The 68,873-nt window shown below is 37.4% G+C and overlaps 5 protein-coding genes across 6 annotated transcripts; 3 read left to right on the top strand and 2 right to left on the bottom strand.

Annotated features, from left to right (window-relative positions):
• Window positions 1-6,281: 6,281 nt before the first annotated feature.
• Window positions 6,282-7,384, bottom strand: LOC104606614 (uncharacterized). Its single transcript, XM_010271911.3, has one exon. It carries the CDS (start codon window positions 7,364-7,366, stop codon window positions 6,626-6,628), a length of 741 nt encoding a protein of 246 aa, XP_010270213.1. The 5' UTR covers window positions 7,367-7,384; the 3' UTR covers window positions 6,282-6,625.
• A 7,979-nt stretch (window positions 7,385-15,363) lies between these two features.
• On the top strand, window positions 15,364-21,323 carry G6PD1 (glucose-6-phosphate dehydrogenase 1). Its single transcript, XM_010271910.3, has 10 exons — window positions 15,364-15,728; window positions 16,238-16,428; window positions 16,562-16,656; window positions 16,750-16,864; window positions 18,291-18,496; window positions 18,574-18,723; window positions 18,810-18,930; window positions 20,063-20,292; window positions 20,419-20,619; window positions 20,903-21,323. Exons 1-10 carry the CDS (start codon window positions 15,512-15,514, stop codon window positions 21,153-21,155), a joined length of 1,779 nt encoding a protein of 592 aa, XP_010270212.1. The 5' UTR covers window positions 15,364-15,511; the 3' UTR covers window positions 21,156-21,323.
• An 891-nt stretch (window positions 21,324-22,214) lies between these two features.
• On the top strand, window positions 22,215-24,565 carry LOC104606612 (zinc transporter 11-like). Of its 2 annotated transcripts, none has more exons than XM_010271909.3 (3): window positions 22,215-23,124; window positions 23,472-23,557; window positions 23,674-24,565. In XM_010271909.3, exons 1-3 carry the CDS (start codon window positions 22,350-22,352, stop codon window positions 24,235-24,237), a joined length of 1,425 nt encoding a protein of 474 aa, XP_010270211.1. In that variant the 5' UTR covers window positions 22,215-22,349; the 3' UTR covers window positions 24,238-24,565. The 2 variants fall into 2 exon arrangements, with proteins under 2 accessions (XP_010270211.1, XP_010270210.1); XM_010271908.3 differs by having other exon boundaries at window positions 23,469-23,557.
• A 4,399-nt stretch (window positions 24,566-28,964) lies between these two features.
• QRT1 (Pectin lyase-like superfamily protein) lies at window positions 28,965-32,038 on the top strand. The gene is made up of 6 exons (XM_088898917.1): window positions 28,965-28,988; window positions 29,439-29,773; window positions 30,536-30,725; window positions 30,854-31,057; window positions 31,164-31,399; window positions 31,566-32,038. The coding sequence occupies exons 1-6, from the start codon at window positions 28,965-28,967 to the stop codon at window positions 31,711-31,713; spliced, it is 1,137 nt and encodes a 378-aa protein (XP_088755043.1). The 3' UTR covers window positions 31,714-32,038.
• Window positions 32,039-32,460: 422 nt separating this feature from the next.
• Window positions 32,461-48,827, bottom strand: LOC104606611 (Agenet and bromo-adjacent homology (BAH) domain-containing protein). The gene is made up of 6 exons (XM_010271907.3): window positions 47,705-48,827; window positions 36,469-36,563; window positions 36,254-36,376; window positions 35,334-36,158; window positions 33,762-33,978; window positions 32,461-33,390 (listed from the first exon to the last, which is right to left on the bottom strand). The coding sequence occupies exons 1-6, from the start codon at window positions 47,997-47,999 to the stop codon at window positions 32,888-32,890; spliced, it is 2,058 nt and encodes a 685-aa protein (XP_010270209.1). The 5' UTR covers window positions 48,000-48,827; the 3' UTR covers window positions 32,461-32,887.
• Between the last annotated feature and the right edge of the window lie 20,046 nt (window positions 48,828-68,873).

The following is a 68,873-nucleotide window of genomic DNA, read 5'->3' as shown; positions in this document are numbered from 1 at the left end:
TTGTCCCCACTCAGTTTCACTGAGTTTGTTGTTGGGTTACAGGCAGATTCATTCCCAGGATATAACAGAGCCTTGGGTGAGAATCTGCAACCAGCAAAGTTGAAGAGTCTCCAAAGAAACCTTCTATGAGACTGTAGTAGACCAGGCTGAGAGAGAGAGAGAAAGTGAATTTCGAAAATATGTGTTTTAGAAGTCTGATTCATGCTCTTTAAATAGCTTATGAAGAGGTATAAAGAAAAGGTAGGTGCTAGTTCAAAGAAAGCACCTTGAACAATCACAATTTCAAACATTGTGACTGTTTAAAAGGTAGTTAATAGTTAATGACTGTTAACTTTGAATTGTGCCTCTTGATCACACCCAATCGAATCGTGACCGATGATCTCATCAACAGTGATCAACGGTCAGCATCGCACCAAAACCAAAGCCGCCCTTCGCGAGCAAAGTGTACCTCTAAAGCGCCTCATTGCGCCACACACATGCGCGCACACGCGTGTGCACGCGTTGTGCGGTACCAAACCTCCATACTCTCTACTATTTCTAAAGATTGTAAATCAGCTCCTATTAAAATACTAAAAACAAAGTTTATAATTTTCCAATGTGGGACAAGTTCAAAACTAGGTTTTGTAAGAGAAAAGCTAATTTTCCAAACAAGTGTGCAGGTGCAACTTCTCATGTAATTAACCAATCAAACCCATTGGATTTAATCTCTTATGAGATTAAAATCCAACAATCGTCACTTAACCCTCCAAGAGTGGAGGCGAACGACTAAACCCCATAAACCCCCAGCCCAGGCTGAGCTTCAGCTTCGACCTGTCTCCTCCTCTTGGTCCTCCATTGTCACCGAGAGAGAGAGTGAGAGAGAGAGAGAAAAAGAAAAAGAAAGAGAGAGAGCCCAATCATCAAAGGAAAATCGAAATGAAACCCTAGATCTTCAAAATCGAAGAATCTAATGTTTGGTTCAAGATTTCTCCAAGGTTTACAGACAATAAACCTTCAATTGACTAGAGACGGCGAAAAAATAAGATTTCTCCCCCTGCGACAGCGAGAAGAGGCTTTCTTCTCCAACAACGGTGAAAATATATCTTCTTCTCCAGCAATGGCGATCTTCTTCTCCAGCGACAACGACAAGATCTTTTCTGGCGACAATGACAATCACTTTCCTCTACATTCGGTGTGGCATTGGTGCGATCTCCGACAGAGGACACTGGGATGGATTCCACGAAGGGTTTCGGCTAGGTTTCAAGAAGTGTTTAGGGTTTCAGGCTGAGTTTTACACGAGGTCGACGGGTGTCTATTTTCAACATTTTGAAAATGTGAATTCGAGTTATGGAGGGTATTTTCATAAAATGACATTTTCGGTTAGTCAAGTTAACGGGGAAGGGGGTATTTGTCTCACGATCATAGTATAAGTGGGGGTCTTTGTCATAAAACAAAGTACAGGGGGTCTTTATCACAGACCCCATAGTACAGAGGGGTCTTTGTAATTTACCCTAAAGAGAAACAAGCACAGAAAATAAATAGATTTACGTGGTTCGACTTATAGCCTACATCCACCGGTGAAGGAGGAACAGAAATCCACTATGAAGTTGGTAATGGAGAAGAAATAAAGAGTTGTGCCCTCACAAAAAAACCCTAAGCCCCAAATACACTCAATGTCTCACCGTCTCTTACTAGACTAAGACTCTATCTACAAGAGAGAAAACCCTCAAAATACATAACTCTTCATATTCGGTTCAGACCTATAAGATGAATATGGATCGGGTCCATACCATTCCACCACAAACCACTCTGAAATTTTGCCTTTGGATTTTTCTCAAATTAATTCGGAGCACATTCATGAAGCGGGTCACCACAAAGAATTCAAGGCACAAACATAACAAAAATACGTTCCAACCCTTTAATAATATGGTCTTACACCACACATTTCATACATGACAAGTTCCACTTTTTACTTTTATGGTGGATCCCAATTTTATAGTGAGATGTGCGGTGTTAGATCAAGTTGATAGAGGGTTAGAATCGGTCTGGGAACTGTCTAGGCAATCGGTTCCATTTTACCCCAAACCCGGTCCCTGGCCAAAAACCATTGAATCGGTCAACAACCCGTTGACCCGGGTAGTCGAACTGCCGACCCGTTCAACAGTTTTTAGCCGTTTTTTTATTTTTTAATTTATTTTGTCAGAATGAGTCGTTTGTTCAGACCGAACGGTCGAACCATCGAATTGGAAATTAGTGGCTAGAATGGTTCTGGTTCCGGGTCATTTTTTAAAACATTAATAGAAATGACTAGAAGAGGGCTAGAATTTGAGACATGCATTTAACGATTCATGAGATAAAACCATAAAGGGGAAGGCAGAATAAAATAAAATGAAGTCCGATCTCGAAGATTCAATCCATTGAAGGCAGGAACGAAGAATGCAAGATTTGCTACATCCCTTTTGAAAAACTCAACATCCATTGCAACTCATCTCTTTTTGAATGATTGTTGGTTATTTTTCATTTGCTCTTTTAGTTTCGATACTGTAACAAGTAAGCTTACATAGTTTTGAACAACCTCTAGTTGTTCGGTCTTTCATTTTTGTCATAGGGTGACTCACACGTTGTCTCAGTGTGATTTCTGGAATAGTGGGTCCTTTTTATGGCTTTTTCGGTTGTTTTTCTGCTTTATGCTTTATCATGAAGATTTATATTTTTTATTTTTTATAACAACTTGCAAGTTGAGAGAGCTTGAAACAGGTAAAAATAACATGTTTCTTGAATAAACCTATATCAAAGGAGTATAAAACATTTGTCAATGATAGATTGTTTCTACAAATGCAAAATATTGAAGAAGATTGATCAGGACTCAACACCCCAATGTTTTAATTTGTTCAAATTTAGTTGATGGTGATACATTTGACCAACTCTGATGGTTTTAGTGGTACTAGTAATTAAGCACGTGAAAAATTTTTCTTCATGTTAATTACTTGAATTTTATACATATCATAGTTAAGCAAGAAATTAAAAAATTACAAAAGTAACAATATGATTAAAAATAAACTTAAATGTTTGTAGTAAATGCGCACGTGGATTGCATGTGGAAATTTTAAATTATAATAACAAATTATTATTATTATTATTATTATTATTATTATTATTATTATTATTATCATTAAACTTTGTATTCCATTTCTGCCATAAATAAAAATAATTTTTATTTTTAACAATTATTTTTATTTAATATGATGAATATATAACATTAGAAGTATTCTCAAATGTTTTTGACAAAATTCTATATTTTTTCATTTTTTGTGTTTCATATTTTTCTAAATATTTTTTATTCAATTATGACTTCATGAGTCTTTTGAAAAGTTGGATCATTGACCAGCCATGTAGATAAGAAAATACCTTTGGTTTTGAATCAATTTTAAATTATATATTTCATCTACATTATATAAATAATTGTACTTATCACACTTAATTTTTGTTTGACATAATTAATATATAATTTTTTATATATTCTTTTGATTATTTATACTTTTTTAATTATTTAGTATTTAATCATCATATCATTGATTAATCCGTTTGACCCAAACCACTAGCCCACCACTTAAAAAGGAAAATATTTTGATTTCTAGGCTGACATTAAATTTTGTATTGCATTTTCATCATTGATAAAAGTATTTCTTATGTATAAAACTTATTTTTATTCAATATAATGAATTTATAATATTAGGGATGAATCCAATATTTTATTTTTATAAACATATAGCATTAGGTATGTGTCCAAAATTTTCTCTATTTTTATTTTTGTGATTCTTTGTATTTTCTATTTTTAAAATTTTATATTGACTATGACATCATTAGATATTTTATTTCCAATTAAAAAATATATCTTAAATATAGGATTTAATGAAAGATTAGATATAAGATTTAATGAAAAAGAATAAAAAAATAGTTTTATTTCCAATTGGTTTTAATTTTATATTCCATTTTCATCATTAATAAAAACATTTCTTATTTATCATACTTATTATTGTTTAATATGTCAAACATACGATGTTAAAAATGTCCCCATTTTTAATTTCTATATTTTTTGCATTTTATCTATTTTGATTTTGAATTTTATTATTTAACTGTGGCAACATGAATCGACTAATTTGGCCCAAAATGGTTTAATTTCTTACCACCACCTAGATGAAAACACTATTTTTTCTAGGTAGATTTTGAAAGTATAAGTTTTTATGTTATTGGAATTATTAATTTATTATGTATGGATTTAATTAATAGAATTTAATGATGAGAAGAAACAAAAATGTTTTAAATTATATGATTTAATGAAGGTCAATGCAAGTTAATACCTTAAATGTTGAAATTAATGAGAGTGAATTGAATGCATTTAATATCTTAAAATTACTTTTTAACTCATTTAATATCAATAACCAATTACCCTATTTGCCCTCATTTTTTATCAATAAGTTCAAGTATGAAGGGGTAAATTTTGTCCTAAAAAAATTCCAGAAATATTCTAGAGGTTATTCGTGCTTTTCAAAGTAGTAGAGATATGTATAGAATCAACATATATGTGTAAAAATATCTAGATAAATATGATTAAACTGTTCTTTTAATTAACATGTGTTACCCAATTGTAACCTCTCCAGAGAGTTATTTTTTTACTTAATCTTTTACCTTTCTTTTTTCAACTTTTTTGCTTACTTTCTTTTGGCATATTTTTCTTATCTGTTGTGTCGTCACACTGCTAACAATGGTGCAAATTAGATATTTAGACTTAGTCAATTGATCTTGCTTTAATTAAGGGTCTTCAACGAAAGACTAGTTCTTCTTGGAAATGAGAAGCTCATAACCTGCTATCAAGAAAACAAGATAAGTAGCTCAAAATAAACAATTCAGTCACTTAGGAAAAGCCTACATACTTTTCAAATATTTTTTTTCTTATCCTAATCATTATTTTATCAAAAATTAACTTACTATCTTATCAAGTTCCAGCCCCATATAATTTCAATATCGCGGCTCAAACAACTATAGGTCAACCCAGTTACAATTAATAATTTACAAGAAAATGACCAACCCAAGGACTACAGTTACTCTTCTTATGTTTTACCCAAAAGAAGCTCAGATCCCTCAGGTCAAAGCCCACAACCAATGATAATGTAACCCATATGGGTCGAGGGTACCCAGAGGTCAGGGTGGGTTGGGTTGAGGGTACCCATTAGGGTTAGGGTGAGTTGGGTCAAAGTTAGTTTTATCTATACTTACCAAATCTCAAAAGAAATAAAAAAAATAACCACCATTCCACATTTCATTTTGAAATTAAAAATAAAATAGAATAGATTTTATTAACTGTTCACATACAATTTTAAACAAAAATACTTTTAAAAAACAAATTTATGGTCAAGATTGTCAGTCCTACGTGACAGCTGAAAAGGAAAGAAAAAAGAAACTTCTGCGGTGAATAACATTTGCTTGAGATATGATCACAATAGTCAATAGGTGGAGTGACGTGGTTTTAATATCCACCACCAAAGGGAGGAGCCAAGAATGAACTCGCTGAGAAGGGGTCGCCTCCTAAGGCATAACCCTTATGTGTTGTTCACTCAATCTATTGACTCAAGTCAATCTCAATGTTTATAAAAATTAATATACAAGAATTGAAGGATGGGATGGAGTTATATTTGAAATGGTCTGATCAAGAATTTTATAATCAATTCACTTTTGCTACATCAAAGGTTGTGAATTGTGATTCAGGGCTAAAACCGTGTCCATGTCCTATCAAAAGTGAAGTCAACTCAAACCACACTTATCCAACCGGAATGACCCTGGAATCTGGATCACCCCAACTGATCCAATCCGCTTTTTGAAATACCCTTTATCATCCAGAGTTCCAGACTGCCCATTGCCAAATCAAGGGCTTTACTTCATGCTTATGATATTTGTCTTGTCTGTGGAAAACATTAAGCAAAGATCTCTTTTATACTCCACTTATCCTGTTGTCCCATTCGGGTCAAGGCCCCCCAAAGACAATTAAACAAAAAAACAAATGAGAGGACCCAAGTCAAGTAATAAGTATGAACTTGCTTCGAAGCTTCCAAAAGATATATTAACAGACCTGTTTCTGATTTTAATTTGATTCTGGGGATGAGGTTTGTAACAATGGCATATTCTGGTTTCTGGATACTTGCTACATACCCATTTCTTTTTGTTATTAATATCATGCTTAATTACATTTCTCTTCTAATCATGGATGCTCTAAACTAAATTAGTCCCAAACTCAGAGTAATTAATGGGAACAAACTGGAATGTCTACAAAGCTTTTATCATAAATCTGAAAGCACTCTGTTTTTTTTTTTTTTTTTTTATGGCAAAGCACTCATTTTTGTACACCTTTCAGTTTGAACATATGCTAATTACCTAGTAAAGATCAGAAAATACTCAGAAGACCATATGGATAAAATTATTGTTACAGAAAACTCTCATATGGAGAGCGATTCGATTTGGACTTCAGAGTAGGAAAAAAAAAAGGAATGAAACGAAAACAGTTAGAAAGACATGACTTGTTAGACATAATTAAGAGACACCGATGCCCTTCAAGACTGAAGCTCAATTTTTCCCTTGATGATGGTGGCCGTTAAACTCTGATTACTTGTCGTTGAGCTTCCAGCCGAATTTCTTCTTTCATCTTCTTAATAAAATCGTCAAATTTTTTATTCAATTCCTCTGTACTCAACAAACCGTTTTCTCCTTCTCCATCATCTTCATCAATTTCTTCTAAATTCAAGAACCCATTGGATTCTTCCTCCTCTTGTTCTAACAAAAGTCGATTTCTGACTTGTTCTTGTTTCCCAACGACGTTCTTCTCTAAACACCCATCAATATTTTCCACCTCATCATCATCAATTTCGTCCTTCTCTATAACTGATGCCTCCAACTCCATCTCCGGTGCTTGAGGAATAGGGCGTAGATGATGGCCATTACTCTTGAACTGATCATAATGAAGATCGGTCATGAAAGGGGATGATGAACGGATGAGACCGGAGTTTGTGGCCAGGAAAACAAGGATACCGTTGCAGAGGAGGAACATGTATATCCGGTCAACCGTGTAGTTGAAGAGCTGGAAAGGCAATAAGTCGGAGGAGATAGAGTTGTTTAAGATAGATGTAAAGGATAAGAGAAAGGAAAAGATGGAGAGTGAGAAGAGGAATTGGAGAAACTTCTTTAAGAAAAAGGATGTGTTGATGAATTTGGTTGCGGCTCTAGATTGGTCTGCCATCTCCATACTAGCTAGACCAACAGAAGCTAAAGAGTTTAGGCCTTCAGAAGAAGATGGGCAGTGATTTGTGGAAGTGGAGCTGGTTTGCTGGGGAAGCATCGTGAGTTCCTTACTATATATAAAAGCATTTGGACTGCAAGTCTGGAACTGTGAAAATTTTTAAATTAGATGGGGACCCTAGCTATCGGATGATTGTAAGTGTAAATTATATGTAACTTTCCTTTTTCTGGATTAGGCAGTGGAGACTTCTTCCAAGTCAACAGAGAAGAAAGACCCAAGTTAAGTCTTGCAAATATATAGATAATTAAAAATACATGCGGATTCAGCATGGTGGGTGTTCACCTATTGCCCCACTTTCTACGTTTGATCATACCGCGTACCAGGCGGCCAAATGGTTCAACTGACCAGGTCAGTAATCACTATAAATCTATAATTTACTTAGTCAAGTTAACAGAGTTTCAGTGAGGCTTTGGGGGTGAAATGCAGAGAGAAAGTAAGTTTATTTCTTGATTTATATACTGTTAGTGGAGGCAAAACTGGCAAGTAATACAAAACAACCATCGATCTTGCATTGCATCCGCGTTGAATGATGGATTCTGTGTGGGGGATTGAGAGAGAGTATGGAATCCTTGGCATTATTGTAAACCCAGACTATGGAATCCTTGGCATTATATTTTTGTTTTCTTGGCATTTTTAGGGCTTTTAAGATGTTAGTCGAAATAATGGAGTTATGGAGGGGTTGTTCTTCATTGAATTGTCTGCAAATATAGGTTTATTTGCAAGCGAGCGAAACTCAGAACTGTGGGCAAGTCTCCCTCAAGTCTTTCAGGTAGACAGAGAGTCAATGTTGATGGCAAATTGACAGGTGTATATATGATGTTGATACTGAATCTGAAAGTGAAAATATTTTGAAAAGAAGTGGGTTTAAGATCCCACCAACCGGGAATTTATATATTTATAAAGGGATTAAGATGGACAGGTCATAGGTTCAATCGGGAATTCCCAAATTACAAAACAAAGCTTATCATTTGATCTGCACACGCTTAATTGTAACCATCAGCATTACAAAATGCTTAACTAAAATTTTCTACCAACTCTACAGGGGATAGGCACGACACCAGAGTTAAGGCAACTGGATCACATTCCCTTTCTATTCATTGCATTGCAAAGAAAGAAGTCGTGTTAGAGATAGACCTGGCAAAAAGTTGATTCAACCCGCGAATCCAACTTAACCCTTTATTACCTGAATGTGAGAATGACCCGACCCGACCTGACCCATTAAAAACTGGTTGGGTTGGATTGGGTCATAGGTCAACCTGCTGACCTGATTGATAGATCTAATTGAGACTATTTATGCATTGTTAGAAATTTTCACTCTTTAATTTTTTCTATTTAATCTTTACTCTTTATTGTTTACTCTTTGAATTGTTAAATGTTAAAGTTTTTTTTATATTTGGAATTTTTAAGGTTAATTCTTTTAATTTTGGCATTTTTCATGCATTTTTTCTTTATTTTTTTTAATTTCAGTTACTTTTTTTTATGACCCGACTTGACTCATGGGTCAATCTTAACCCAAACATTTAGAGTTAGGGTCTAGCATTTGATAATCCGACCCGAAATCAATCCGAAGTATCTTGACCCACCCAACCCAATTGCCAGGTCTATTAAAAACCTATGAGGGACTTCATCACTTCACCTTCACAATAAAGCATAGATAAATACAGGCCCGTCTGATTCTAGACCATTTGATCAAATAGACTCTGATACCATTTCAAGGAACCATTCAACCCCAAAATTTAAGCTATTAGGTGAGGTCACTCCATGGGTTTGTATTCCCCAACAAGCTAGTGATAATAAGCACAAGGCCACGAACCAATCTTTGCATATACTGATCCCCAAGACCCATTTAACTTTCAGAGTTTTGTTTAAGGTCTAACTCTGATTAGAGATGGCAACAGGGCAGGTTAGGGGAGGGGGTTTACTTATCTCCCAAAAACTTGCAACGGGTTGGATTTTCAAAATCCAAACCTTCCCTAGATATGAAAATACAAAACCCTTCCCGACCCTATCCTTCTTGCATTTGAGGGTGGGTGGGCCGGGTTGGTGGGTTGGATTTGGAATCCGTATTTAATTTTCTATTACTTCCTATTATATATAAGCAATAACATGAACAATTAGCAGAATTTTTAATTATTTGATTAAAACATGTAGAAAACATATAAATTATCAATTATCCTTTATATAAAATTCAAAATATTATTAAATTCAACACTTAATACATAAGTTATCATGTCTTCTAACAATATATAGGTGAGGGAAGATTGAATTTAGGCATTTAGCCTAATACACCCTACCTGTACCCTGCACCGGTTATAAAATCCCAAAACTTATACCCGCCCCAAAATCTTTTTTTCAAGAAAAAGAACACATCCCATTGAAGCGGGTACCAACCAAGAAATTGCCATGCCTACCATGCACCCCAATGGCAAACATTTTGCCGTCTATTTAACATATATCGTGGAAAAATAAACAGTTTGGACATATCCACTTCTGGACCATTCAGTTGAATGAATGGCCCTAAAAACAGACAAAGTAAATTCGAAATGTAAACCCATTAAATATCTAGCCATCAGAATGGAATGGTCAATCCAAAGTCTAGCGACCTCTTTGATCTTTGCCAATTAACCTTTTCAATCTTCATCATCAATTTTATATGTTTCTGTCAAGAGGGACCTCCTTTCCAACTTCTTAATCAATTTTGCTACTCGCTACTGAAACTCGACTACTCAATGGCGCTAACATGCATGAGAGACTGTCATTAGCAAGTAGTACCAGTTCATCTCATCAGGTCCACTCAGGAATTGCATATATATATATAAATAACATCAAAAGATCTTTGATCAATCAAAACCCATCCATAAATTTTTATAAATATACGATACCGATTGATTAATCACAAATTTTTTCTAATCAAATATGATATATTAAATTTAAAATTAAGGATGATGAGTTCATACGAGGCCATATGAAAGCCCCAATGGAAAATGCCCTTTTCTCATAAGGGTGCCCTTGAAATTGAGCCCATATTCTCACAGGACCATGCCCAACTTCCACTCCTCCATCTTCTCGCAGTCAGTTATCTTCTAAGAAGGGTAAGTAGAGCGACATTTGGAACCCCGATGTCCCTGTCCCTGTGTATGTTTCTCTCTGACCCAAGAGTCCCCTTGTATTCTTTGGGCTCCTGCAACTTCCATGGGAATCCTCTTCATTTGTATTTGCACTGTACATTTTTCAAACTGAACCTAAATCTTATGTCTATTTACCTGAAATGTTTTGGATTTATCGATATAAATTGGTATAAAATTGTTATTTGAGACTATTTATGATTAAAATAAACATATCATAAAAATGCATATATGAAAGGCTGTTTGTAAAAACATCAAATTGGTGCTTCTTGATTTATGGGGGTGAACGTCTAATCATTTTAGATGAAGTAACTCTCATATATGATACAACACACACACACACACACATATATATATATATATATATATATATATATATATATATATATATATATATATATATATATATATATATATATTCACCAATTTGTATCGGTCAAGTTAAAACGTTTCAGATAAAAACAGTAATGGTATCTGATGAGAGCAGATTTGGCCCTCTAGTGAAATTGCGACACGTGGCACCTCGTGACAACTAGGCAAACATCCAGGCAACAACTTACCAAGTTGGTGTCCCCCCCAGGCACCCGTCTGGCTAGCCTGGCGCGACCTGCACGCGGCCTGGCGCGGCCTGTGCGCGACCTGGCCGGATCAGCCTACCACAGACGCCGACCTGGCAACCTGGCCCGGACACAAGCGCCGACCTGGCAACCTGGCCCGGACACAGGCACCGACCTGGCAACCTGGCCCGGACACAGGCGCCGACCTGACAACCTGGCCCGGACACAGGCGCCGACCTGGCAACCTGGCTCGGACATCGACCCGCCGACGGACACAGGCGCCGACCTGGCAACCTGGCCCGGACACTGACCCGCCGACTGACAGAGGCACCGACCTGGCAACCTGGCCCGGACACCGACCCGTCGACTGACACATACGCCGACCTGGCAACCTGGCCCGGACACTGACCCGCCGACTGACACAGGCGCCGACCTGACAACTTGGCCCAGGCGCCGACCTGGCCGCCTGACACAAGCGCCAGCCTGACAACCTTGAGGAGTTCATCACCGTACCCCGGTTCTGACGGGATATGACATCTTACCGTTTGAAGGCTTTTCACCCACCTAACCCGCGAGGGCACCACTATATAAGGACTCCGACCCCCAAAGCCCAAAAGGGGAGAAAAAAGGATGGTAACCCCCGCTCTCTAGCTCTCTCATTTCTCTCCAAGCCCTCTGTAATCAGAATGCTAACTTAGGCATCGGAGAGTCCCCGCCGGGAAAATACCCCTGGGTCCTCTGATTCAGTTCTCGCAGGTCCCTCAGCTCCCGCCGCCTACAAAGGAGAGAAAATCACCTCACACGGAAAGTAGTCGGGTTGCGTTGCACCAGGGAGCTCCACCATCCTCTGAGTTGCAAGCCGCCTAGGAGCAAGTCAAGTGACGAGTCCACCAGGCAATTCGCCACCAGGCAGTTCGCCACCAGGCAGTTTGCCATCAGGCAGTTCGCCATCAGGCAGTTCGCCACCAGGAAGTTCGCCACCAGGGAGTTCACCACCTGGCAGTTCGCCACCAAGCAGTTCGTCACCAGGCAGCTCGCCATCCGGCAGCTCGCCACCAGGGAGTTCGCCACCAGGCAGTTTGCCACCAGGCAGTTCGCCACCAGGCAGTTCGCCAGCAGGGAGCACCACCAGGCAGTTCGCCACCCGGCAGTTCGTCACCAAGTAGCTCTCCACCAGGGAGCTCGCCACCAGGCAGTTCGCCACCAAGCAGTTCGTCACCAAGCAGTTCTCCCCTAGGGAGTTCGCCACCAAGTAGCTCATCACCAAGGCACGTCACCACCGAATCAAACAACGAGGTACTTAGCCAAAAAATTTATACATCACAAAAAATGGTACGTGACCAAAAACGGTTACATCAGTATCAAACACAATCTTAATTCTCCACTTACCTTCTCTTCATGTTTGTATTCACCCGTATATCTTAGCGGTGAGTATTCCTTAGCTTTAAGCTTTCTTGTTCTTGTTCTGATTCATTCATTTGGGTCACTCTCTTTGAGATAGATAGAGAGAGAGAGATGGGTTGCTCATTCCGCCACTGCCGGTACCTATGCCTTTGGCCACCTAAGTGATAGCAAAACGTCATGGATTCAAATTGTAAACCATAAATATATATATATATATATATATATATATATATATATATATAAGATTTTGCACTTTACAAATTTGTATTTATACTCTTTCCAAACTATGTGTAGATCTAGTTGAGCAATAGCTGAGCAGACGATAGTTGTTCAGTGACAGTGAGCCCATGCCCCAGCCTTCCTTTTCAGGTTGGGCTTTCGATTCATTTGAGGAAATCTAAACTCCCAGTGCCATGGGACTTACGTGGACTGTAGGAGGATTGGACATATGGCCCAATCCAGTCATACAAATCTTGGTTGTCGGTGGGAGTAGAGTAGGTCACTTATCTGATACACCGCTCCACATTGACCATAATGACTCCCCTTATCTTATAGAGCAGGAATAGTATAGATGGGATTCCCTACCTGTGTTTGTGCATGCGTGCGTAGAGCAGCAAGCTCCCTACCTGCATAGGCTTTGGCCAACCTGAACCAACTATGCAGCCCATCTTTTGTTAAAGAGCTAACTAGCGGAGGGGGCCTTGTGTTGCAGGGGCTTGTTCATAAATTATTAGGTTCGAATTCGATTCGAATTAGAGACTTGAGCTCGAGCTCGACTCGAGTCAAAAGCCCGAAAGTTTAAGCTCGACTACCTTTGATTGCAGGTCTCTCAAGCAGTCGAGATCTCTCTCAATTGTCGTGGTGCCAAATCGAGGTCTCGCTCAGCTGCTGAAGTGTCGAGCTGAGGTTTCCCTAGAAAGCAAGGTGTTGAGCTAAGGTCTCCCTTAGTTGACAAGGTGTTAAGGTTTCCCTCAATTGTCGAGTTGCTGAGTCGAGATCTCCCTCAGTGACCGAGGTGCCAAGCCGAGGTCTCCCTCGGTGGTCGAGGTGTCATCTAGCTTGAGTTCGATTCAAATTAGAGACTTAAGCTTGGGCTCAGGAATTCAAGCTCGGCTCGGCTCGGCTCGGCTCGGCTTGAACTCGACTACCTTTGATTGCAGGTCCCCTAGCAGTTGAGATGCCGAGCTGAGGTCTCCCTCAGTTGGAAAGAGAAAGTGGCATTCTTGTAATTTATAAGGAGAGAGAGAGAGAGATGGCATTCTTGTAATTTGCAAGAAAGAGAGAGAGAGAGAGAAAGAGATAGAGAGAGAGTGGCATTCTTGCAATTTGAAAGAAAAAAAAAGCAAGAGAGAGAGAGAGAGATGGCATTCTTGTAAATTGCAAGGAAGAGAGAGAGATAGAGAGAAAGAGTGGCATTCTTGTAATTTGAAAGAAAAAAAAAGCAAAAGAGAGAGAGTTGGTAGAGAGTGGCAATCTTATAATTTCTATGAAAAAAAGGCAAAGAATACTATTAGACCCCATCCTCAGGCCTTCTTAGATACACATTTCAGCTTAATATATTTATATAGATATAGATATAAGATTTTATAAAAAAAAAATCATATTCAATCATCATGAAATCAGAAGAGTTAAAGAGTGATAACTATGCCATCAAGGAGGACGGGGCCTTGCGTTACAGGGGCTCGCTCATAAACTATCAGACTTGAGCTCGGTTCAAATTAAAGACTTGAGTTCGACTCAAGTTAAAAACTCGAAAGTTTGAGCTCGACTACCTTTGATTGTAGGTCTCTCAAGTAGTTGAGGTCTCCCTCAATTGCCGAGGTGTCAAATCGAGGTCTTCCTTAGTTGCTGAAGTGTCGAGCTGAGGTTTCCCTAGCAGGCGAGGTGTTGAGCTACGGTCTCCCTTAGTTGACAAGGTGCACAGCTGAGGTCTCCCTTAGTTTGTCGAGGTGCCAAGCCGAGATCTCCCTCAATGACTGAGGTGCTGAGCCGATGTCTCCCTCAGTGGTCGAGGTGTCGTCTAGCTCGAGCTCGATTCGAATTAGAGATTTGAGCTTGAGCTCAGGAGTTCGAGCTCAGCTCGGCTCGGCTCGAACTCGACTACCTTTGATTGCAGGTCTCCTAGCAGTCGAGATGTCGAGCTGAGGTCTCTCTCAGTTGGAGAGAGAGTGGCATTCTTGTAATTTATGACGATAGATGGCATTCTTATAATTTGTAAAAAAGAGAGAGAGATAATTGATAGGAGAGAGTGGCATTTTTGTAATTTGAAAGAAAAAAGTAAGAGAGAGAGAATTAATAGGAAAGAGTGGCATTTTTATAATTTGAAAGAAGAAAAAAAAAAGAAGGTTGGTAGAGAATGGTATTCTTATAATTTCTACAAAAAAAAAGGCAAAAAATACATTCCATTTCCTTCATCTCAGCCTTGGGGCACTTGGGCGCAGATGTGAATTCGAAACTAGCAAAGCCAACTACCTAACCTACTGCACGATGAGAACGTTAAACTCGGATCTGCTCCCCCCACTCTCACACCTGCCCACACAACTAACACTACAGTCTACAGTCTACACTCTACAGACTACAGCCCGTGGTCGTGGAGTGGGAAAATGGGGAGATGTTCTCAATGAACGGCTGTAGTGGCGTGTGAGTAGGTGTGGGGAGCGCTAATGTGCAGAGCAGATCCGGATTATCCCCGTCCCGTTGTCAAAGACAAATGATTACTTTAGAAGAAGATAGAAGCAAGGGAAAAAAAAAAAAAGTCTCAAATGAGGAGGCGTCTGAACACGTTGGATTGGAATTCATTTACAGCGCATCTGGTCAACAATAATAGTCCTATCCAAAGACAGATAAAAGGGGCTCCCTCGTGTCGTGCGAGATATTCCTGATCGCTTCCCGTGCAAAAAAATCTAGACCTCATGTGTGCTTGTAGCTTTTCTTGAAGGAGCTGTTCTGTTTTGTGAATGTATATATTAATCATGCAAATCTTCATGGGATCATAATCATATCATTTCTTCTTCTGCCATTCCATTCTTCCGTATTCGTAGATATTTCATAGTAATCGCTGTTTCTTATGTCTTAAGCTGCTCTGTCAGTCCTATTGCATGGCTTGCTGTTACAGTCCTTGTTCTTCTTCCTCTACCACTTTCTCAGCAGCTTTATTCAAGCATGAAGCACATCTCTCCAGAAAGTTAACTAAACCAACGACAACGAGGAAGACCATCTTACTTACTCACAACCTTCCAAGTCCTCGTCCCAACAAGCAATTTGAGCTTAAATCTACAAATGGGTATTCACGAAATGCCGTTCCTTTGCAAGACGGTGAGGTTTCAATTCCTCATTCCGATTCTTTGATCAGTTTCTTCTTCTTGTATTACTTGTTTGTTTTCTTTTCTTCGGCAATTTCCCTGACATTTCTCTTCCCATATAGATTTTCATTTTTCTTAGGTCTGCGGCCGAGCCCAAATTGTTGGAATTAAGGCTGAATTTAGTTGAGTACTTGAGTTGGGTCTGTGACCGCTTTTTTTTTTTTCTTTTCTTTTATTCCTGTGGATGGGGAGTATAGCATACTTATTCTTCTGGTTGGGCTTTTTCTTGTTAGGTTGCTGTATTATTATTCTTTCCTATATGAATTTGTTCGTTTCCTTTTTCCCTTTTTAAATATTTCCTTTCTCTTGATTGGTTTTCTGTACTGAAGTAAGTAACTGCACGTGCTTCACTGGGATGGAACAGGAATATTTCATTCTAGAAGATTACCATGTGTTATTTTCATAATTTTCTTGATTGTTTTTCTTTTTGTTTCTTAACTATGAAATGGCCTTCTATGGTAGGTTTAGCTGAGAATTCGCCAATGAAAGAACCCGTTGGATCGGCAGTAGAAGATGGGACGATTTCTTCCTCGTACTCTGAAAAAAGCGAGTCCACCCTGAGTATGACAGTTGTTGGAGCTTCAGGGGACCTTGCCAAGAAAAAGATCTTTCCTGCACTTTTTGCTCTTTTCTACGAAGATTGTCTACCTGAGGTTCAATTTTTTTCTGCTCTGTAAAACTAGTTTTCGTAGGACATATATCTTGCTTGATTTGAATAAATTGAGTTTCTAGGATGAAGCTTGGTCAGTGTGCTTCTTGATTTGATTTTTGCCCCCTCTCTCATAGCATTTCATAGTTTTTGGATATGCTCGGAGCAAGATGACTGATGAGGAGCTGAGGAACATGATAAGTAAAACTCTGACATGCAGAATTGACAAGAGGTTTTGCATTGACCCTAAGCATTCTCATTGTCCTAAGCTTCGATCGATTAGATATTCCTTCTTGCATTTATTTATTTGTGGTGGACGTTACAGGGAAAATTGTGGTGACAAGATGGAGGAGTTCTTGCAGAGATGCTTCTACCATTCCGGCCAGTATGGTTCTGAGGAGAATTTCTCAGAATTGGACAAAAGACTGAAAGAGAAAGAGGTATAGTTTTCTCCCATTGTTTTCGAACTTTTGGATCTTTTTTTTTTTTTTTGAATTTTTGGATCTTAATGAATGAAGAAAAGGTGTCAAGGAACCGTTCAACATAAAAGCTTAAGCTGTTAGGTGAGGTCCCTGAATAGTTTTTTATTCTCTGACAAAAAGATAATTGTGAACAGTTGAACATTTAAGACTTCAGTTCTTCAGGTGTTATCATAATCCAAAATTCAATTAAGTAATGCTCATCAAGAAGATTCCAATTGGGAAGCTCAAACCCAAATGTCCTATAGAGGTTCATTATGACATAAACACGGATTTTCTTAAGCTTTGCAGAATTACCCAAATATATTCCATATGACATGTAAGTACTGATAACAAATGTTAAAAGGCTAAAGAAGCTCATCAATTACCTAGAGCCTTTTTCATGTTTGTAACAGGTAGATTTTTAGTTCTACCTTTCCTATACACGAAGATGTAAGATCAGCACATGAGGACAATTAGTAGTACTATTATTGTATAAAAGTTGTGCATTATCCTGTGTAGCCCCCATGACTTGTGAGCTTTACCCATTGGATGATCCACTACAAAAAGTCAGATAATAGTGTCAATAGTGTAGAAATAACAAGGCCAAAAGAAGGAAAAACCTGAAAGAGAGTAGAAGGTGGTACAAGAAGTGGAAATATGAATGATGAATCAAGCCCTATATTTTCCCCCTTCTTACTGAAAGATTGCATCAACCGGTAAAATTTTCCTATGGGAAAAAATTACCAACATGCAGAAATTTCAGCTTTGAGATGTGTGAGTGCATATACTCTCAGAAACATTACTTCTATTCTGAAGTGTATAAAATTCTATTAAGATACTTAATATAATAATTTCATATTTTCACCTATTTCTTATCTCAAGATCTTTCCATTATTATGCTTATCAAGTATTTGCAATATCAAAAAAATTGAGTTTGTTGTCAATAATAACAGTTAAGGATTTTTTTTTTCAAGCTTGCATGACTTCTTCATCTTCTTTCATCTTGAAGTGAATATCTATGATTCTCACTTTACATCCTTACAAATAGATTGAGGCATAAGACAATACACCCATTGTTTCACTACTGACCGACCAACCATTCAAACCAAAGGGATCATTTTTAAGAAGTATGATCAACCTTCCAGTGTTACAACTCAGTACTTTGTCCTTCCTTATATCACCAATGTTGTTTTCATCCGTAAATAGTCTATAATACCAAGTTTTCATCTCCATGTAGCAATTTTATGGTTTTTATTTGCTCTAAAATGAGTGTAGCATCACTTTCCTTAATAGTTTTCCCCTAAAGGTAATCCCTCGCTTGTCAGCTTTAGGGGATGGATTTTGGTGGCTATCTACTGCATCTTACAAAGTCATCCTTCTTTTTCATAACAAAGAATTATTTCAGGGTGGAAGAATTCCAAAGAGGTTATTTTATTTATCAATTCCTCCAAACATATTTGTGGATGTGGTACGATGTGCTAGTCGTTGTGCTTCTTCAGCAGATGGATGGACTAGGGTCATTGTTGAAAAGCCATTTGGTCGTGACACAGAGTCATCTGCAGAGCTAACCAGATGCTTGAAGCAGTATCTAACTGAAGACCAGATTTTCAGGTATATTATTAATTTGATTATATATTGTGTAAAGACAACAAGCTAAAAATAGACTTGGTTTTGCTTGACATTTGTAGGATCGATCATTACTTGGGGAAGGAGCTTGTTGAGAATCTCTCGGTGCTTCGTTTCTCAAATCTTGTTTTTGAGCCTTTATGGTCTAGGAACTACATCAGAAATGTGCAATTAATATTTTCTGAGGATTTTGGAATTGAAGGTCGAGGCGGGTTAGTTCCAAATATTCACCACTAATGTTAATCCACAAACATTATTCTTTGCATGTAACACCTTATTTGGCTGTTTATGCATGCAGATACTTTGATCACTATGGAATCATCCGAGATATAATGCAAAATCATCTCCTTCAGATACTAGCTCTATTTGCCATGGAGCCACCCGTCAGCTTAGATGCTGAGGACATTAGAAACGAAAAGGTCTGCAAAGAAAGTCTTTCTGAGAGTTCGGAAGAACTTGGGCTGCATTTGGTTCCTGGACTTAGGGTGGAATTGGAATTGATCCTATTCAGGTGTTTGGTGTACACTATCTGAAAAATGTGGGCTTCCACTGTTTATGGGGGGAGACGCTTCCCCCAATACACCTTGAAAGTGAAAATAGTCAACCTTTCTCACAAAAAAGAAAAAACACCTTCCTCATTGCATCTTTAGAAACTTGTTCCCTCTTCATTGCATTTCTTTAACTCTAATAGGTTCCATCTGCTTTGGCAATCAGCAATGACCTCTCCCTTTCTCTCTCTGGCAGTCACCATTTATCAACATCTAGCATGCCCACCATTGATTTGCTGCAACAGGCATTTATCTCTTGCATTGTAACTCTTTGCCATGTTAATCACTTGATTATGTAGCAAAAAATGAAAGAAAATAAAAACTGCCATAGGAATTGTTGTTGGCCCTCTCTCTTTCATTCCCTCCTCCAATCTGGAAAAAATGGATACAATATCCTTAACTTTCCATGAAAAAGAATAGATCACAGAGCACCATTTGGTTTTTTAATGCTTCAGTAGCCTGGATGTTCAATTTGGTATCTATTACATATTTTTACCTATTTTCAAAAAAAATATTACATATTTTTACCTTGCTTTTTCTTTTCGTTTTAATCTTTTTGATAAAATAACTGATTGTTCTCAATGTGCAATTTGTTGATTTATACTTCTTAACCATTAAAAGGAGTTGCTTTGACATTTAATGAATGTCAAAACAAAAACATTAAAATTTCAGGATCTGGAATGTCTGGTAGTAGAATCCCTTGAATTGAAATTTCAAAGTACAATTCCAATTCCATGAATCAAATAAGCCTTATTGCATTGGCTTTCTAGGTTATCTGCTTGTTTTTGGCCTTTTTAGGGTATCATTCAGGTGGCAGCAGCATTCCTCTAAATGACTTACCTGAAAACTTCCATGTTTGTGTCATGTGTATTGATTTTCTATTGTTAAGTTTGTTCTTGGCGTCTATCTAATGGGTAACTGGGGCTCATCAAAATAAAAGTTCTGCATGATACGTATACTGCAGATGAAGTTTCTTATTTTTTTGCATGAGATCTTGCTTCAGGTCAAGGTTTTACGGTCAATGAGACCATTAAAGATTGATGACATAGTAGTTGGCCAATATAAAGGTCATTCTAAGGGAGGCAAGTTTTATCCTGCTTATATAGATGACCCAACAGTACCAAAGGATAGCATCACTCCAACTTTTGCAGCAGCAGCACTTTTCATTGATAATGCACGATGGGATGGGGTCCCCTTCTTGATGAAAGCAGGCAAGGCTCTACACACTACACGGTATCTAGCTAGCTAGCCTTATAAATTTATAATTTCCCTTCTTGAAAATGCGTTCTTTATTTATTTTCTTTTGTTCCATTGTACGTGATTGCATGTCTTTATGTTGTTTTTTGCAATGAAATGCAGAGCAGAGATCAGAGTTCAGTTCAGGCATGTTCCAGGCAACTTGTACAAGAGAAACTTTGGAACTGATTTGGATAAAGCTACTAATGAACTAGTAATTCGTGTGCAACCTAATGAAGCTATATATCTGAAGATCAACAACAAGGTACCTGGCCTTGGGATGAGATTGGACCGTAGTGACCTGAATCTGCTTTACAAAGCAAGGTGAATATCCACCAAATATTATTTGTTTAAACTGGAAAAAAAAATTGTGTTCTTTTCATTACCTCTTCAATTATAAGCTTTTGTTAACACTGTATGCCCTGCAGTTTTATGCATTCATAGGAAGATGGCTTAAGACTTCTAGAGCGCTCTTAGGAAGTTAGAAACCACCTAAATAATATTCTTCAATGCAATTAGATCTATTTGGTGGCACATAAATAATTCTGCAGCCTTTTTAACATTTTGTTTAGGTTGAAACTAATAAACTTGAGCGTTCCTTGTGAAGGTATCCAAGGGAAATACCAGATGCTTATGAGAGGCTGCTCTTAGATGCCATAGAAGGTGAACGTCGGCTGTTCATTAGAAGTGATGAGCTTGATGCTGCCTGGGGAATTTTCACACCATTGTTGAAGGAACTGGAAGAGAAGAAGATTTCCCCGGAACTTTACCCATATGGCAGTAGAGGGCCAGTTGGAGCACATTACCTTGCTGCAAAACACAATGTTCGATGGGGAGATCTTAGCGGTGAAGAATCATGATCTCTTGCAATTTCACTCTAGCGGTGGACTTGATTGTTTGTGCATAGACATCTTGGTTATTTTTGAGTTTATGTCGATGCATTGTACTTGTGCTAATTTAAACAGTCGCTTCTTGTAAAAGATGAATTAGCATTTTGTCTTTACAATGATGATTACAAGTTTCTAGTGCGTGATTATGGTTGTAAATGGGTGGGCGTTGGGCTGGCCCATTGGATCCTTGTAAGGAGGATTACATGTTTTCTATCACTTCATCCTTTGAAGCCCGGGCTTATGGGTCTAGTCCCTCATTGACAGAGTACAAATCACATGCTACCACGAAAACAGGAAGGCCCTGTTCCCTACAATTTATAAACAGAGCACCGTCTCTGTTAAAAGCAATTAAAAAAAACAATATTGATGGGTTAGTGAGGATGTAATTGTATCTTAACTACTCTTCCACATAGGCATTGAGTTAGAGAGACAACAGGAAGCTCATGGCTTACTCCGTAAGAGCTTGTATTTTAGAAAGTATTCATATGGCTGAAGCCTGAAGGAGGAAATTTACAATTATAATTTTCAACACTAACCATGACATGAAATTCAATCCAATCCATTCTAACCCAACCAAATATTGGGTTGTGGACCTTTATAACTTATAACCCAGCTCAAGTTGCAGCCCTACGATCAATCGGAATTTTTCACTCAAAAATTATGATTGGGCTGAGGTGGAAGTTGCCCTTTATTAAGGGGTTATACAGTACTATGGCCTAATAACACATGGAACATTCCAATCTATTGAGCCCCACCGTGAAGTGGTTGAAACCACATTACACTTGGTGAAGACGTTCTGCACCCGTGGATGTTGTTGACAAACAAAATTTTTTAAATAGTACTTCAAGAATTTATTCAAGACTTACATGAATAATTGTATCTACTGTGGTGTAGATTGGAACACCAAATTTAAAAGGAAACTATAAATTATAAAATGACCCCACTTCAATCCAGGTTATAGTGTCAACCAAACTCAATTAAGACTTTAAGAGAGGTGGCAGAGTGAGGAGATGATGGCCGTCCCACTGCCAGACGGTCAGACCCCATACCCATTAGCTTCGATTCGAGCTTCCTATCCACTTTACTCCAATATTGGACAGGATTTGGTCGGACCGGACTTAGTAATTGAAAATTCTCTGACCGTTGTTTTAGGGGGAGGCAGAGATGGGTAGGCCTCTAGCGCGACGGAAACGACCACCAGGATTCAGGAAGCAGGAAACCGTTGTTTTGTCCGCCTCGGCCTGGTGTGGTGTCTTTCCACTCTTCTCTTTCTATGATTCTCTTCTCTCTCTAGTCTCTCTCTACTCGTTCGTTGGTTTCGTGCATATTAATATACGCAGTAGACAGTACAAAGAAGAAGCATTCAATCCAATACGAACTTATTACCTCTTCGTTGAATTTAGACCTCTCCTTCTCTCACCACCCATCTCTATATGTACGTCGGACACTCATACCCCTCCTCCTTGTTCTTCTTCTTCTGTGTATACGCCAATGCCTGCCGAGCCATCTCTCCTCCTTCTCTTTCTCGTCCTCGTAATTTCCGCCCATGGCCATGGCGACGACGCCGTCCCCTCACCGTCGTCAACCGATGAACCCGATCTGCGGTCCAAGTCCCTGATCATCGTCAAGGTTTGTTCTTTGTTCCTTGTTTTCATCGGAACGTTTCTGGCGGGCCTATCCCCGTGCCTCCTCAAGTGGAATGAAAGGTTCCTCGTATTGGGGATTCAATTCGCAGGTGGTGTGTTCTTAGGGACCGCCTTGATGCATTTCTTAAGTGATTCAACCGACACGTTCAAGGATCTGACAACTAAAGAGTACCCCTTTGCGTTCATGTTGGCCAGCGTTGGCTATCTGCTTACCATGTTTGCCGATTGCGTCATTTCACATGTTTATAACAAACAGGGGAATGAAGTTTGGGGCGATGATGTTGAGCCTCTAGGTAAACTAACTTTTCAATACTACTGCTATTTTATCCATCTTGCTCCTCTCTCTCTCTCTCTCTCTTCCTACAGTCCATACTAACGAAGAACAGAAGCTTTTGTTCTAATTATTAAACACAACTTCATCCTTAAAAACTGTCTTGGTTGTTCTTTGGTGAACCAAGCGAGTGTTAAAGATGAGTTATGTAATTATAATTCGGTAGTGCTTATCAATTAAACGTTACTATTTCAGAATTGGATTCTTATTCCTTGGAAATTTTTAGAAGAGGCAGATTTGAGAAAGAATTTGTTATTTTCCAGTTCCACCGAGAACATATGGTACTAATTCCTCTGTTGCCGACAGGAGGTGCTGAGCCTCAGCCTAGTAGTAGGAAATACACCGGCACCAGCAGCAGTAGCAGCCACGGAACAACCAGTCAATCACAATTTCAGGTTAGTGTGGAGTCTAGAGTGTGAGTGTGACTGTGTGAGGAGGATATATATTATGTAATTATCATATATTGTTGTACGTAACAAACTGATATTCGCTTGCACTGACGTCTCAACAGGTGGTTGATAACAGAAGAGATGACCACTTGGACTTCGTGGAGACATCTCTTGCGACTGTTCGTTCGTTAGGAGACAGCATCTTGTTAATCGTGGCATTGTGTTTCCATTCAGTATTCGAAGGCATCGCAATCGGGGTTGCAGAGACAAAGGCCAATGCTTGGAGAGCTGTATGGACGGTCAGCCTGCACAAGATATTCGCAGCTGTTGGCATGGGAATAGCCCTGCTGCGGATGATCCCTGATCGCCCTCTCTCATCATGTATAGCCTATGCGTTTGCCTTTGCTATATCAAGCCCCAGTGGGGTGGTCATTGGGATCGTCATAGATTCCACAACACGGGGCGTTGTGGCAGATTGGATATATGCCGTATCCATGGGACTGGCTAGTGGTGTCTTCATCTATGTCTGCGTCAACCACCTGCTATCCAAGGGTTACACTTACACACCTCAGAGTCAGAGTCAGAGGGATAGGCATAGGCAGGGTGAATCGTCATTCTGCAATTTCCTGGCCGTCTTGTCTGGGGTCGGAGTGATCGCCGTGGTGATGATCTGGGACACATACTAGCTAGAAGCTAGTGAGAGTTTCAATTACCTGCCACCACCTCTGTTTTTTTCAATTAGGAGAGACTAGCTAGTGTAGCTCCTATCTCTGTTTTTCAATCTGGGACACATAGTCCATCGAGTAATGTCTTTGACTTCTGAATTCCAAGTGAGACAATCCAGCAAGAGACCCATCTCAGATTTAGTTAGAACCTATATTTGCCTAATGCCTACTGGACCAGACTCTTTTTTTTCATTACTCTCCAACTGTCATAATATGTATGTTTCAAGGATGATCTGTACAATTGTTGATCTCGATTAAATTTTGCAAAATCAGATTTTTTTTTTTTTTACTTGCAATAAAATCAGATGGTCATATTAGAGTCTTCTTTGCCTGTTCATTTTCTGTTGGACCTGGTCCAAATTTCCAATGGGTAGATTTTCCATGTATTCTTTGTCAGGCTGCAGGTTATGGATGGGCCAGACGGCCAGATAATGTACCCCACACCCAAGCCTAGAAAATGTTAAAAGCATCACACCAAACCTTACCTGAGGCATTCTGCTACCAGTCGGTGGTCCCTGTCATTCATGGGATGGGACCATTCATCTCACCATCACTACCCATTAATAGGTTTAAATTATTTATTCATAGTTGGACCGAGTCTGAGACTGAGGGATGGACTCTTTCATGTAATTGATGAGGTAGGTCTTTTTTCTTTTTCTTTTTCTTTTTCTTGTTTTTTTTTTTTTGTTTTTTTTTGGGGGGTGGGTGTAAATAAGCTTAAATCCGTCAAGTCTGGGATACAAACTTAATACGTCCTTAAGCCAGTCAGCAGATCATCTCTGAATCCATTCTCCCTTACTTCATTGGGCTATAAAATTACAGTTTCTAGAGATATGCTTAATAGCAAGTTATAATAAGAAAAACTTGATTTCTAACATGATGTCTGTACTCTGTACTGTAAGCATCAAGCATCTCCATGGGGAAAGAGTTTAGGACCAACCAGCACTTTTCAAATTAAAAATTTGCATATTTAGCTTTATTCTACCTAAATCCTTTGAATGCAAGTTTTTTAAAATTAGACTGGATAACAAACCGCTCAGGGTCTGGTTTTCGAGTCAAATGGTCTGATCATTTGAATTAAACAGATGGTTTATTCTAATAAAAAATAAAAATAAATAAAAAACAGACAAAAACCATTAAATGGTTTGATTGCCCAGGTCAATGATTTGCTGACCAAATCAATGGTTTTTTAGTCAAAAGATGATTATGAGGTAAAACCGCCTTTTTCTGATCCAACCATCCAATCCGGTCGGATTTTGAAAACATTGTTTGAATGGACAATTGCCTTAAGTTACCAGCGAGACTTCACTAATTTATTAATTGGGTAATTTGGGTGAATGCTTTTGTCAGCGTTGTGGATTTGCAAGTGCTCAATAAGGAATGATACTATACTTTTCTAAGAAGAGTGTAATTGGGCGGCGGGTCGAAATCAAACCTGCATTAACCCACAATGCAATTTAGATTTTTATATTTTTTGGATTGGGCTTGGGCCTAATTTTTATGTAGCCTGAGTTGGCCTGAGTCTGGTTTGATCTTATTCAAATTCGAGCCTGGAGTAAATTATATATGTATATATATATATATATATATATATATATATATACTAGTAAATGTTGACATGCATTGCACGTTAAAATTTTAAATTACAATGACAATTATTATTGTTACTATTATTATTATTATTATTATTATTATTATTACTTATTTTTATATTCTATTTCCATCATAAATAAAAACAATTTTTATTTTAACAATTTTTTATCTAATATGATGAATATATAACATTAGAAATGTTCCCAAATGTTTTCAACAAAATCGTATACTTTTCATTTTTTATGTTCTATCTTTTTTAAATATTTATTATTCAATTATGACATCACCATGAGTTTATTTGAAAAGTTTGATCATTAACCCACCATCTAGATAGAAAAATAGCATTGCTTTCATATTAATTTTAAATTATATATTTCATCTACATTATATAAATAATGTTTGTTTATCATAATTAATTTTTATTCGATATAATTAATATATAATATTAGATATGTGTCCAATTTTTACTATAACATCATTGGTTAATCCATTTAACCCAAACCACTAACCCACCACCCAAACCATTTATTATTGCATTTCCGTCATTGATAAAATTATATATAATACTTATTTTTGTTCAATATAATGAATGTATAGTATTATAGGTGGACCCAATATTTTATTTTTTTTAAATATATAACATCAAATATGTGCACAAATTGTTCTCTAATTTTTTCTTCATTTTTGTGATTTCTTTTTGTATTTTTATTATAAAAAATTTATTGTTTGACTATGACACCATTTAATTTAATTTCAAGGTTTATTTTAGATTTGTAATTCCATTTACATTGTTAATAAAAATATTTATTACATTTCATACTTAATTTTATTTAGTATAATGAATATATTATATTGGAGATATGCTCAATCCCTATATATTATTTATTTTGATTTTTTATTATTTAATTATGGCATTATTGGTTAACCCATTTGACCCAAATGGTTAAATTGCTTACCCACCACTGGGAGGGAAGAAAATATTTTATTTTCAAAGTATTTATTTTTATACTTTTAAAATCAATGTTGTGGATTTAATTAATAGAATTTAATGATGAGAAAAATATATCTTAAATATAGGATTTATTGAGAGAAAATACCTTAGATAGGAGACTTAATGAGAGAGAATAAGAAAATAATTTTATTTCCAATTAGTTTTAAATTTTATATTCAATTTCTATCATTAATAAAAGTATTTCTTATTTATCATACTCATTCTTGTCTAGTATGGTGAATATATGATATTAAAAATGTTCCCAAAATTTTCTTTAATTTCCATTTTTTGCATTTTATCAAGTTTTAATTTTTATTATTTAATTGTAGCAACAATGCAACATGGGTTGGCCTATTTGACCCAAAATTGTTTAATTTTTTTATGTTATTAGAGTTATTTATGTATGAATTTAATTAGTGGAATTTAGTAATTAAAAGAAACAAAAATGCCTTAGTGTATGGTTAAATGAGGATGAATGAGAATTAATACCTTAAATGGAATTTAATGAGAGAGAATTGAATGCAATGAATAATAGTATTCAAATTACATTCTCTGCCCTCACAATAGATAGGGACCCTATTTCAAAAAAGGGTATTTTAGTCTAAAAAAAATCCAGAAATCTTAGACCCTATTCGTACTTTTTATAGTAGTATAGATATAGATATATATATATATATGAGAAGTATGTACATGCACTGAATGTGGAGACCTAAATTTGGGCTTAAATTCAGGGGCTTTCTTGATATGCAGTTGTGTATGGGGAGTCTGGATCTGGTCCCAACAACCGGTCACAACGGCCATTGCAATTGTGCATTAGGAACATCTCACAATGAAAGACAAAGGACATAATCCCAATATACGGCTGTAATAGCCCACTGTGACCGATTGTTGGGACCCTGTGTTGAGACCTGATCCAAACTTGTGTATGGGTACTCTGAAAGAGCAAGTGTAAGAGCACTGAATCACCTGCCAACAAAATATGTTTCAACACCCTCCCAACATCTTCTGATATCACACACGTTTATGGACCGGTCTCAAGGTGATATAGATGTACAGTGCCAACCAGATCATCATGTTGGTAGGTTGTTGGAATGAGTTTTGTTGGTAGGATCCAAATCGTATGTATATGTAATTAAGTCATACATCTTGAATCTTTGATGTTTTCCTTATTTTTGGCGTTTCATGACTTGGGTGCTGTTTGCAAAGGTTTCTCTTGAGTTGTTGTATCCTAATGCTCATGATTATTTCTTTGTCAGCAAATTTAATAAATGATATTGTTTGCTGCATTTCTCTTTTCTTTGCTGATTATATATATATACTTCCTCAAAATTGCAATATGACCACCATTCATGGTCATGGATGAATTTTGCCTAAAAACTAAAAATAAAATAAAATTTCCAACCTTAATAAATGATATTCTCAGTTATGATTTTCGGGTACATATTTATTACCCAATAATAAATATCCATACATGCCAAAATCAGAATCATCAGATACAGCCCCGGGTCCATGTACATTGTACAGCTCCTTTTCTCAATCTCCATTGCGGAACGTTACGTTTCTGTTTCTACTCTCTACTCTCTACTCTCTACCAGTAGAAATTAATTAAATCCTGCCGGATTCTGTAATCTGTTTGTGTTTGTATTTTATTGTTTGATGTCAGTTCAGTTGTTATTCTTCTTTCTGTGTGTCCATGTCTTAAATGTCTGTTTGTGTAGTTTGGTTATCTTGTTTGTGCTAATTTGTATTAGAGGCCGGTTCACTTCCAATTAATTTAGTTCCAACAACAGCCGATCGAGTCTCCAAAGTTAAAGAACAATTGCATAAATTAATTTAATCACATGTTTTGTTTCAGTCAACCTCTGATTTTGGGACCCGAATATGTGGGCCCCGGTCCCCTGGCCCAAGGCCTAAGATTCTTCCTAACGCGCGCGAAGTAACTAATTAGGAGTTTCCGTAAGCAATATAAAGCCTGATGACAAGCAAGGCAGTGAATCCAGAGAGAGTTAGAGTTCTAAACCCATTTGGATTTTGGAACGTAAATCTGTTGATCGAGTTTTAGAAAGAAGAGAACTCCGAATGCAACAATGAAATTATTATGAAGATGGATGCCAAACTTGGGAAGATGGTGCTTTAATCCTTGTTTTAACACCAGCACGCTTCCTCCTAATTAAAAAGAGAAAGCAAAAATAAAGTATAACCGCTCTCTCTTGGGTTTAGAGTTTTAGAGTTAAGAGAGTCCTAACTACTCATTAACAACCACTTCTCCCTCCACTATGAAGAAATCGATTTGGAAAAGGAGAAATTGTGTTTGTAATGGATTGGGCATGCATGTCATGACCTCCGTTTCCGTCCAAAAAACTACGACACCCTCTTTTAACCGTTTCGCTTTTCTCCTTAAGAAGCCACAGAATTATTAACTTCTTCATTCACTCAACCCTTGGACTCTCTCTCTCTCTCTCTCTCTCTATTTGATTTATACTGCACTCAGTTCACCACCACGCTCCTCTATTTAATTCATTCATCTCTTTAACTCCTTCCACCTTAACTGGCAAAACCGAAGTTACCCACGAAGTAGGTGCAAGGGAAAATTCAGGAACACCATCCATCAATCATGAACTCTTCACTTCCCATTCTTGCTGTGATCGTTTTGTTTCTTCTTTCGACGACGACCCAGTTTGGTTTCTCTGTGTCCTCTGAATCTCCCATGGACAACTTTATCACCTGGGATGATCTCAACGTGAAGAAGAACTGGGACAGGTTGAATTTGAACGATAGATTTAACAGTAGTCGAGTCATCGTGGTATCCAAGGATGGGACTGGTGATTCGCTTACTGTTCAGGGCGCTGTGGATTTGGTTCCGCTTCACAATACACTGAGAGTCAAAATTCTGATACTTCCAGGGATTTATAGGTGGGTAAGAAACTAGTGGTTTTCAAACGATTCCAATTGTCTTTCTTTTTCATTAATTTTGACTTTTTTTTTGTGTGTGTGTTTGTGTGTTTTTTGATAAAAGGGAAGAGGTGCTACTCATGACACAAGACCGGGTGGCACGTCCCCACAGAAATCAAAACAATTGATAAGAGCTAAAGGCCTAGGAATAATAGAAACATTGACAGGAATTGAGCGGGCATTTTTTTTATTTTTTTCTTGTGAATTTGTTTGCCTCCATATTATTTCATACATGATTCTAATTAGGGGTGCAAATAAATCGGATCATTATCGAATTCGAATCCGGCCCTATTTTACCCGATTTAGATATCCTTATAACGGATTTTTAGATTGGATTGAATCGAAAAATAGGATCCGTTTAAAAATTGGATTAAATTCAGATATTGTTTTGTAAAAAGACATGTATAGCCCCATTTTGTTTAAAATATAAATGACAAAATTGGTTGAAAAAAATGCATGTGTTTTTATATATATACTGTTTTGTTTTTTTTTTCTTTTATTAATTTGTTAAATTTTATAGACGTATGGATAATTATCAGATATAGGATTTATCCTTATCCTTAGCAAATTCGAATCCAGATTATGAGATATAGGATTTATATTATTATTGGATAACCTTTAACCATCACTATATAGAAGACCGATTGATATATAGAATTATTTCTTTTTATGGTCCTCTAGATTTCCACTTTGTGATGATTTTGAACACTTACATCCTTGCAGAGAAAAGGTGATTGTTCCAGCAAGCAAGCCTTACGTTTCATTCATTGGTACTGAAGCGAACCGAACTGTGATTTCTTGGAATACTAAAGCTTCAGATAAAGATAACAATGGACAGGAAATTGGAACCTACAATACAGCTACTGTCAGCATAGAGTCAGATTACTTTTGTGCAACAAAGATCACTTTTGAAGTAAGAGATGAGTAGTTCCAACACTAATTGAACATTCCAAGGGATTTATAATCACAAATTGAATCTTTTTTTTTTTTTTTAATTTGGTAGAGTCTGACTTTGTAAGTCGATTGTGTGTGTGGTTGCAGAATACAGAAGTTGCAGTGCCCGGGGGAGTAGGAATGCAAGCGGTTGCATTGAGATTATCTGGAGACAAATCTTTTTTATACAAAACTAGGATGTTGGGATCACAAGACACTCTGTTGGATGATACAGGAACCCACTACTTCTACAAATGTTACATTCAAGGGTCTATTGATTTTATATTTGGTAATGCAAGATCGCTTTATGAGGTAAACAAATTCAAATTTCGAGAGACGAAGAATCCATGCAGGGATCTTTTCTTTTTGTATTTGTATGGTTGATTTCTTTCTTAATTGTCTATATTGTGGTATATAGGAGTGTACTCTTTATTCAACCGCTAGAGGACCTGGAGCAATTGCAGCATCTCATAGGGAGTCAGCAATGGAGAATACTGGCTTCTCTTTCGTACAATGTAAAGTGAAGGGGAGTGGGAATATTTACTTGGGTAGAGCGTGGGGTAGATATGCAAGAACTTTGTATTATCACTGTGATATGGAGGGTATTATAACTCCTATAGGATGGCATGATTGGGGAGACCCCTCACGAAGATGGTAAGAATGCATTTTAATTTTGGTTAATACCATTAAATCATATTAACCAAAAAAGAAAAATGCTTTTATATATGTTGCATGGAAGAGAAACAACTTGAGAATAATCTGTCTTAACCAAAATTTCTATGAATGGCGGCCTAATACATTTGAATTTGATACTCTGCAGGACTGTATCATTCGGGGAATACCAGTGCAGGGGTAAGGGAGCCAATTTGGGGAGGCGTGCACCATGGTCCAAGTCATTCACCTACGAAGAAGCAAAGCCATTCCTGGATAAGACATACATAGAAGGAGATCAATGGTTCAGACTTTAATTCTCGCCTCTCTCTCTCTCTCTCTCTCTGTAGTGTACATTCTCCAACTACACAACCCTATACAACAATTCTTTGATAGTGAATTATTTTTTTTAGTCTTTCAGCAGAGTCAGAGTGTAAATATGTTCCTTTCCTCTTATTAGGTGCTTTTCTTTCTTTTTGATGGATGAATGGATCCAATCCATGTGGGATATATGTTATGGTCAATGCTTATGATGGGTTTTTAGTTATCTGTAATATTCAGCATGGTATGGATTCCAACAATACTGCCAGTTGTCATGATAATGATATTGACAATGAAAGTATGAGAAGTTGTTGAATTTCATCATCATAAACTTTGATGTAAAGATGATTCGGATCAACGTAACGATAGGATGATGAATTAAAAAGATTATACTGCTTTTTCCACATGAGAAGGCTGGAGGATTGTCATCACACACTATCACACTGGAATATGCATATGCAAATGCAATGTGACCCTCCTCCTACAGACAGACTACACTCATTATTTGAAACTGTTTCAGATAATTGACGACTCTACATCAACTGCATGCCTTTTTATGTACATGTAAATAGGAACGGCAATGCTGCTGCAGCTCACACTCTAACCTATTTTGCTTGTAAAGCTCAGTCTACTGTAATGTTTAACTCTCAGTAATATCACCATGTACAGTTAAGGTGATGAGCCCCATCTCCAAACAGAAATTTTGTTTGGAAGTACTACCCCAGGAGGGAGGGTCAAATAAGTTGCATTAATACATAAGAGCAAATAATTCCATAAACTCATTTTCAACATTATCTAGACTTATTTCCATAAACAGACAATACATTACTAATTAGAAACCGAGACAGAAAAGAAGGAAAAAAATGCTAGTAATCGAAATAATATTCAGATTCCGTGGCAGCTAGACAGGCATACAAGCTTATGGACTCAGCGCCCCCCCGACCCCGATCTGAATCCCAAGTTAAATTTCTGACCTGACCCGTTAAGAGCTGAACCTACCACTAAATCCTAACTTCCTAGCTGTACATCGACCAAGTTCCCCAAGTCAATAAAAATGATTCACCTTCTATAAACATGTGCATCACCTCTGTCTTATTTACAGAAATCCTAATTTGCCTTCAGACCAATACCGCCATCCTCCTAGACTCCTAGTTGCACTAGTTCTCTTTCTCAGACAGCCACCTCCATGACTTCTATTGATTCACATTTGTGATCAGGAGCCTGAAAATCCTCTTTAATAGTCAACTTGTCTACATTGTTATCAACATCATTGGCATCACCATCATCGTCATCATCTCTGTCATTTTCATCATGATCACCAGAATTACCATATCTATCTTCATCTTCAATTCTTTGCCGCTTCCTCAAGGTCACCCACTTGACATCTTCTGCAGGGACATCAGATCCAATAAAACCACCAGCTAAATCCTGCTTATCCTCTTCAACTGTTTCAAGTTTAATAGTAGGAAGTTCATGGTCCGACATTGCTGAGCCACCTGAATCAGCCCCCTTAGCAATTGTTGTAGACCCTGAGAGCTTTGTTCCAGGGCTGACAGCTGCAGATATGGCAGATAGTATATCCGGCTTTGCCTTGATATCAACCCACTGGTTCTCAAACCAATCCTTCGAACTCCTTAAATTCTCTTTCTGGAAAGTTGAGAACACGTCTTCACCTGTAACCATAGAGAAAATCCAAATTATTTTTCTTGTTGTCCAGTCAAGGCAACTAGAATACATTGGTACACTGTTAACAGTTCAAGGACTCTGGAGACTGGACTACTGAGCTGGCAAACCATATTCACTGTGTCATATGTTGAGAGAGAGAGAGGTCATTTCTATGAGGCCATTATAACATGGAAACTGGAAAGAAAGGGAAATGTAGATGGGGGTTCTAAACCAGAATGGGCTAGTCCAACAGGCCCCCTAACTTTTTTTTTCTTTTTTGTTTTTTATTTTTTTTATTTTTTTATTTTTTTTGGGGGGGGCGGGAGCGATAAAAAAATTAACAGTATGAAACATTACAGCTGACAAAGGATGAGCATACCAGGGAAGTAAACTTGCAGACTACCATCTCCATCATCAACTCCAGTAACTACTCCTTCCCACCAGCCATCACTCCACCATGCATCTACAGGGGCTCCAATCTCAAAAGAACCATCTGTTGACTCCTTAAGGGGGGGACATGGCCGGACTGTAAGGCGGCCTGAGCATCTCATGCCCAATTTATCAGGAGCAGCCAGTCTAAAGGCAGGGACCCATTCCTACAATAAAGCCAAAACAGATGTGTCAACCCTCTTAAACGATGAGAAAACAAAAGTTTTAGACTTTTACATCCATGCCCAATTTAGCAGGGAGCAGCCCATCTGTTAATGGGTCAGATTCAGATCAGATAAACATATATCCAACTGATCAGCTTTAAAGAACTATGATCACATTCATATATGTGTATTGTTACTAAATTCTACAAAATTGACTTCCATGAGACTTGAGCTTACAATCTTTTACTCAAAGAGATGTATTCAGACCAACTTCACCAACAAATAAATGGAAAGTTTATATAAATATGATGTCCTTAATTTTTCTACTTTGCAGTATTTGGTTGCATGTAAAATAAATGTGGAAAACAAACATCTTCCAAATAGTGAGTACCTTTTTCTTTTTGAAAGTAACAAGAATTCATTAAAGTAATAACTGGTACATGAGATGATGTACAATTCATACCAAGCCAGCAAAGAGGACTCAAAAATTACACAGGCAAAGATCTGTCACTATACAGAGAATCCCTAAACACACCAGATTTAGATAGCTCATCTGCCACAATATTTAATTCTCTAGGAATCCAAAACAGTTTGGCATTCATTGCAGCCAGGATACCTCTTGCCTCAGCCAAGTAGTGGGCCAGCCACCAGGGGCCATCCTCAGCCTTTCCTAACCGAATGATTGTGTTTGTTGGCCCTCAGCCCTCTTCATATCGTGCTACTCATGCTTCTCAACCATACAGGTTTTTCCCCCAAGTTAAAAAAATAAAAAAAAGAACACCAGGAAAATTAGGACTATGATTCGTTTTTCCAATTTTCCTATTGAGTATCATTTCTGAGGAACTCACTGTTTCCTTCATTTTACATGCAATCAAATGCAGATTATAGTAAAATATTGATGGACAGAACAATTAAAAATATTGATGGAGAGACATCTATCAATCCAGGTCAATCTGATAATAAATGTACATACAATAATACCATTAGAGTTCCATGTTAGGTTTAATCAGAATGAATTTGTATTAGACTTGTATGAACCATTTTTTATTCATGTATAAATCTTCTTTTATGGGGGATAGCAAAAGGAAATAGACTTGTATTGCCTTACTCTCAATGGTTTGTAGGCCAAAGTCTTAACCACCCTACCCATCTATAGAATAAATTCCCAGCCATCAAATCATTATGGCTCGCATGCAAACTTTTCCTCAAGAGGTGTCACAGGCTAGATAGCCATGATTGTTATATTATTGGGCCACATATGGCATAGGATAATGGCTCAGATATCTATCAGTTACCACCCTCCTATAATGATGAACTAATCACAAAAGGAAAAAGAGTTCCCAAGGTCCATTACATACCTCAAGATTCCCAGATCCATCCTCATTCTGCACATCATCATATTGAACCTTCAGCTGCTTATGAGATGCCTGCAAGACCGTACACCTGAACCAGCAGCCTCGTATGCCACTATCTTGGCATAGAATCTCTACCTTTTCATCAACCTTAAAATGAGGAGTACGCAAGGGATGAGGCCTGACACACTTGACACTGAGAGGCCTCCTACCTGACAGCCTAAATTTCAAGTTGTCATATGCTGGTCCACATGCCGCCATCGTGTTTCCTCGAGCTGAAACTCTGACATTGGAATGATCCATGAGAAACCTGTGACGCCCTCTACAACTTCTGGTTCTCTTGGCTCCCTGCTTCACAGTGCCCTCTTGGCTAAAGTCTTCCTCTTCTTCTGTAGTTGGGTTATGGAATGTGAGGTTCTGCTTGAAGAGGGGACTGGGATCCAAACATGAGAGTATTGTTTGGTCAAAGTAACCCCGCAATTTGCTGATATCAAAGAGCTTGACTTTGTTGTTTTTGAACTGCCTAAAGCACAGATAAACCCTGGCTCCAGAAATATGTGCTAAAGTGGCCAAGCATTTCTCATAGTGCTCAGGAGTTAATATTGTTGCAGGACCATCAACACACTCTGCACTGATTACCTGGGCATAAGGTGTGAAAAACACTTCTCTAGGGTGTGGACGTGGTAGAAGAACTACACTCTTGACTTCTTGATTGTGGTGAAACCACCGCACTCTGACCTTTTTATGCCCCTTCTTGTCTTCATACATATCTTCCAAATAAGCAAGATAATGATCCTCCTCTTTAGCCATAACAAGCACAAAGGAATGTATCTGAACATCACGAATAAGAAGAAAAAAATGTATTGGACTTAGAGAACTCCTTAAACTTGGGGAAGGGAAAGATGGAGCAAAAATCAGAGGCTTACAGTTATGGTAATTCCATTCCGACAAAATGCTGGGTAATGCATGAGCTGTTTACCACAAGTCCACGCAACACCAGACCACACTATATCTGAATCATGGCCTTTCAACTTCCTTGCAAATCTACCCTGAAATGAAGTGGTGTAACACAATTATTAAAGAAAAATAAGCATGGATAGATGGAAAGAAGAGGATGAATCAAAAGTAGATACCGACATACCGTGCGATCAGGTGGATGGGACTCTGTGACATCAACCCTGTTTGTGGCAAAATCAGAAAACCCAGTGGCTTGTGTTGAATCATTTGTTGGTGACTCTGTCATTAAAAATGCAAGGTTCATCAATCCTCCATTTTAGTGGCAAATTGGAAAAGTTAAGGAAAGAAGAAAAAAAGTGGTTGAGTGAGTGAGCATGTGAGTATGTCTACTTATAGATTTATGTCTATTTATGCATGTAAGAGCAAGAAACCCTAAATGCCATATCATCAAAACTTCAGTGTTCTAAAAAGTGCAAGGGGCATTTTGCACCCAAGGCACAAGGAACACACCTTTTCAAAGCAAGGAACAAAAATGAAAAAAAAAAAAAGAAGCTAAATAAATTCAAAAAAAGGCCAAAAAATGTAAAAATAATATATATATATATATATTTAATTTAAAATTAACTAAAAATATAAACTTAAATTTTAAAATAAATGTTTTTAAAAAACCTATTATCTCAAATTAAAATACATAAACATAACATGTAAAACATATTTAAAATGAATATTTAAAAATAAAATCAACCAAAACATATAAAACATATTCAAGCATGCAAAACTCTCAATATCTTTATTCTTTTCCCAATTGCATTATTTCAAATAACTAAAGTGATGTTAAACATTATGCATTCCTAGTTCTACAAACCACCTTTGTACCAAGCACCTCGAGGCAAGCCCAAACAAAGTCGATACCAGGGTTTTAAATTGTCTTTTAAAAATATCTTTTATTAGGATGAACAAATGAGCAACATTAGCAAACATGGGGTTTTTGGCACTTCCTTCACTCAACCATTGGAGCCTCGATTTATACAGCACTCAATTCACCACGCTCCCCTATTTAATTCATTCATCACTTTAACTCCTTCCGCCTTAACTGACAAAACTGAAGTTACCCACGAAATAGGTGCAGGAAAAAAATCAGGGAGACCATCCATGAACTCTTCAATTCCCATTCTTGCTGTGGTTGTTTGTTTCTTCTTTTGACAACCTAGTTCGGTTTCCCTATGGCCTACAAATCTCCCATGAACTTTATCACCTGGGGTGATCTCAAGGTGAAGAACTAGGAGAGGTTGAACTTGAACGTTAGGTTTAACAGTAGCCGAGTCATTGTGGTAGCCAAGGATGGGATTGTTGATTTGCTTCCTGTTCAGGGTGCTGTAGATTTGGTTCCGCTCCACAGTACACAGAAAGTCAAAATTCTGATACTTCCAGGGATTTATAGGTGGGTAAGAAACTAATGTTTTTTAAAGGATTCCAATTAGTTTCTTTTTTTATTGATCCTTTTTTCTATACTATGTATTTCCTTTCTTGCTTATCTTAACACTTGATAGAAGACTGATTGATAGAAGTTGTTATCCATCATTCCTTTCTATGGTTCTCTAGATTTCCACTTTGTGATGACTTTGAACACTTAAAATCCTCGCAGAGAAAAGGTGGTTATTCCAAGAAGCAAGCCTGATGTTTCATTCATTGGTACTGAAGGGTCCCAAACTATGATCTCTTGGAATACTAAAGCTTCAGATAGCGATAACAATGGACAGGATATTGGAACTTACAATATAGTTACTATCACCATAATCAGGTTTCTTTTGCGCAACAGAGATCACTTTTGAAGTAAAAGATGAACAGTTCAACACTTAACGTTCCAGCTTCTTTCAAGGGATTTATAATCAAAAACTGAACATAAAAAACAATCTTTTTTAGTAGAGTCTGACTTTGTAAGTCGATTGTGTGCTTGCAGAATATGGAAGTTGTAGTGCCAGGGGGGAGTAGGGATGCAAGTAGTTGCATTGAGATTATCTGGGGACAATTCCTTTTATACGGAACTAGGATGTTCAGGTTACAAGGCACTCTGTTGGATTACACTGGAACTCACTACTTCTAGAAATGTTACATTCAAGGATCTATTGATTTTATATTTGGTAATACAAGGTCACTCTATCAGGAAAACAAATTCAAATTTCGGGAAAAGAATCCACATCTCAAGTCCAGGGATCTTGTCTTTTAATTTTTGTATGGTTGCTTTTTTAATTTCAAGTTGATGTGATATCGGAAGTGTCTATGTGTCAGGAGTGTACTCTTCACTCAACCGCTAGAGGACCTGAAGCAATTGCAGCTTCTCATAGGGAATCAGCAATGGAGAATACTGGCTTCTCTTTCGTAAATTGTAAAGTGAAGGGGACCGGGGATACTCCCATAGGAGGGCATGATTGGGGAAACCCCTCACGAAGATGGTAACAGTACATTTTAGTTAATACCATTAAATCATTACCACGAACCAACCAAAAAAGAAAAAAGATCGAGAAACACATGCTTTTATGTTGCAAGGAAGAGAAACAACCTCAGAATAATCTTTCTTAACCAAACAGTTGATAAATCTAATTCCAAAGTCAAATCCTAATTTAGGAAGCTTTGAAAACCCCATATTTGCTAATGCTGTTCATTCATCCTAATAAAACATATTTTTAAAAGACAATTAAAGTTAGAAAATCTTCTTTTACAAGGATTAAGAACTTAAGAACTGTATTCCGCTTCAGCTGAAGATCTTGCCACTACAGACTGCTCCTTACTCCTCCACAATACAATGTTCCCTACTACCATAGCACAGTAACCTGAAGTAGACCTCCTATTATCAATACCTCTGACCCAGTCAGCATCAATGTATGCTTCCAGCTTCATGTGTCCATGCTTAGCAAACAAGATACCTTTCCCTAGAGTCCCTTTTAGATAGCACAGAACTCTCGCAACAGCTGCTAAATGTGTATCTCTGGGAGAATGCATAAACTAGCTGATTACACTAACTGCATAGGAGATATCTGGTTGAGTCATGCAAAGGTAAAGTAGCATCCCAACCAGTCTCTGGAACACCCCCTTATCAGGCAACAGTTCACCTTCAGTCGCTGACAACTTATGATTTAGATCAATAGGAGTAGAAGCAAGTCGAGCCCCCAGTTTTCCAGTCTCTGCAAGGAGATCAAGAACATACTTCCATTGAGAAATGAAGATACCATCCTTAGATCTGGCAACTTCAATTCCCAAGAAATATCCGAGTTCTCCCAAGTCTTTAATTTCAAACTCAGTGTTAAGAAAACTCTTATGATGAACAACTTCCTGAGTATTATTTCCTATAACCACAATATCATCAACATAGACAATCAGGAGGATCACTAAGGAATCTCTCCTCTTAACAAACAAAGTATGATCCGACCGAGTCTGTGTGTATCCAAAGGCAACAAGAGCAGACCGAAATCTGTCAAACCATGCTCTAGGAGACTGCTTAAGGCCATAAAGAGACTTCTTCAGTTTACAGACCTTTCCTTGCATTTCCTTCCCATACACCCCTGGAGGTAAAGATATATAGACTTCTTCATTTAGGTCCCCAAGCATTCTTTACATCAAACTGATGAAGAGGCCAGTCAAAAGCAGTAGCTAAAGATAGCAAAACCCAAACTGAAGTCATCTTGGCTACTAGGGCAAAAGTTTCTAAGTAGTCAATACCATAGATCTAACTATATCCTTTAGCAACCAAATCGGCCATATATCTCTCAACAGTACCATCAGAACGATACTTAAATAGTGAACACCCACTTACAGCCAACCGGTTCCTTTCCCTCAAGCAAATCCACAATTTCCCAAGTATTGTTCTTATGCAAAGCATCTAGTTCAGTCATCATAGCATCTCTCCATTCTGGATTGGACAAGGCATCTGGGACAGACCGGGGAATTACATGTGTGAAAACAGAGGCAATGAAGGAATAGTAGGAAGGGGAAAGGGGGTTATAGGACAGGTGTTTGGAAATACAATGAGTTGTGCATTTCCGTTTGCCTTTGCGAAGGGCAATAGGGAGATCAAGGTCAAGGAAGGTATTCGAAGTGGTAGAAGAGGGCTGACCTGTTATCTCAATAGTGATGGGAGGAACAAGAGGCACATCTGAAGGCGTGGAAACAGCTTGCATGTCTCTGAGTCTTTGTCTCTAATACCACCTCTGGATAATAGAATGGGAAAGAAAAGAAGGGGGATGAGTAGGAGCAGGAGGGGGAGCAGGGATAGATGACTCAACTGGAGTAGACTCTATGGAAGATTCAATGGGAATTGGAAGAGGAATAGATGGTGACAATGCAAACAACTCGTCTGAATGCTCCCCCTCAAGAGAAGTACCAAAGAAAGAAACTGACTCTGCAAATGTGACATCTCTAGAAACAAAGCGAGTGCCACGAACTGGATCAAAACAACAGTACCCCTTCTGTGTGGAGGCATATCCCAAAAAGACACTTGTGTGCTTTAGGCTCAAACTTATGTCTTTGATGACTGTGAACATGGACATAGCAAGTGCACCCAAACACCCGGAGAGGAAGAGAAAACAGATCTTCATTTGAAAAAAGCAAGCTAAAGGGAGTTTTAAACCCCAAAACCCGAGAAGGCATTCAGTTTATCAAGTACGTAGCTGTAAGAACAGCATCACCCCAAAATTTAACAGGAAAATGGGAAGCAAAAAGAAGGCTCCTCGCAACCTCAACCACATGTCTGTTTTTCCTTTCCGCCACTACATTTTGTTGAGGAGTGTAGGAACAGGAACTCTGATGAATAACTCCAAAGGTATCAAAGTAGGAGGAGAGACTTTTCTCAAAATATTCCTTTGCATTATCAGATCGGAACATTTTGATCCGAGTGTTAAACTGGATAAGAATAAGTTCATGAAACTTTTGTACAACATTTGGTACTTCATCCCAGGATTTCAGAAGGTAAATCCATGTGTAACAAGAGAAATCATCAATGAAAACAATGAAATAGTTGTAGCCCCCCATAGCAGGTAAATGATATGAGCCCCACACATCAAAGTGCACAATATGGAAAGGAAAAACAAATCTTTTATTACTCACTGAAAAAGATTGTCTACAATGTTTAACAAGTTCACATGACTCACAATGAAAACTCGATAGGGATATTCCCTTAAACATTTCTGGAAACAAATGACTCAACTAAAAAAGACAAATGACCAAATCTAAAATGACATATCATGACTCTATTAACTGACTCTGATAAAACAGACTCCAAAGCAACTCCACTAGGTAATCCAGGACTTTGATCAGAGACATCCAGCAAGTATATCCCATTCACCTCATGGCCACTCCCAATCGTCCTCTGAGACTTCAGGTCCTAGAAAACACAATAAGTAGGAAAGAAAGTGATGTTGCAGTTCAATGATTTGGTTAAACTGCTAACAGATAAAAGATTGGTGCTAAGTTTGGAAACATGAAAGACAGAGGATAAAATAAGTGAATCAGAGGCTTTAATATTCCCCTTGCCAGATATGGGAGCAAGAGACCCATCGATAAGAGAAATCTTCTCTCTACCCGAGAGGAGCCGGTATGAGCAAAAGAGGTTGGGTAAGCTAGTCATATGGTTTGATGCACCAGAATCTATAATCCAAGGAATTCTACGATTACTTGAGACTGTAGCATGATTTGCAGAAGCACGAATACCTGAATGGGAAAAAGCGGATGTAGTGGGGGTGCCTGAGGAGGAAGATGCAGCAGTAGACTCGAAGTGATTTATCAATTCCCCATATCTCTCAAATTCTGCCTTCATTGCTGTCAACTGTTCCATAACAGATTTTTCTTCACATTCAGACATTGTGGCAACATTTGCATTCTTGGGTTTTCCAGAATGACCACCCTTCTTAGAGTTGTTGTTGTTCCAGAACCTCTCAAGAAGAAGATCTGGATGAAACTTCCAACAAGAATCCTTAGTATGTTTCGGCTTCTTGCAGTATTCACATATCACTTCCTTTTTCTCATTCAGCCCCTTTGGTTTTATTCTAGCATGTGCAAAATGTTCTGGAGGAGGTGGGGTCTGTAGCTGTACCTGTCGCCTGCACTCTTCACTGCTCACCATAGAGTATGCCTGTGCAAGTGACACATCATCCTTGGCCAAGATATTCTGCCTTGTAATATCAAATTCAGGATTGAATCCTGTAAGGAACTCAAACACCCTATTTCTTTCCACTAATTTCCTGAAAATTCCAGCATCTTTGGTGCTTTCCCATGCAAATGTTTCCATAACATCCAGCTCCCGCCATAGTGACTTCAACATCAAATAATAGACAGCCACACTCTTCTCCCCCTATCTTAAATTTTTTTTTTTTATCAATAACCTGTCTTAAATTCTTCACATCACTCTTTAGTTTGTAGGCCCTTACAACATTTAATTTCTGAGAACATGTCTCTGTCATACTATCCCAAATCTCCTTGGCTGAAGTCATCCACAGATAGTGTTGACTTATATGGGGCTGCATAGAATTTACCAACCACCCAATAACTGTGTAGTTATCCAGCATCCATTTCTCATATGTAGGATCAGACTCATCCAGCATCGCCTTACTACCCGTTAGAAACCCTAGTTTACCTCTACTATAAAATGGATCTTAATGGATTGTGCCCACGCAAGGTAATTTGTTCCATCAAGTTTAATTGTAGTCACTCTTGTAAAAAAGGAATCTAGGGACCAACCCCCGACACTGGGATCTGCTTCACCTCACTCCCAGATTGCTCCATCAATCAAACGAAAATCAAAAAACAATGTTTTTAACCTTTATAAACCTAACTAAGGTCAGTCAAGCACTCAAAAGCTATCCAAACGACTTCCAATTGCAGCCACCCGCTCAAGCACCCCAAAACTAGGGTTTCACCGTACCTAGCCTCCGGGGAGAAAGAGAGAAGAGGTAGCCGCTCAAACCAAAGCTATCCAAATGACTTCCAACTGCAGCCGCCCACTTTTGGAGTTAAAAAGAAACCCTCCAAGCCTTGAGCGCCACACCCAAACAGCCTCTTCGACCCGTAACTGGAAATTCTCTAGTCGGCTAGCATTTGGGAAAAAAATTGCAGTCCCACTTTCTTGGCAATCTTTGACCAAATTCTGACTCTCCAAACCCTCTACCAAGTAAGCAAACAAGATCTCTGAATAATCAGCAATTTATCTCTCCATACACCTTTCGATTAGAAAAAAGATGTACGGGAAAAAAAGAAAACAAGGAAAGGGAAGAGAGACCTGCTCTATTACCAAGATGTGATTCAAAACTAATAAAATCAGTAGAATATTTCAGAATAAAGTAAAAGAAATCAGAGAAGGAAGAAGACTGGAGAAGAAAAGAAAAAGAAAGGAAGAGTTCAAATATCTCCTCTTTCCCCAATACTTATCTTTTACAAAACATACTTAAGTTACATAAATTACAAGGAAGCCCTTAAGTAGGCATCCACATCAGCACTAAACTTAAAAAAAACATAAAAAAAAACTGAAGGCCCAATAAGAAAACATAACATAAAAGAACTGATAAGAAAGACACTAATGGGCTAGGGCCCATTCGGCCCAATCTCTCTACAAGATGTGCAAAGCAGAACAAAAGAACAAGGCCTTACATGTGTATGCCAACATTAATATTTAAACAAGTTATCTATTATAATGGTGCTTGTCAAATCACAATAACAAAATTAGAAACTTTAACCCCAAGCAACTAAATAACCTCAAGAAACAGTAGTTTTTTCATCAGTAACAGTGAATTTAACTAATTGTGAAAACAAACAGTAACCTCAAGCTCAATGAGTTCAGTGAGATAGCATAATTACATGCCTAAGCAAAAGATCAAGAATAAATTTTTTCAGCCTACCAGCCAAACCTACACGTAATGTAGTGAAAATGGAATATGAAACTAGTAATGGTGTAAAAAAGTTCTTGTTTCCATTAACATTGGCAAAAGAATCAAAAGAAATCATTAATTCTTCAAGGAAGGTGTATACTTGTTAGAAATTGACATGGGTATGAGGAGTTAAACTTGGAAATATCAAAAGAATAGGTTTCAGTAACTCAAAGGATACAAATAAATTCCATTTTAGGTTTTAGAATATGATACAATATATGTAAAATATCTGTAATATTCTCCATTGCTTGGTCTAATGGTAAAAACCCAAGCTGACAATTGTTAGAAGTTTAGAATGTGGTTTCAAGTTTGAGAGTAGCTACTTTGTGCAAAAAAATTGCCAGAGCTTAGATCCATATCCAGTCTACCCCTCCCAAGAACCCAGATAGCCAGGACCAACAAGTTCTGCTTGGTGTCAATCTGCGCTCATTGCTGGGATGTTCTTGTTGGGTTATGTGTGTTTTAAGGGTGATTTCTTATCATTTTTCTTCTGTACTCCTTTTTTCCCTTTAATATTTTTTTTTCTTTTATTATCAACAACTAACAAATTCCTGGTTGGGGAGCAAAGATGTAACTGGCACTATTCTTTATTACTTTATTACTTGTGATATACTATATCTTTTCATACAAAACAAAAGATTTAATGTTTACTGTCCAACACAATACGAATAACAATGAAGATGAGAGCTGAAATGAAGGCAGAAGTGTAAGAGAAAATAGCACAGATACAGTAAATCAGGTAATCTTTATTTTAGCTGGGGTATCTTCTCCCATTCGCCTATTTGCCTTCTGCCCTGCTATAATACCTAGATGCCAGTACATGCCTAATTCTTCTAGTGCACCTGTGTCAAACACAATACATACCCGATACAACACAGGATACTGTATGGATACTTCTACATTACAGGATTAACACTTCTAAAATATGTAAAGTAGTATACTATTAACAAATTATACCATAAAAATTATAGATGTATTAAAATTTTAAATTTGGCATGTTATAAATGTTGAGAAATGGCACAGCTTCAAAAACTAGACACAAAAGCATGGTACAAGAATATTAAATGGGATGTCTGTACCCACATCCATATTTGCATCAAGGATCTTAAGAAATGGAAAGTCATATCCTTGTTTCTAATGTCCATACCTTCAATATGCCTATTCTTTTTAGATTAATATATATAATGGACTGCTCAATTTGTTAAATCATCCCATCCCAATTTTACAACAAGCACAAGGTGAAGAATACCCCATCAATTCCATGTCCGTGGAAGAACCTATGCCTAGTGCCTATATTTGTGGACAAACGGCATGTTTTGATCCTGGTGAATCCATCTAAAACAGCTTTCAAGACTTACAAGTTTACATCAAAACAACTTTGACAGGAATGGAAGGAACAAAGACATAAATAGCCAACATATGCAGATAGCAGTGGAACAGGACCATATAATCATCATTGTCATCATCGTCATCTAAGCCTCTCAACTATATGGGGTCGGATACATCAACCCTGTTTCACCATTCCGTTCTATTTAATGCCATATCCAGTAACAGGACCATATAATCCTCAACCTAGTTAATAATGCCACCAAGTTTGCACACAACTGAAGAGAAGAGTACAATATATAAAAAAGGTCATTTCAAATGTTGCTCCCAGCAATCTGGAGTCTTGGGAGGGGTAGACTGGATACAGACCTAACCTTGAGCTTTTTTGGCACAAAGTGGCTGCTCTCAAAGTGAAAACAAGGCATTCTAACACTTATCATCCCGAGATTTTACCATTACACCAAGCAATGGCTCCCATATAAGGGTACAATATATGGATACCCAGAACAAAAACTGGAAGAGGATCTGAGAACACAATTGTTTGAAGCACAATGAAAGAACAAAACTTTAGAATCTTACTTTCACACAAAATCCAATTGATGTTCAACCCTTGGTTTTATTTTGTGGCTTAAATTTTATTACTTGCCTTTCAACTGGATATGACCATTATATAAGTTTCTTTTTTTTTGAAAGAGTAAAAGCATATTTCATAAATAAGCAAAAAAAAAAAAACTGTACAACTAGAAGCTCCACACAGGGAATTTACATCAGTCCATAAAAAATGCCTATACCACCAAACCCCCAGTGTTTACAAAAAAGATTCCCATAAACAAAAATAAAAAAAAAGGAATTATGATCTCTGCTTTTAATATAACTGTGTACAGATAACCAATGACTAGTATATAAGTTTGTGTAATGGTGATAAGGTTGAATTTATGTAGTAACAGCACTGATTAATAAACTTGAAGGGAAACTTCTAAGGCCCCATCCTGTAAATGGACCAAATCGTCCATGAGTTGTGAGAGCAGTTCCTTGATTAATAGTTAAAAGTGTGGTTTGATTTCAACCTTTAGGGAAATGGGCCTCAGCTAATTCCCATTAATTCCTCTACTATATCCCATAACTAATTCCTTTTGTAGAGAAGACATTTCCCCATAATGATCCTTCCTCTATTTCTTAGAAAATTAATACTCCTTAAAAAATTAATGATTTTCTTAAGCCTTTCCCCACCAACTTCTCTTCTCCTTAACGTTTTAAAGTCACCTTGGATAATTAAGTCTTCCGAGGTTAAGTTTTTCATTTTTTTCCTTTTCACTACTAGATCAAATGCTAAACTATGCTAGTCAATTTAATTTTATCTTGGTTCAAAATTTTATTAAAAAATTGCCCAAATGCATGTGTGCGCACACGTGTATGTAATGCCACCATGCTTTCTCTCCCCTTGTTGGTCTGGTCAAATTGGTCTGAACAGTTTAATAATAGTAAAATTCTGATTTAATGGGTGGAGAGTGTACATGACAGATATGGAATTACTAACAGCCTAACAAAATTTAGCTTAGACAGTGAACAAGAAGGACTCAGACGTTTTCCACACCTAACCTTCACCTCTAGATGACAAGTTTTGACCCATAATACAATGACACGTTGAGGGAAAAAAATACCTTTTCCCGGTCAATTTTCCATTTAAAAAACATCAAGGATTGAAATCACTAGGAGTTCAAAACAAGGTACACTACATTTCTAGAGGAAAACAGGAGCACTAACCATGTTTTTCAATGACTTGAAACCCAGTTGGTCGTGAATATATGGTCTGGATAGGCTTAATCGTCCCTCACAGGTCACCACATGGATAAAGGTCAGACAGAGATGGATCTAGCTAGCAATCTATAAAGAATTTTCTCTCCCGTTAAAGGCCTTTATAATTTATGGGCCTTATGGCAGTGGGTCTTAAACTTCACAATCACGTAAGAAATAAAGCTTAGTGGCCAGTAACTTCACAGTTAAATGGTATTTGCAGCTCCCCATAACTTCATTCTGATTGCATAAGATTTTCCAAGTTTTGGATTTCACGCATATTTGGAAATTGCAAAAACAATGAACAAGAACTAACAATAGAAAGTCTAAGTAAAGCTTGTGATCATGAAATCCAACAGATAAACAATCAGGTCAAGAAGAACATACTCGAAGAATCTGCAGAAGGTTGCTTCTTTACGAGCATGGATGTAAGCCAGTCGACCACCTCTCTTCTCGATCTCCATTTGAAACAAGTGTTGGTGGAGTTCTGAGACCGAAAACCCAACAAGAAATCACTGGAGACGACATAGACCATGTGTCTAAGGCTCCTCTCGGTGCCGACAACAGCAAGGACGGAATTCCCAGCTACATCCTTCAAGAAGTAGTGGACCACCCGGCTTCCGCGCTCCTGTGAAACAAACTGCTCCTTCCATTCCACGAAACCGTGGCCATCTGTAGACATCTTCGCCAAGAGCCCCCCCAAAGCCAAAAGGGTGTCACCGGAACATTCCAAGCTACACAAAGCCCTTGATCACAGAGCCAAGGATGCCTAATAAAAGAGGCCTACCGACCCACTTGTTCTCAAAGTTAGAACCTCCCAAACAATTCAGAATAATCCTACATGAAAGAGTATTTGATTTCCATAAAACTAAAGCTAGGGGGAAACATACACAAAATGGGAACAAGAACGTCAGCTTTAGGAGGACAAAAACCCTAGGGGCACCTCAGGATCAGAAGAAGGTGTTCATAAACCCTATTCAGGATGTTCATAAACCCTATATCCTGGAGATCCTAATGAAAGCAGTTGATTCTCCGGTGAAGCTGGAAGAAAAAATCCCGAGCAGCAGCAGACACCTGTGCCTCCAGCAATCCTAACAAGAATGCACAAATGTCCTGCAAAGACAAAATTGGGATCCCAAAACCAAAACCATCTTGGTCAAAGGAGTACAGGGTTTCTCAGTTTGAAGGCACTAGAGGTCATACTAACGGGGCTTGCTAAGAGTGTCGACGGAGAAAAACAAAATCGGAGTATCAGGCTAGAACAACGCAGAGAATTTGGAACAGAGGGAGGTGTTAGTGGTTATAAAACAAGGCTGGTAACAATGAGGTTGCTCTGAGGGAGAGTAGAAACTTTTCATCCTTGCAAGAGTGGAGCGAGGATCAGGAGGGAGCGCGCTTGACAGGAAGGAGAGGAAACAGAGGCCATTGGAAAGAATCAAACTTGCAGAGAGCTTTGGAACTTCACATCCCATCGGAACCGATGAGAGAGAAAGAGGAGTATATTAAAAACCAGTGTCTTATCCCTGCCTACCTCACATATACCCAATGGAGAGGGAAATCTCCAATTTGCCCCTTGAGTTTATTGATACATCTTGGTCATGTCAACGCGTAGGGGAGTGGTACAGGTCCATGTATGGTTTTACTTTTATGTAACAGAATAAATACTTTTTTTGATAAAATGCGACACACAAATACATTTTTATAATATATGATTTTAGATTTTTATTTCATTCCTAAAATATAATAATAGGAGGAAAAAAGTTTTGTTCTATTACATTTACATCTTATCTTATTCTTATACTAGCGGAGGGGGCCCTGTGTTGCAAGGGCTCACTCATAAACTATCAAACTTAAGTTTGATTCGAATTAGAGATTTAAGTTTGAGTTCGAGCTCTACTCGAATCAAAAGCTCAGAAGTTCGAGTTTGACTACTTTTAATTGCATGTCTCTCAAACAACCGAGGTCTCCCTCAGTTGCTAAAGTGTCGAGCTGAGGTTTCCCTAACAGGCAGGTGTCAAGCTAAGGTCTCCCTTAGTTAACAAGGTGTTGAGCTGATGTTTCCCTCAATTGTCGAGGTGCTGAGCCGAGATCTTCCTTAGTGACCGAAGTGCCAAGCCGAGGTCTCCTTCAGTGGTCGAGGTGTCGTCTAGATCAAGCTCGATTCGAATTAGAGACTTGAGCTTGATTTCAAAAGTTCAAGCTCAGCTCGGCTTGAACTTGACTACCTTTGATTGTAGGTTTCCTAGCAGTCGAGATGCCAAGATGAGGTCTCCCTCAGTTGGAGAAAGAGAGAGTGGAAATCTTGTAATTTATAAGGAGAGAAAGATGGCATTCTTGTAATTTGTAAGAAAAGAGAGAGAGAGAGAGAGAGTTGGTAGGAGAGAAAGTGGCATTCCTGTAATTTGAAAGAAAAAAGGCAAAAAATACTATTAGATTCCATTTCCCTCATCCTTAGGCCTTCTTAAGTACACATTTCAGCGTAATATATTTACTAGCGGAGGGGGCCCTGCGTTGTAGGGGCTCACTCATAAATTATCAGGCCCGAGCTCGATTCGAATTAGAGACTTGAGCTTGAGCTCGAGCTTGGCTCGAGTCAAAATCTCGGAAGTTCGAGCTCGGCTACCTTTGATTGCAGGTATCTCAAGTCTCACGCAACCGAGGTTCCGAGCTGAGGTCTCCCTCAATTGTCGAGGTGACAAATCGAGGTCTCCTCAACTGCTGAAGTGTCAAGATGAGGTTTCCCTAATAGGCGAGGTGTCGAGCTAAGGTCTCCCTTAGTTGACAAGGTGTCGAGCTAAGATCTCCCTCAGTTGTCGAGGTGTTGAGCCGAGATCTCCCTTAGTGACCGAAGTGTCGAGCCGAGGTCTCCCTCAATTGTCAAGGTGCTGACCCGAGATCTTCCTCAGTAACTGAAGTTCCGAGCCGAGGTCTCCCTCAATGGTCGAGGTGACGTCTAGTTCGAGCTCGATTCGAATTAGAGACTTGAGCTTAAGTTTAGAAGTTCGAGCTCGGCTCGGATCGAACTTGACTACCTTTGATTGCAGGTCTCCTAGTAGCCGAATGCCGAGCTGAGGTCTCCCTTAGTTGGAGAGAGATGGCATTCTTGTAATTTGTAAGAAAAATAGAGTGGCATTCTTATAATTTGAAAGAAAAAAAAAATAAGAGAGTGAGAGAGAGAGAGAGAGTTGGTAGGAGAGAGTGGTATTCTTGTAATTTAAAAGGAAAAAAAAAAGCAAAAGAGAAAGAATTGGTAGAGAGTGGCATTCTTGTAACTTCTATGAAAAAAAGGCAAAAGAAATATTGTTAGATTCCATTTCCCTCATCCTCACACCTTCTTATGTACACATTTCAGCTTAATATATTTATATAGATATAGATATTGGGGGTTGGACCATTGGACTCGATTCCTGATGGGTCTTGAATCTAAAGACTAGTGTCGTACCCAATTAGGCTCAGGTTCAAAATTTGCATAACTAAACCTATGGGTATGTTGAATACATTTAGATAATCATATACCCATTTTTACCCGTGAAAGTTCTCAATCAGTACATGTACTTTTGCTTAAGTGATAATTTGGTTCCCGAACTTTAAAATGCAATAATTCAATACCCAAACTTATGAAACACAACAATCTAGTACCTGCTACTAATGGATTGTCAATTATGTATATCACATGACCTCATGTGTTATTTAAGAATTTTCAAAATATCAAAATTACCCTTGAAAATAAAACACAATATTCATCATCTTCTTCCTCAAGAAGATGAAACAGAGCCCAAGCTCTCTGTCACAAACACCAAAACCTTTGCAACAAAGCCTAAGCTCTCTATCACAAACACTTGCAATGACTTTGCCTTTCTTGCAAAGTCGTTGCAAGTCTTTGCCATACAACTTATTTTTATTTTTTTAACTTAACATAGTAATACTTTATTTCTACAGGTAAAAGAGAGGAGAAGAATTGGAAGCTTTGTCTTGATACTTAAGAGAGAGAAAAAGATCAATAATGGTGGCCAAAGACTCTTCTCTTTTTCTGTTTTTCGGATAAGATAATTACAGTAGTTAAAGGATAACTTTTCTCCCAAAAACTGCTTTGGTTTTGGTCCAAAGATAACGGAATATTCAAAAGAGAAGAAAACAAAAGTGTTGTTGCAGGGATTAAAAATTTGACGGCTGGTTATGATTTTAGCAGATGGTTGATGAAGAAAAATAGATGACACTTGAAGGGCATTTGTGCCTTTTCACATGTCACTTAACGGTTGGTTAACAGCAGGTACTAGGTTGCCACATTTAGAAAGCTTGGGTATTGGATTGTGCATTTTAAAGTTCGGGGACCAAATTGTCACCCGAGACAAAGTATAGGGTACTAATCGGGAATTTTTCATTTTTATTACAGAGAAAATTGCACCAAGAAATTATGGTTCTATTCAAGTCTTGACTAAGGTCAACAACTATGAAAAAGAGGGTTTATCAAAAAATATAGGGGTAGCATATGGGCAATACGATTTTCCAACCTATTTACGTGATTTTTTTGGTAATACTAAGAAGAGCTACAAAATATAGGGGTAGCTCGGCCCCAAAAATCACTTAGACAAATAAATAAATAAACACTAGGGAGAGAAAAATGGATTAAAGGAAGAAGGGGCTTAAGAGGGAGAAAGAGTTTAATTTGCCAATCAACCTGTAGCTTTATTTTCTTCTTTGAAAGAGTGAATGTGCCTCAATCCAAAAAGTCAGTCACCTTCAAATAGTCTTTAATAATGGGCTTTAACCTCCAAGGGACTTCAATGTACTTCTTTAGGCAAGAGATCATGAGAAGAGAATCACCTTCAATGCTAATAGGAAAAATCTAAAATTTAAAGCAATATTATGGGCTTCGCAAGCCGCCCAAGCTTCAACAACACTAATTGTGGTACCAATATGGTAAGCTTTTACATCAAGGATTCTCCCAAATGGTTCCTCACAATGCATGTAATAGAGCATCCTCGTTCCCATTTCTTAAGGCATCAAAGTTTATTTTAATAACACCCTCTCTTGGGCTTTTCTAAGTAATAGCAATGTATTCTAAGAAGTAATTTAGAGGACTTGATTTACTAAAATCAATAGGGAGCAGCACTAGTTGTGAAATATTCTGTCATTTTTGTTCTTCCTGAGATACCATAAAATAAAGCTACATTTCTCATGGGCCATCGATCCCTCCAAACTAGAACCATACTTTAAGTTTGTCCACCAATCATATATTGAGGAATCATTTTCTTGCAGACCTAGAGTGCTAGAGATAATAGATAACCAAACATGTTTTGCAAAAGAGCAATTTTTAAAAATATGGTTAATGTCCTCGTTTCCACTAAAAAAATAGCAAGCTCCATATATAGGAGTTGGAGAACCTCTAGCAAAAAGAAAGATTTAGTGGGGAGCCAATAGTTCAAGAGGAGAAATATAAAGGTTTTAATCTTTGAGGGATCTTAAGAACCTAAATCTTGTTAAGAACCAAATTTTGACCTCCCATACCCCTATATATCACACTCACTTCTTTATAGGCAAAATTTAGGCTAAGTTTGAGAATGCTTATTTGAAAATAAGTGCATAAAAACAACCGCTTATTCTAATAAGCACTTACAAGTTTTTGGTGAAAAAACACTTAATTTAAATATGGGGTAGTATAGGTACTCTTAAAATGATGTGGCAAATCAAGATAGGCAAAAAAGAAAATAAGCATTTATTGAATAAGCACTTAAAAATAAGCCCAAAATTTGGGCTTCTTAAAGAAGTGCTTAGTTTGGACTTATTTCCCAAATGTAAATAAGTGCTTATTAGTGTGGTCCCGACCTGAAATGTAGTCTTATTTTTAAGCGCTCCCAAACTTAGCCTTAATATAGAATTTGCCTTTTAGATCTAGTCTCCAAATCATCTTCTCCTCGATTGGGTCCAATGGGAGGAAAATAGACTTGATATTATTCCAAACCTAAATAGGGACAAGGTTAAACACTTTGTCCTCTCTCCACACTCTCCTTTCATGATTTATAAATTCACATACACAAAGATCTTCATCACCATTTGATGGGTCTCTATTTATCAATTCATTAATAAAGGTGGAATTTATCCAATTATTTTTCCAAAGTTTATTTGCCCATCATCACCAACAATCCAGCCAATACCCTTATTGAGAAGGGTTCTATCATTGAGAATACCTCTCAAAGCCCAAGATATTCTATTCTTAGCTTTTATATTCAACTATCATTTTTACGTATTTGTGAGTAACAACTTGCACTCAAAGACTTTCCTTTTCATTTCAATTTTTTTATCCTAGATTTGTAAGGCAAGCCTCATTTACCCAATAGGGATTTTTAACCACCCCATCTCTTAGGAAGGCAAACTTTCTTCCAACTCATTAAATCCTACCCTGCACCAAAACAAAGCATCTGAAGTCAAATCACATTTTCCTGTTGACATTTTTCAAGGAAATCTTCTTCTTCATAACCATCCACATCCTATAAATCACAAATAGACAAGAGCTTGGATCCAGGTCTGTACCATCAAAAACCAATCTATTCCTTTTTTTTTCAAATATTCCATATGATTAAAATAGTTAAAATAAGTATCTCATCCTTCCTCTCTCCTTTAGATTTAAATCAATCTCCAAAAGAGATAAAAAAAAAAATTCAAAGGAGATTGATCTACAATTTAAAGAACTATCAAACCAAATAGACTGAACATGATTGGGTAGTGCATAATAGTCTCTTTTACTCTATTTGTGAATTAGACAAAGGTCACAAGATGCCAAACCTCTTTTAGCCACATTTTCTCTAATCACTATGGCATTCACAACACATTTTTAGATGAAATTTTTTATCTTTGGATTTGTTTTTGATCTCCACAACTCTTTCTAGTTATCTTATGTATGACAACACCCAAGTTAACTATTATAGAGAGAGTTTGCTATGAAGCAACTTGACTTCATTATAAAATTGCCATTACCATTCAACTTCCATCTAATCTTATCTTCCCACAACCCATTTGTTTGGATAATACTTAGGATACTATTGCAAATACATCCTCAAAATTTTATCTTGTTAACCTATCATTCCATCTTCTCTCCCCTTCGACCATGAGATCTTTGACCCAAACCAAGTTAGAGTCATTTGGTCTAAGATCCACCATCCTATTTCCTTGAATTTAAGGGAGCCAAGGAATCCTAGATTTCAACTTTAGTGCTAAAATTTACAGCCCAACACACCCTCTCTAACAATATTTCTCTGCTAGCCAAGAGACTTTGCCAACCCCTAAGAACTTGAAGGGATGAGAGATCCATCATATGGATGGCCGAACCCTATAGGAAGGTTGGGAAATTTTTCAAAAATTTCTCTCTCCCATGTGGGAATCGCATTCCCTATTTTAGAAAACTGCATTTTCAAGGATTAATCTTGAAACCAAACCAGACCAGACCTGAAATCAAAAGGGAGTAGAGTGATATACCTGATATGGAGTAACAATAACTCCCAATGAAGGTGTTCACGCCCAAGGAGAAAACCAAAGACTGTTCCCACTGAAGATGACACAATGTGAGGTGCACCAAAATCGGTAGGAGGGATGTTCAACAAGAACCAAATTCTTCAGCAAGAATGTAATAGAGGGCAGGTGAGTACGACTTCAGATTGCCTTTTCTACCAAAAGGCAATATCAAGAACTGTTCTTGATCACTCCCATTGGTGGAGATCAAATTGATAGGAGCGGCAAGAGTAGGAAAGAGGAGAAGACAGGAGCACTCAAACTATAGATTCTTCTCTCTATGTAATCTACGAACTGAGTGTTGTGTCTTGGAGGTTCGCCCTGCTCCTCTATTTATAGCCTTAAAGAGAGCATCTCCTAATTCCATTAGGAGTTTCCTAATCCAAATCTTGTATTTGGATTTGGAACTCTCTTTAAGAGATAAGGATAATCCCTTATCTTATCTGTAAATAAAGATCAGCCAGCCTAATCAAATTAGGAGTTTCCTTATCAAAATCTTTATTTGGATCTAGACTCTCTGAGTGGATAGGGGTAATCTCTTATTCTATTTGCTGATCTAAATCCCAGAACCACCCATATTCAATTAATCTTATTAAGCCAGATCGAATTGGGCTTTAGGCCCATTAAGTCTATGTGCTCATTAAACCTCCAAACTGTTGCCCAGTTGGCTATCATTGTATGGCGTGGGACCCAAACATTGATCTACACATCAGCCACATGGGTTCAGCCCAGCCTCTGTTACAAGGCCTGACCGAATTCACTATAGGAAACAGTGAACCCCTGTGTCCATCACCATAGGCTTTTAATGGGCCCAACATTTACACTAAATGGTCATTGGGTCAAGTCACCTTATAAAAACCCAAGGACTGTGGGTAGATGCAAGATTAGCCCATCAGGTATTACCCTCAATGGTCTTACACTTAACCTCTTAGCCCATAATGATCAAACACTACCTGACAAGAGAGGACCTCTCCCTTGGCTGCAAGGTATAGTGCTGCACTCTCTACTCACATGGATCCCGGGAATTAAAACATTTTGAAACCATAATATATATATATATATATATATATATATATCTATATAAATATATTTTCCAAAACAAATTTCAATGGTTGAAATCAACTGCCGGTAGTTTAGGTTTCCATCAGAGAGAGTGTATTCCCGATCATTCACTTTGTCCGACAAAGGGGGTGATCTTGTCACTATGATCATCCACTCAGATGAATTCTCGGATTGTCCCAACATACCCAGCTTTTGACCCCCTCTAAGGATCTCACTGATTGGCATATCAAAGACTGCCAAATCCGACATCTAGTGTAGTATCATAGTCGAGTCTAGGGGTCAGGTGTAACATTCCAGTTTTGCCCATCTATCTCCAATGTCCAGGGCAATACTAGAATTCTGGTATGGTTCAGGGTTTCAAGAAAACCCACACAGCATGTACCTTAGGTCTCACCCTAGCAGCTGAGACAAGCCACCCCAACCAACTTGGCAACACATCAGTGTTGGCCTTGGCAAGATAAATCTCCCCAAATCTATCCAACGGGTGTGAAGATTTTAAACTAACACGAGTCTCATATGTGTCTAGTTTAAGGGTATTACACAAAAACACACCATAATAACATGAATAAAATATGTACTTTATTCATTTACATTAAATGTCATAATGTACATCATTCTGATTGGAGCTAAGGGCATACACTGTCTAACATAACTCCTTTTAGGTAAGTTAAAAGACAAAAAAGCTTCTCCCATTGAGATATTTAGCTTTGACAATTTTAACCCACAAGTTATTTTCATCTTGCCAATCGTCCACGCTTGCTTTGCAAGGAGAGGAAGATTGAACAAATGAGGGTCCTAAAAACCTAACTTGTCATCTAATTTATTCTTACTTTAAAAAAAATATCAACCCACTCAATGAATTATCCTGAAGTGTTGATCCTACCCCACCAAAATCTTCATTACAGGTTTTTTAATCCATTACAAGTATGCTTTGGAATCAAGAGAACAAGACATGTGTAGGCAAGAATGGCAGACACAACTATTTTCAAGAGCACTTCCTTCCTTACCTAAGAGAGGAATAAACCATGCCAATTTAATTATCTTTTTTCTATCCTCTCAATCGAGTGATTAAGCATGGCTTTTTTGGATCTCTGAAACATTAGCTCTTTTGAAAATGTAACTATTGTCTACACCAAACAAGTGATATACTATTGTTGGGCCATCCTTAGTAATTTTGATACCGAAAATTATTTTTTGAACAATCGTATTAGTTAGGCAAATAGACAACACTTTAGAACAAAAGAAGAATAGGTAAGGGGATAAGGGTCTCCATGTCTAAGCCCCCTCTCTAGTTTCAAACTATTGCACAAATATCCATTGACTAAAATTTGATAAGACATTGTTGTAACACACTCAATTTCCTAATTAACCCATTTGTTACTGAAACCTAGTTTTGAAGCATCTTTTTAAGAAAACCAATTCAACTCTATCATAAGCCTCATCGTATACAGTTTTAAAGCGATCAAGGAAATCTTTCCTTTTGTTTTTTTTTTCAGATCCCGTGACCACCAATATATATTGTCTTAAATGAATCTCCTAGGGGTAAAAGCACTTTGATTGCAGTAAATGATTTCCCTATGAGAGGCTTAACCCTATTAATAAGAACTTTTGCTATTGTTTTATACATTGTAATGAAAAGGTTGAGTCATATGCACTTATAGTAAAAATGGCATTCCTTCTTAAGTCTTATTCATCTAATTTCTTGGGACTAGGCCGGGATGCAAGTCAGGCTAGGTTAGGTTGGATTTAGGTCTGTTTAGATTAGGTATGAGCTAGGTTTTAGTTGGTCTAATTTCTTCACCCTTTTTTCGAAAATAAAGCATTTTCATTTTTTCATTTCCTAGACTTAGGGTCAATTGGTTGTGGTTAATAGTCTTCGGCATTAGTATATATATGAGACAAAATTATCATGTTTTAGGAACATTATATTTATGCATGGATATATAATACATCTCAACCTTTGAACTTGAATTGTTAAGCAAATATGCATGGATATATAATACATACATATATGCTATATTTTTCTTTAACCCCAAACTTTACTCCAGGTAGAGGGATGACCACATTGAAATTTTATTAACCATTATCAAAGGGAAGATGAAAGATTAAAGGGGAAAACAAAGCCTGCCTTGTTCCATACCCAAGCAATATATATCTCTCCCTACCACTCTTAGCCTAGCCTAAAATAAACTCAAAAGGAAGCAAAGACATGCAAGAAAAAGCAACCATCTAATCCAATAGAAAAATCAATATGCAAAATGAGACTATGCCACTTATGTTAAAAAAGAATTCACCAAATCATTCTACTTGAAACGAGCCATAGGGACATTTATACTCTTCTTCAAGAAGTCGGACAAGAATCCTCCAAAAGTGAACATAAAAATTGTAGGGCACAAGGCTTTGACCATCAATATTTCTATTAGCAAGAAAATATGCACCTCTCTTTCTTTTTATAAGAGCGTGGTGAAAACCACTTTCATGCAATTAAGTAACCCTCTAATCTTCCTACAAGTGTAGGTCATTGATCATGGGTGGACAAACTTTCCTTCCATGATATCAACTAGAGCATTGTTACCACTTTCAATCTCAATTTCCATTATACCTTCTTCAATGCAACAAGGAAGACCATCATAAAGAGCTATAAATTTGGCTTAAGTAGAAGTAGGGGTGCAATTTGGGTGGGCCCAACCCAATTTTTTGCAAGAGTTGCACTTGAGTTTTCAGTTTGTAGGCTGGGCTTAGGCGAAAAAAACTCAAGCTCGACCTAAACTTGAATTGGGCTTGGGTTGAAGCTTCAGGTAATTCGAGCCCAACCCAATTTGAGTCCAGCCAAAAAAATATATACATGTGTACTATATTTATATAAAATATCTATTTTTTTCTAACTATGCATATATGTGTATACATATAAAGTGTGTATATGTGCATTTGTAAATGAAATTTGTACATATTTTCTATTAATGATACTTTTAAATTGGGCCATAAAACCTGATAAAAGATTGCTACTTAAAAAATATATACATAAATTCTTTCAAACTCTGACCAACCTGACTAACCCAACTTGACTATACCCGAGATTGAGCCTAACTCGAGTTGTGTTGGATTAAGCTTGGGTTGGGCCTCAATTGATAGACTTGGGCTTAACTTCAGGTTGGACCAGGCCCAAACCCAAGGTTTGCATCTTTAGGGTTGGGCTTGGATTGACCTTCAATCCGACCCAACCCACCTGAGTTTCACCCCTAAATAAATGTAGCTACACCATAAAATGCCAGAATTATTCCTATCCACTCACCCTCCTCTACTTAAACCTGGCTTTCCCATACTAGCTCCATGAATGCTCAACTTAAAAGCATAATAAACCCTACGATAATCCAAGAAATCCATCTCACACAAATGGGTAATGGGTTTGTTAGCATTCTCAGGAATATTAAGAGGTTGAAGAATAACAGAGTTTTGAGATTTGCACTTGAGAGGATCCTCAATGAAATTGATTTCGGCTGGCCATTTTTTTTTTCTGATTAAGATAGTTGAAGGAGAATCCTTACCTTCTAGAGAAGACTCCCATACACCTTTTCATTCTAGAACACCCAAAGAATAATAGAGGGAACAATACAAATAATGTGATGGTTTTGAAAATCTTTAGAGCAAAGGCTCTACCAAAATTTAATCTTATCAATAACATGTTGGATTAGTAACACATTCATATATAACACACATGCATATGTGTTATATGCACAAACATATACAATATGAAAAGACACTAATGCCTGTTTGGTTCATATTGGTCCTTTAAGTTCAGTTCAAGTTCGGTTCAAGTTTTTTTTCAACCCTAAACCTAACTTAACTTTGAACTCAACCAGATTTTTTTTTTTTTAAATCGGGATAGGACTAACATAGCCCATGTTACAGTCCTACTGGGATGGACGTGGAATGGATATGAATTTTTTGGCATTTTAAAATTAAGTGACTACTCTTATATTCAAATTATTGGTCTATCCAATATCTTAATAGGGTGGAATAGATTGTGCAACTTGCACTGGTTAGCTCAATTCCAACCCCAAGATATTAGGTTATGTTAAAGATTGGGTTAAATGCAGGGTTGGAAAACATGAACCCAAATTAACTTCAAGCTTAATGCCCTCAAAGAAGAAGATTTAATTTGAGGTTGAGTTAGGGTTTAAACCTTATACAAACCTCACCCAACCCAAACTTTTTATATTTATATATTTGTGCATCTATAAATTTGATGCATATATATATGTACCATATGTACATTAATGATGCTATCTAGCTAATAGAAATTTATGTTAATGATGTTATTGTGTATGCACAAACAACTTGAAAAAAATTAGTGCAAAATATGTAATCTAAGTATAATAACCCCAAAGCACTCAGTCTTTTTATGTTTATTAAATATATGTGCTAATACCAAAACTTATCCTAATCAGTTAATAATACTATTGATAATATTTATTTTAAAGCTAAAAGAAAGTGGAGAACCAGGCCAAGTTGAACCCAATCTAACTACATTGGGTTTAAGGTTGGATTGAATTAGATTAGAGTTAGGTTTAAGGGTTCAACAACTCAAATTGGGCTAAGGTTCATCTCAACCCTAATTGCACCCTTAAATGTAAATGTTTCAATTTTTGACAAAGAGGTTACTCATGGTCAAACATGTGTTTACACACTTGTTTATGTGAGATTTTACCATCAAACAAGCAATGCATTTTTATTTTCACATCATACTAATGTTTTTCTTTTAGCTCTTGTTTTGATGTGCCTTTGTGGCTTGAGGAAATTGCGGAGCTTGACATTTTCCAATTCCGCCTTCCATAGTGTTATCATTGTTTGGCATATTTTTGCAATAAAATCTATATTACCAAAAAAAATACTAAGGCTCAGTTCGGAAAGAATAAAAATACAAATATGTAAAGTACAAAACCTTGTATTTTGTATTATTTTGCATGTTCTTATACTATGCATATTTGCATTTGTATTCTTTCCAAACTGAACCTAATGTTATAATCATAGTGACTTCAACTAAAAAATATTGTTCAGTGGTAGGTTTCTATAATTCAACCTGGGTGTGGCCGTGTGGGTTATATACTAATGGTAAAATGATCAAACCGCCCAAAACCTAGGCATGGGGCACTCTTCCACCAGAAAGGGTCAAAGATGATGAACATATTGTCAAAGATGATCAAACCGCCCAAAACTACAATATGTTCATCATCTTTGACACTTTCTGGTGGAAGAGTGCCCCATGCCTAGGTTTTGGGCGGTTTGATCATTTTACCATTAGAACCTAAGAAGTATATAACCCACACGGCCACACCCAGGTTGAATTATAGAAACCTGCCACTAAACAACATTTTTTAGTTGAAGTCACTATGATTAAAACATTAGGTTCAGTTTGGAAAGAATACAAATGCAAATATGCATAGTATAAGAACATAATAGCTTGAACTACATGGTCTTTTGTTTCATCAAAATTTCATAATAGCTTGGAACTAGGGGTGTTCACATTAAATGTCAAACCGACCAAACTAGCTTGACCCAACCTGAGTTGATCGGTTTTTCAAAACCACTGTACGGTTCTAATTTGTGTGAGAAAATAAACCAACAACTCAGTTCGGCTTTTGGTTTTTATACATGAAAACTGAAACCGAACCGACCCTATATGTTCTAAGTAATTTCTAAGTAGTCCCTACTTAGCCCTTAAATAAAGTTATTTATTACCCTTATTAGTTTATTTATTACCTTTTTGAATTTAGCAAGCATTACTGTCAAGGACTCTTGGAAATTGGAATTGAGAGACAATTGTTAGTCTTCACTCTTTAATTTTGAAAAGAGAAAAAAAGAGAGGTTACATAAACCGACTAAATCAATAAGCTGACCCTTCATGTTTGGGTTGGTTGGTTTCGATTTAGTCAATAAATAAACCGACTAGGTCGGGTTGGTTGAAGAAAATGACTCAATCCGACCCGCGAACACCCTTACTTGGAACATAACTTAGGCGTCATTGGCAAGCCTTTTTAGGAAGATCTTCCCATATAGCCAAATGGCCAAAAAATGTAATGAGCTTTTGAAGTCTTGTCTTTAAAGATTTAGACCGTTTGGTAATTGTCTTAGTTTACCATGGTCTTTTTAGCTTATCATCTTTCATTGCCAAATAGAGAAATATCAAACTTTAGTGTTCTAAGCTTTTAAAAGACCTGAAAAGACCACATGAAGAGACTTGCCAAATTCCCTCTTAAACTAGTTTAAGGGCACCATCTATACACATCTACAAGTGAAAAATGGTAAAGACATATGTATTACCTTTATATGAATGATACTCTAGTTTATTGTCGAGTGCAAGAACCTATTAGGTCACTTCATATCTTTCTTCATATTTCATCTACCTATAGTTGCTAATGTGCCCATAAGGTGGTGAAATTCAAATCTCTTGTACTAGAATCAAGGTTCAAAGTATTGATACATCTTGATATGCTACAAGAGGTGTATCAATATTTTGAATCATGTGCCCACCCTTTTTTTCTTTAACTTTTTTCCAAAAGTTGATTAAGGGGTAGATCTTAGGCCTGTCTACCTGCAAAAATAGGTCAAACCTTGATATGTGATGAAATTTTGAACCTTGACCAGAATTAAATTGTGGTCCCCTATTCCTCTTTCTTACTTGATACAATTGTACAAGAAATGATTAGCAAGAATTGATGAATGAATTTTCCCTAAGAGGCCTTCTTAAAAAAGGATTTTATTTCTAATATAATATTTAGAAAATAATGTAGTGATTTTAAGAAGCAAAAATAATAAAAAGTTGGATTATTTTGTTTTGATGCAAGGGGACCAAATTTTTGTTTTTTTTTCAGTTCTTATATTTTTCTCACTACTTCAGTAAAAAGAAAGGAATCTTTTTTTGACAAAAACAACAAAAGCAAAATTCTTGTTGAGGCATAAGAAATTATTTTCTTTTCTTATATATGATGCCCACATGATATTGGAAAGGCTTTGACCAATTAATCCCCTATGAATTTTTATGAAAATACTCCTGATTGGTTATCACTTTTTGTTTCCCATTAATTGGCTATAAGTTTTTTTGGGTAAAATATCTTTATGGCATTATAATCATATTTATTTTCTTTTCTCTAAAGAGTCACATGTTAAACTGTTTGATCAATGAATTCTCTCAAATAAAACAAAATAAAAATACTAAGATTCAAAAGAAAATGTGCATGTTTTGATACCATATTTTAAATCTCAAAAATAAACTTTAAAATAATAAATACTATACTATTTATATTATTATAAGGATACTTGTTTTGGTTTTAATGTATATAATAAATATACCTATATCTTTATCCTTTATTTGCACAAATATAGACCACTGCACATACATATCTTTATCCTTTATGATTTAACACCTTTTATTATGGTCAATAGGCTTTGACCAAGTCATGCAAAATTTGGTTTTGGCTACTAAATCATGCATGTTAGGTCTTATTTATTTGATAAAAATGGGTATGACTATAGGATGCAACATAAAATAATCTACACTCCACTTCACCAAACATGTGAAGAGTTTTTTGCTATAATTTAATTTCATTCCTTTTAGGTGGCAATGGATTTTAGATTAATCAAATGTTTATATATATTTTTCAAAAGATTTGAAATTGCTTCTAAAGTTTGTTCATGGAATTCAAATCACACCCGTAGTCTTAAATATTTTCAAATCAATGGCTTGATGTCACACCAACCATGTTAATATACGTCACAAGGGCAGTGACATAGACATAGAAACTCTGTATACACTCTGAAAGCTAATTGCCTAAATACGGGATTTTCTTCACATAAAAACTTTGTATACACTTTGAAAGCAATGGCATCCACTGTATATTGGGAACATCTTCATATGAATTTAACACATGTAGAAGATATATTCCTAATGAGTGGGTGGATGCCAAATTTGGTGCATATAGAGTTTTGTGGGGAGGGAATTTGGGCCCATAGAGAGACTGTAGTTGTATAGATCCCACCTCAACTCTTAAGCCATCGGCACCCATCCCAACTGGTTGTCACCGTTTCCTTTTTAAACAATAAAATCATTCCTACTGACACATTTACAATATAGGTGTGGTACACTGATTTTGTGTTTATGCAATGATTTTAGTGTGCTTACTAGATTCAGACTTTATTCTCTGCCACCTACTCTCTCAATGTGATACATTAGTCTAGTTCATGTAATCAAGTCTTCAAAATTGTTATTATTACATGAAGTTCATGTAGACTGACGTGTCAATAGCGAGAGAGCCATGTGAACAACACTATGGAACATTTAGGTTGCGTTTGGATGCGGTGTAAAAGCCGGTTCAGTGTACTTTTACACTCCAGTCCAGTTTTGTGGCCGTTTGGATGGTGTAAAAGTACATCGAATATCGGTGTAAAACATCACCTTTGAAGCCTTTTTACTTCGATAATCGATGTATAAAATACATCGATTTTTTAATGTAAAACTCGATCAAAGTAACCTCAGTGTAAAAGCAATGGCTCTTTCTTCTCCTCTCTCTCTCTCTCTCTCACCGTCGAGTTTCATTCGCTAGCACCATCCGCCACTGTTGTTTCCACTTCCTCTCTCTCTCTCTCTCTCTTTTCTTCTTCTTCTCTCTCATTATCTTTCTCTGTCGTAGCCACAACTAGCTGACCGACATAATCGTCCAACATTTGTTAGTTGTGAATCAGATTCGTAGATGATGACACCTTACACGATCTTCTTCTACAATGTTCTTTGTCCCTCCCTTGAATTGCATTCTCATTCTCTCAACCATTCCGACTTGAAAGAAGAAACTCAATCGTCCCTATGTCATCCAACGTGTCATCGATCTCTACTCACAGGGGAAACTCAAAGAAGCAGTTGAATCCTTAGAGCTTCTCTGTTGTCGTGGCCTTCGCTTAGACCACCATACGCTTGCCTTCCTCCTCCAGCAATGTGTGAGCTCTAGGTCTCTCAAAGAAGGAAAACAGGTTCACCTCCATTTAAAGCTTACTGGTGTCAAAGAGATGAAAAAGTTCTTGTTGAACCATTTACACCGATCTTCCAAAGACATCTAGAAAATACTCTCATCATTTACACCGATCTTCCAAACAAACAACAGTGTAAAACTAAACATGACCAATTCATCTTTTGTGTTGACCTGTCCAGTCATTTTCCAAATACATCAGTGTAATTTTGTATTTACACCACATCCAAATGAAGCCTTATAGACAAATTTTTTCCGATGATTTTACTTGTTTTGAGTTCATCATCACAATGCCTAAAAAATAATTTTCAGCAAGGATTTATGTTCACATGTAGACCTCTAAGGTAGGATCTAGAGCCCATTTGGGAGGGCTGAGATGAAGATTGAATTAATTGCTTTGAAGTGCTTTGGTTAAGCCATTAAAGGAGGTTGAAGTGGAGATCGACTTCATTGCTCACAAGACCGTGATTAGACTATCCCTTGCAGCCTTTCATTGGGAATATCTCCATACTTGTATTTTTTTATATTCCCAATTGAAAATTCCGGAAAGCTCATGGCCGGCTCAAAGAGTTGGAGTCGCCACCCATTTTTTAGAGGAAATGGACCCTCATTTTCAAGATTGAAAAGTTCGATTTAAGTCTTTGATAGTGACTCTGTTTTCCAAGGGAAAGGCACACAACCAAGAGATTTCGGGTTCTGAGGATTGGAAGAGGGAAGGTATTAGGCACCCCTCTCTCCAAGTTGCTATAGCAGCCCAATACGGGAGTTGTTCAGGCTCATTTTCTTTCGGGAAAAAACAGAAATGGTTGCAAGAATTTATTAAATCCAGAGGAACATGCTTTCAACTTCTTCTAAGACCGACTTTGAGGTGATGTTATCGGGTTTTAGGTACTGCTTTCCCTAAGACCCTCGCCTCTATACCTCTATTCTCAGTCAAGAAGGAGTTGCAAGCAATGGTTCTCCAACATTTTAGAACCTCAAATAACCTAGAAAAACTAAAAAAAAAGAATTTCCTTTTGTATGTACCTTGACGGGAGTTTTCCAACAGCTAAAAGGGATTTTAAATGAAACTTGAGCAAGGCATGAGCTGTGTAGAGTGTTTCTAGTGTTATGTTTGGAAGGCAGGGGATGAGGCTTGAACTTGGCTTTAGGGATTTTGGGATTGCAAATAGAATGGGTGTATTATAAAAGTTGGGAAACTCTCCTCCCCCCTCTTCTCTTTCTTTCTCTAGGGACCTCTCTCAGGTTTCCTCCCTTCCTCTGGTTTCTCCTCCTCCAGGTTGCCCCCTTCAAGCTCGAGCTGGGCTTTATTTAAAGAGAAAAGGAGGGGGCCAGGTTTGAATTCACTCAGCTACAGTGCCTGGGATTCAACAGAGGTTTTTCACAAAAATAGGTAAAGAGTCTTTAAAAAAATTGATGCTCAGTCAAGCCTACCTGTTTGGTGAAACTCTTTCTTCGATTTGGGGGTAGTTTTCATGGGTTTTGTGCGTCCAATAGGAGCTTGGGGCGTGTCAGACGTTGCAGTTTCGGATTTGGGGCTGTCAGTGGTACAAAATGTAAATTTGAAGAACTTTTAAATGCTATTTTGTTTTTTCTTAGTTTTAAGTGGGGTTTGTTTGCCATTTTGAGCTTTTTTAGCCTATTAGGTTCTGTTTGATTGGTCCAGGTGTTTTTATGGGTCAAGAATGGGTCTGACATCAGCCATCACCCTTTTAAGGTTTCAGGTTGGGCTAAATGATGTAACAATTTAATTTGGAGCGTCGAAATGGTATCTTTCTAGTTTAACAGTTAAACGAATGAATTAGGATGTGAAATTTGGCGTGCTAGGGTTTTTTGGGTCCCTGAACACAGTGGTGATGCCTGATTGGTCAAATAGGGTCGGGATGATTGAGATCAGTGGCTGTCAAGTTCGGATCAATGAAATTTACTGAAATAGAATCTTTGTTTGATGACAAGTCAACTAGGAGAATTTTGGGATGAAATTTGGTGGATTGATACTTTTGAACGTCCTGAATCTAATGGAAGTGATGGATCTTTCACCAGAGGTGCAGATTGACTATTTTAGTTCAGATCATTGTCTTAGCTTATGGTTTTCTAATCAATGGGAGGGCCCGAAATGGAATCTTACTTTTTTCACAGGTCAAACGGAGGTGTTTCATCGTGAGAACATGTTAGGGTTTTTTGGGTCTCCAAACATAGTGGAAAGGTCTGATTTGTCATGTGAAGTTGGGGGTGATGGATGATAGGCTCTAATTAATAAGATTTTTTAGAATAGGATCTAGGCTTGATGGGGGGTTAAACAAGGGAATTTTGAGCTACAATTTAGTAGGTAGACATGGATTAGGGTGAGGAGTCAAGTGGATGGTTTTGATCTGAGAAATATATGGTCAATCTTGGTAATCATTTAGGGTCATCCGAATGGGATCTTGATGTTTTTGTAGTTGGTTGTTAAGATTTGTGGTAGGATTCTCTAGTTGATTATTTCCTAGTGATCTTGGGGGCGATGGATATGTTGGATTTGATTTTGAGGAGTTAGAGTTTGATTATCGCATAGATCGGGGCCGTTAAAGGAAGTTGGCATGATGAACAGTAGATCTTTGTAGTTTAGTCATGGAAATTGATGTGTAAATAAGTTGTAATTTCTCAAGTCTAGGGGTGGTGTCTGATCAAGGTTCTTGTTTGTCCTATGGATTGTGTCAAAGGAGGGTATTTTTGGGTTTTGAGAAGTCTCAAGTTGACCAAGTTGTGTTTATGAGTTTTTAGGGTCTAAGAGGAGGGTAAAAAGGTAGGGCGAAGGAACCGAGCAAAATTGGGTGCTAACACCAGTGCAATGCTACAAGGGACTGTACGAACGGTGTAAGCAACAGTCTTGTAAGCACTGAAGCCAATTTCCTTTTCTTGTGGGGTTCACCACAGAGAGCCAAAAAGTTGCTCCACTCTATTAGAGAAACTTGGTTGTTTGAAAAATACACCATGAGCTGTTTTATAAGTTTTCTCCACATGAGGTGTTACCCCACTTAGTTTTTTGTTTGACTTTTTAATTTAAAGAATATTGATTGCTATTTTTTTTTGGGCCAAGTCGAGCTTGGGCGGGTTAGTTAAATTTGAAACAATTTCTGTATACCTGTTTTTCATTAGACTTTATGACCCAATTTAAGAATATAATTGATTGAAAATATGTACATAATTTATTTACAAATGTACATATACACATATATATATATATATATATATATTTATTTACATTAATATATATTATTTGGATAGGCTCGGTCTACTTGAGACCTCAACCCAAACCCAAGCCAAATTTAGATCAAGCCTTATTTTTCTGACCCAGGCCCAACTCATGCAAAAAACTCAAATTGGGTTGGGTCTCGGATTGGACCAGCCCAAATTGCACTTTTAGGCTCTATTAGGAAATATAATATATAATTGATTGAAAAGAGTACAAATACAAATATGTGCAGTTCAAAACATGATATATGATATTTCTGGAACTTGTATTTACAGTGTTCATATTTATATTTGCACTCTTCCTGAACTGAACGTTTATTGACAAATAAAGCTAGACAACATATCATTAATATCCAAATTGATGCAAAAAGGTAGAAACACAATTAATGAGAGACTGTTCTTAGGCCATATTATCATATTATAGAAATTATCTTCTGCATTGAGTGTGTGAAACCATTGTTTAAGTGGGACCTGATTTGAACAGATCCCATGGCATGGGGAAAGAACAGGAAGATGAAAAAAAAAAACCATGTAACGAGTTTATCTTGGCTCCTTGATAGGATGCAAGTGTACTTAAAAAGCTTTCAAATAAGGAGTTTGGGTGCCAATTTAAGAAAAATGCTCTCATTAAAATCAAAACAAACAACTACACACAAAGAAGAGAAAGAGAAAACAACTACCTACTAATGAGCAGTAAAAATGCCCAAATCGCCATTTCATCGAAGATCATACCCGAC

Source organism: Nelumbo nucifera, chromosome 1 (assembly GCF_055504915.1).
Source record: "Nelumbo nucifera cultivar China Antique chromosome 1, China Antique-T2T, whole genome shotgun sequence".
NCBI lineage: Eukaryota > Viridiplantae > Streptophyta > Magnoliopsida > Proteales > Nelumbonaceae > Nelumbo > Nelumbo nucifera.
Note: the sequence above shows the minus strand (reverse complement) of the source record. Positions and strands in the feature narration are given on the sequence as shown.

Excerpts from the sequence above, each read along its gene's own strand:
- LOC104606614 (XM_010271911.3), bottom strand. The coding sequence starts at position 7,366 with ATGCTTCCCCAGCAAACCAGCTCCACTTCCACAAATCACTGCCCATCT.
- G6PD1 (XM_010271910.3), top strand. The coding sequence starts at position 15,512 with ATGGCTTGCTGTTACAGTCCTTGTTCTTCTTCCTCTACCACTTTCTCA. Across the intron at positions 16,657-16,749 it reads ACATGCAGAATTGACAAGAG|GGAAAATTGTGGTGACAAGA; the intron begins GTTTTGCATTGA and ends TGGACGTTACAG. Across the intron at positions 16,865-18,290 it reads AAAGACTGAAAGAGAAAGAG|GGTGGAAGAATTCCAAAGAG; the intron begins GTATAGTTTTCT and ends GAATTATTTCAG.
- LOC104606612 (XM_010271908.3), top strand. The coding sequence starts at position 22,350 with ATGGGTAGGCCTCTAGCGCGACGGAAACGACCACCAGGATTCAGGAAG. Across the intron at positions 23,125-23,468 it reads CGATGATGTTGAGCCTCTAG|GAGGTGCTGAGCCTCAGCCT; the intron begins GTAAACTAACTT and ends TGTTGCCGACAG. Across the intron at positions 23,558-23,673 it reads CCAGTCAATCACAATTTCAG|GTGGTTGATAACAGAAGAGA; the intron begins GTTAGTGTGGAG and ends ACGTCTCAACAG.
- QRT1 (XM_088898917.1), top strand. The coding sequence starts at position 28,965 with ATGGATGCCAAACTTGGGAAGATG. Across the intron at positions 29,774-30,535 it reads ATACTTCCAGGGATTTATAG|AGAAAAGGTGATTGTTCCAG; the intron begins GTGGGTAAGAAA and ends ACATCCTTGCAG. Across the intron at positions 31,058-31,163 it reads ATGCAAGATCGCTTTATGAG|GAGTGTACTCTTTATTCAAC; the intron begins GTAAACAAATTC and ends TGTGGTATATAG.
- LOC104606611 (XM_010271907.3), bottom strand. The coding sequence starts at position 47,999 with ATGTCTACAGATGGCCACGGTTTCGTGGAATGGAAGGAGCAGTTTGTT. Across the intron at positions 36,159-36,253 it reads GGAATGGAATTACCATAACT|ATACATTCCTTTGTGCTTGT; the intron begins GTAAGCCTCTGA and ends CGTGATGTTCAG. Across the intron at positions 33,979-35,333 it reads ATGGATCTGGGAATCTTGAG|GAATGGGTCCCTGCCTTTAG; the intron begins GTATGTAATGGA and ends GCTTTATTGTAG.